Raw genomic sequence first — 61,603 nt, 5'->3', positions numbered from 1 at the left:
GACTGAAGTGTTGGAGAAAGTACACACGAGGCAGAATATAGTTGAGAAATAAAAGCAGGAGAACATTTCAACTGAACTGGTGTGCATAACTTAAAATGGAATGTTTCAGATTACACATAAGGTATATATCCATTTATAAGTTATACGTAAATTGTTAGGAATTTAACATTTAGGATATTATGCTTTGAAATTCTGGGTAGATATTCACTCTGTTTTTACAGATTTATGGTTTGTGCTGACCTCCTTCTCTGGGCAAGTCTTTTAAATACACCATATTGTAGAATAGAATATGATATGTCATCTCCAAACAACAGTAACACTTTACTTGAAGGGGATATACTGTACATCAGGCATTGATAACATCTTTGTATCGTATATCATCTCTATTCATACATACTGTACGCAGTGTTATTGGAGAACGTTCTTGCAATGGAGGACATTTAAAACATGTGGTGTATTTTAAGTTAAAAAGGCTTGTAATTTCCACTTTGAAATTTCAGACTTGAATTTCCTTTACGAGAAATGTATCAGTCCCTACAAAAATGTCCTTTAATTGTAATCCACATAATAATGAACATTTCCTGTTGCTGCAGGATTATTTTCCTGCTGTAGCAAACCGGCTCGAATTAAGATCCTACATCTGTAACACCTTTACTGATTATATGAACGCCTAATGTACGTGCTCATTTACACTGTGGGCAATCTGACAATCTGATATGTCGATAGCAGAATCTATTTCAAATTGAATTCTAGAATTTCACAGATGCAAGACTTAATCCCGTTGACAAATATGTTACATTGGATTGAGATTGATTTGAAGCCTAGAGAAGGATGAATGGTTTTCATTTGTATAATCACAAGTGACTAGACTACAGAATACAATGTTGAACATTTCTGTCTCTGAAGGGAAATACCTTTGTAGGCCTGCTGTGGCTATTGTGAATGCACCATCTGTGCTGATGTAATTACTCAGAACTAAATGACTAGAACACTGTCAATGGGACACTCACAAGGTGTAAGGATATCCCTTTAACATCCATGTGTAACAGGGAAATGTTCGGTAGAGGAAACATTAATTGATGATTTGTTTCCATCTTAAATATTGGTTCATTGCATTAAACTGTGCATACAACACATTTACAGGCACAAAAGGGATGTGAGAGATAGCTGAGAAAGCAATCAGTCAAAACTCGACTGAGAATCGGATTGATTCTCTCTCTGGGGAAGCCTCAAATTCAAGTGCATCCCACACCACACTCTGCACTATGTTACTAAAACATAACTACTACCACAAGATAGGATATGTAGTGGACACAAGCCAGAATATGAGGATGTGGAATAGTATAGTACTGTACAGTACAGCAAATTTAGAATAGCCTGTTGGAGTTCAATCAGCATGCAGTAGCTAAAGAATGAGTACAATGATTATATTCAGGATTATAGCATCAAAGTATTCCTAATAGAGAAAGAGATGATTGCACTGAATTCATGGAGCATCAGGAATAATACTGTACTAACCAAAGTGGGCTACCTCTGTCAAGATAAACATCTTACCTCCAGATTCTTCATTCCCATATGGTGTGCAACAACTTGGAGCTAGAGACTCTGGTATGTGATGTCTTCTTTTACAGGCCTTGTTGCTTCTGCATTGTTCATCATCATTATTGTCGGAGCGAAAACCAATCATTTTCTCAGCTTTGGGAGAAGTGTGGAGAGCTAATTAAGTGTGTTGTGTTTTGTGGCTGAAGCTCAGTCAGCGATGTAGGGCGCTGTATCCAGACCAGCTGTTCCGTGCTGCCAGAGGGAAGAGGTTATTGCAGTGTACCTCTGTTGCCATGGAGAGGGAATGGTGGATCCAGATGAACAACAATAGCGAAATTACTTTAATGTGCTTTCTTTCCTCTCCTTTCATGTTCTAGGTTGTAACTGCGTTTTTGTGTCCTATGTTCCATTGACCAAACAGTTGCATACGTCGTTTGGATATTGCAATGAGATGTGAAGCACTTGTTTCAAAATCTGTGAGACCAACAAAAAAAACTGCATTTTACGGATGCATTGCAGAAATGGGTTTGATTGAGGAAAGTCATCTTATTCAGAAGTTTATTTTCTAGGACAAAGACTCAATTGTAGAACAAAGCTCATGTTTACTAATATGAATGTTGTTGCAGATACATATGCAAGCTCAACAGAATAAAATGTTGCAATTTATCACTCGAAGAAACAGACAGAAGATTTGTGATGTCAAATAAAAAAAATTGCCAATGGATACTTCACTGGCTCATAGGTACATTGTTTGCACATTCTCGTGATCGTTACAGTGTCGTTTTTTTTTTTGCCTGACAGAAATATACAAGCTCGTCAAATACAATACAATCTACAAAGACAGGCTATCACAGTAAATATCAATACCAACAATAATAACATACTGTATATCAACCCCAATGACAATAAGAAAGTAAAAAGCCTGCCTCCTAGCAATGCTAGACTAGTCTCCTGTACAACAGCGTCATAATGTTGCAAAATACATCCAGAGAAGGGAACCATTTTGGTTGGTAAAAATGCCCATGCAAAAAGAAGATAGAAAAGAGAAAATACACACCACAAAGAAACATTAATGAACCAGGGTGCTTCCAACAGTCTTTGCCTTAACTGTCTGTAGTCTGTGTTCCCAGATATACGGTATTGTCATTGACTAGATTCTTTACACTGTGGTCCATTGGGCCTCATTTATCAATCATACTCAGATCCTACAATGTACCTACAGGTGATCCCATGCAAATGAGTGGTTGTGTTGTGTTGGTTCCTGAGAGGACGTATTGCGCAGGAGAGACAGAATACTTTGAGGTGTGTTATGAGGTGTCATTACACCTGTTCCAAATAGATATTTTGCTACCAACGCATGGGGATACCATTATGGGTTAATGTTAATATAAATAAGAAACATGGCTAGCCTCCCGGGTGGCGCAGTACACCGCCAGCAGAGACCCTGGATTCGCGCCCAGGCTCTGTCGTAACCGGCTGCGTGGGGCAACGCACAATTGGCCTAGCGTCGTCCGGGTTAGGGAGGGCTTGGCCGGTAGGGATATCCTTGTCTCATCGCGCACCAGCGACTCCTGCGGCGGGCCGGGTGCAGTGCACGCTATCCAAGGTTGCCAGGTGCACGATGTTTCCTCCGACACATTGGTGCGGCTGGCTTCCGGGGGTTGGATGCGCGCTGTGTTAAGAAGCAGTGCGGCTTGGTTGGGTTGTGTATCGGAGGACGCATGACTTTCAACCTTCGTCTCTCCCGAGTTGTAGCGATGAGACAAGATAGTAGCTACTAAAACAATTGGATACCACGAAGAATTGGGGAGAAAAAGGGGTAAAAATTCAACAAAAAAAGAAACATGGCTCTGCGTTACGATGATCACTACAGTAGTCTCTCTCCACCTTTAAAGATGCAGGTATCGAGTTACATGGTAAATGGCTGCTCCATTTGACAACCTTTACTATCTGATCGAGTAATTATAATTACTGAATTAATTCACTCTAATACATAAATGTATTGTTATATAGAGCTTTTCCAGATGTTTAGGGGAAACGTGACCTCAGCCACCACCAATGAGTAGCACCCACCTGGGGAAAGTGGTCATGATTGTGTGTTGTGTCCCACAGTTTGGTTTAATATAGTTTGATAAACAAGGCCCCAGATTTCATATCCCTTCAGCTTCTAGAGTAATTCAATTCTACACTACGATACATTAGCCTGCACTATTCCTCTGTGATGAAAGAAGTCAAGAGTGGGTAATTCCATATAAAACACAATCAATATAAGACTTTTGAAGTCATCTAAATCAAGAAAGGCATTACCTTTTCGGTACCTGTTCTTACATTCTGTTTCTATACCTTCTACACATTATATATCATGATGTACTTTATTTCTTGTTACTGAGTAACATACAGGATACTTCTCTACTTCCACAGTACTCTACCCTGCACCTTAGAGACTACAGCCCCTATGTACATACAGTCATTGAACACTGGTCACTTTAATAATGTTTACATACTGTTCTACCCACTTTATATGTATATACTGTATTCTAGTCATGGCTCATCCTATATAACTACTGCTGTACACACGTTTTCTAATCATATACTGCCCGTACTGTCTTTAGACACCATTATATGTATATATATTTATATTCCGGTCTCTGACATTGCTCGTTCTCATGTTTCTTAATTTCTTCATGTATTTAAATGTTTCTGGATTATGTGTGATTTTTTTTATTTTTTATTGCTAAGTATTACTACACTGTTGGCGTTACACAGCGTTTCCCAAACTCAAGTCCTCTGGACCCCAAGAGGTGCAGGTTTTGTTTTTTTGCCCTAACACTACACAGCTGATTCAAATGATCAAATCGGATGATTAGTTGATTATTCGAATCAGCTTTGTAGTGCTAGGGCAAAAACCAAAATGTGTAACCCTTAGGGTCCCGAGGACCTAGTTTGGGAAACCCTGAGCTAGAAGCACTTAGTAATTCGCTGCGCCTGCGATTACATCTGCACATCTGCGTACATTTCCATCTGCGTACATTTGAAATATTCTGTGGATCAGACCTGTGTTCAAATTCAGTTGATCTAGCCAAGGTTGATTGAGCTTGCCTGGTGCAATGGAACCAATGTAACTGTTGCAAAACTACAAACCCCGCCCATCTTACACTCCAAGCAGGCTAAAGCAAATGCTAAAAAATATTTGAACGTAATCAAATAGTATTTGAACCCAGGTCTGCCGTAGAATTAGAAGGTCACAGCATGGCTAGCTATCTACTGCTCCTGCTCGGAGCGAATGACGTGGAACAAGGTAACATTGTACAGCACCTGGTGACCATTATTCCACGCATACAGCGCTCTGTCTTTAGGGTTATAGTCCAGCATGGAGATGTGAGAGTACTTATTCTGGAACGGTATGTCAATGTACTCGTAGGTGGATGAGTTGGTGCTGAAGGCATAGTACACCTTGGTCCCACCGGAGTAGCCATTGGTGACATATAGCGTACCACAGATCATGAAGGCCTCTCCTGCGCTCCTCTTGGGGTGATTGGTGGTCCAGCTCTTGATGATCTGCAGGGTGTTGGGGTTCAGTTTGCTGATGACAATGTTCCCCGCGTTCTGATTGGTGGCATAGACGGCCCAGAGCCCGCCCTCGTCCACCATGAGGTCGATGTCCGAGTGGCCTCCCCAGGAGTAGTGGTACATGTTGTTGTAGCCGGCATAGTCCAGTTGGCGTGACTTACTGATGACGGAGGTCTTGAAGTCAAACTTGATGATGGTGTGGCTCTGGAACTTGTTGAAGTAGATGGAGCCGTTGTAGACCACCTGACCCGTGCCCGACCACGGGTGGGGGAGGCGGTGAGACGTGAAGTTGTCGGAATTCATAAAGTCGTAGATGGACGTGTACTCCCGCACAAATCGGTTGTTGTGGTAGCCGTCCATGTACCACACCTGGATAGGAATACAAGAGCATTAAAGATTTGTCATTCTCAGGTACAGTGTGTTATTGCAAATGTTCTTCTAAAACCTTCCTGTAATATCAAATCATGGAGCGCTTGTGGTCTTTCTGCTGTAACCCTGAGATTAAATTAAGGATATCAAAGTTTTCCCAGACAGACTTTCTCTACAAAGCCAGGGCTTCGACCCTCATCAATCATTGAGAGCCAGTGCGGATGACTCAATTTATCTCTGATCTCTCAGATTTGGAGTGTTGCCGTTCTTGACACAAACCGGTGCGCCTGGCACCTACTATCATACCATATCAAAGGCACTTAAATCTTTTGTCTTGCCCATTCACACTCTGAATGGCACACAATCCATGTCTCAATTGTCCCAAGGCTTAAGAAAATCCTCCTTTAACCTGTCTCCTCCCCTGCACCTACACTGATTGAAGTGGCTTTAACAAGTGACATCAATAAGGGATCATAGCTTTCATCTGGATTCATGGAAAGAATGAATGTCAGTGGTATTCCTTAACGAACACAAGAATAAAAGTTATGCATGATATCGAGTGATATTTTAGTATTTTAGTAAAACAAAACGCTCATCTCTTATCAGACATAAGGTATATATAATATCAGACACCACATGTATAAATAATATCAGACACCAATTATCCCTAGAATGACTTATCTTACTGCAATGACAACCCGGAGATGTAAATACCTCCCATTGTTGTGGTGCCGGTGAGCTAATCCCAGACAGTGAGGCATGAAAACACATTAGTGAGGTTCTAATGGGATCCATTTTGGTGAAAACTTGAGTAATTGGGTAATTCAAACATGATTTATGCTACATTGCTAGCTAACATCTTACATCTGATATTTTATCTTTCCTGAGGTTCCTCACAATTGCATAATTAACAAAACATGTTTTCGCTGACTCTGTTTTATGTTTATACTGTATAATAAATATGATAGGTATTGCAGAAGCAGACCTACCCTAGTGTCATCCTCGGGTGCCAGGGGGTCAGTCATCCAGGATCCAAACCTTGATCCAGACGTCTTAATTGTGATTGGATCGCTGATTCCTGTCAGCTTCCCACATGCTGCAAGAGCCAAAGACACAATGCAAGATACTGCATTTATCTCTGTACTATCAATGCTGTCTATAGGTTGGAAACCAGTGTGTGTGTGTGTGTGTCTGCCTGCATAGGTCAGTGACCTTGATCTACCAACTATACTTGATACATAATTATGTTGAAAATTACATTTTCAATATGACTTGTTTATGATGACAAATCCAGCTTTAGTATTGCATTCTAGTGATCAGTTCAGTGATTTCTTCAGGTTTTGACATTTGTGTTTTAGCTGAAGGGCTCTCTAGCAAGAACTGTGTAGATACTGTATACATGTGTATGCCAGAATCTAGTCCTCCTGCAATCTATTTCTGTGCCTCAGAATCAACGTTGGCGCACTAACTTTGGTCTCGTGGTCTCTGTACAACAGTATCAATTCAATAGCATAGATAAATGATAACTATGAATAATGGAAACATACTTTTCTGTTTTTACATAAAGCACACACTCAATTACTCTCCTCTACAAATTATATATTAAAACCAGGGACAGTAAGTGCAATATTACATTTTGAGTCAATTCACACTCACACCTCCCCCTCACTTCACATCCAGAAAAAAGTAGCAGCCCCCATTCTTCTTAGATAGTGTTCCGTACTATGTAACTCTTGCTATCTCCCATTGCTATAGTACTTGGAAAGTTAAAGCTGAGCACTTGAAACAAAAGTGGATAATCCTCTCATATTGGAGTGAGACATCCTTAAATACAAATTTCTAGGAATTTGCCAGCACATTAGCTATTCTCCCTCCCTACAGGGTCTATGTTTTCCTATTGGTACACTCAGCATCCTAACAGTCAATGCTACCAACAGTGCATGTAGCTGGCTTGATAATGGAATCATATAGTTGCGCGAAGGAAACTGACTTCAATGCATGTTGTCTTCCCTCGGTCTCATTCCTTACCAGTCTATTTCTTTTACGTTTGACCTCCTAATGTTTTTTTAAACATGCATTTTGTACCATTCATTGATTTGTTCACCCTTTCATCTACAGATGTAGGATCTTAATTTGATCACCCTGTCGCAGAATAACTTTCCTACAAAAACATTGTTGTGTATTTGATGTTTAAAAAGGTTTCTGAAGTTTGTAATTTCCTGTTTGTAGTAACCAAATGTCCACTTGGAAGTTTCAGACTTGATATTCCTTTACCAAAAATGTATCAACCCCTACAAAAATGTAAATAAATTGCAATCCATATAATAATTCAAATGTCTTGTTGCAAACGGTCTCAAATTAAGATCCTACATCTGTACTTTCAGTCTTTCACTTATTTTTGACATCAATCAAAGAAACATGGTGACAGGTAGGCTTTGTATCTATATTCCTTCCCGTGAACAACCCAATGCAACAAGGAGATTACTGAAATAAGTAATCTGTCAGTTGTTATATCCTGTCACTATTTTTAGATGACTGCCGCTACAATGGTGTGTAGCTTTTAGTCAAGAAGTGAACATAATCTCATTATGCCCCAGGACTACCTGACATGATGACTCCTTGCTGTCCCCAGTCCAGCTGGCCATGCTGCTGCTCCAGTTTCAACTGTTCTGCCTTATTATTATTCGACCATGCTGGTCATTTATGAACATTTGAACATCTTGGCCATGTTCTGTTATAATCTCCACCCGGCACAGCCAGAAGAGGACTGGCCACCTCACATAGCCTGGTTCCTCTCTAGGTTTCTTCCTAGGTTTTGGCCTTTCTAGGGAGTTTTTCCTAGCCACCGTGCTTCTACACCTGCATTGCTTGCTGTTTGGGGTTTTAGGCTGGGTTTCTGTACAGCACTTTGAGATATCAGCTGATGTACGAAGGGCTATATAAATACATTTGATTTGATTTGATTAGCTCATTTCTGGCACGCATAACATGATGTGCTAGTGATGTAATTTTGACTAAATAGGATTACATTAGCAAAATGTAACTCAAATCACCTGTTAACAACTCTAAATCCTAACATGTTTAAATAGTGGCTAACTTGACATACTGTATGAGGACAATCTCTTTTTTCATCAACAATATTGTTAAGCATTGATGCATTGATTTGTGTGTATGAGGTAGTCGTTGTGAATTTGTTTGATTACTTGTTAGATATTACTGAACTGTCGGAACTAGAAGCACAAGCATTTCACAATACTCGCATTAACATCTGCTAACCATGTGTATGTGACCAATAATTTGATTTGATTTGCAGTAGGCATGTAAGTACATGTAGGAGTATGAATAGGAATAGGTGTAGTCAAGGCATCTTTGATTCCCTAACATGAGAGAATAACTGAGTATGTTAAAGCTGATATACTGTAGGGGTAGAACATGTAGGTGTGATGGATAGATAGAGATCTGCTGGTGTGAGAAGAATAACTACTGTAGCTCTGATTGGCCCCTTGCACAAGGAAGCAAATGGGGGTGTTTCGGTGTTATCTGAGCCTACCTAATTTTTGCATGCACGCACGAAGCCTCTCTTCAAGATTTGACACTCTGTTTTGTAGCTCCTCGTAGTCATAGGTTCCAATCTCCTCCTGGAGTTCATTTAGCACAGACGTCAGATTCTGGATTTCCTCTTTAAACTGCAATACCAATTTTGCATCAGCTTTGTACTCCTCCAACACTGGTATCAATGGTCTAAGTTCCTCCATTTTCGCTTTTATTGCCTGAAAGGTTAAAATAGGCTTGGTTCAGTGTTATGCGAGCAAATGGGTGTGCCACACTTGTCTTGCCCTACTCTGGCTGTCTCCCTATGGTGAGTGCAGAGTGGACCTAACACATTCAACAGTATCATGAGCGGATGTGACATCATCCCAAACATAAGCAGCATGAAACAAGTCCTCGGCACACCAAAAACAATTTGGGAAAATATTTTATTTTCACCTTTTAAAATGCAACATCTTAGGGTTTACACGCTTTCATACGTTTTCTCTGTAGTAAACCAAGTATGTATGTACTAAATTTAACGAGATATGGAATTAAATAAAAATGTAATGAAAATAATAAAAAAACGAACAAAATCTATTAATGGAATGCATCTACAGTGACATGCAGAAATGCAAAGAGCAGTGAAGGTCGGAGGGTGAAAAAGGTGCTATATTTCAAATAGAATGCATGATGCAAATAGTCATTGGTCAAGTTCAGGGATAGAACACTGGGATTGAACTGCCTCTTCAGTCTCTGCAGCTTTATAATTTCCTAAAGTTAGCCCTGCAAGCAAAAAAAATGAGATACTGTTGAGTGTTGAATAATCTAACTCACTAGCCTATCTAATATACACACACAAAACATGCAAGGGTCATCACTCCCAGGGATGTTCATGACAGAACATAGCATAAACATGTGAGGATAGATGGGGAACACGTACACACAAACACACACACACAAACAAACATAAACGTCATCAGAGTAGTTCATGACGTTTATTTTTATTTGCAGGGACAAGCATTTAGGTGTAAGGGTTTCATTTACACCAGAGGCTGTATGTATCATGCTTCCCAGAGTAGTAGTGCCGATCTAGGATCAGTTTGGACTTTTAGGCCTTTATGAATAACATTATATAGACAGGAAGGACCTGGTCCTACATCAGCACTTCTACTCTGAGACGCATGATAAATATGGACCCATAACTCCACTTAGAGGACATCTCTTTGTACAATGTTGTCTATGTAAGAGCAATGTTGACATACCTTATATTGCCTGGCAATGTTCTGTTTGTGGTTCTCCTCCACCTGTTTAAACTTGGTCTCCAGACCTTTCAGTTGGACCTCCATTCTCTCCACGTATTGCAGGTCTCTTTGGGTCCGCTGGTCCAGCACCTGGATAGACTGGGTCATGTTCTGGACCTAACACATAGGAAACAATAAAAAAAAATAAAGACAATAAAGACCTAAATACAGCCCCAAATATACTAAGAATCCTTGTTTTACCTGGGTTTGCATTTAGTGTTTTAGGGTCTTCCCAACATAAAATGTTGGTGCATTGCACAATTAATTGTAGATATGCTATGGATGATTGACTGCAAAAAGTGTCACTGTAATCTCTAATGTGCCAAGCCAGACATTACAGTGATTCAAGTGCTCAAGAGCAACATACTGTTATGTGGACTTGAAGAGCAAGCGAATCAGAAAGATCTACATCCGGGATAGGGATTTAGAGTATGCTAACATGGACTAACGGTTATTCCCCATCAAGGTGCCACATTTGTGCAACACCTGGCCTCCAAACAAGTCTACTGTATAAGACAATGTCAGATCATGCACTACCGTTCAAAAGTTTGGGATCACTTGGAAATGTCCTGGTTTTTGAAAGAAAAGCAGATTTTCTGTCCATTAAAATAACATCAAAATGATCAGAAATACTGTGTAGACATTGTTAATGTTGTAAATGACTAGGACAGCATCCCGGAGTCGCCTCTTCACTGTTGACCTTGAGACTGATGTTTTGCGGGTACTATTTAATGAATCTGCCAGTTGAGGAGTTGTGAGGTGCCCGTTTCTCAAACTAGACACTCTAATGTACTTGTCCTCTTGCTCAGTTGTGCACCGGGGCCTCCACTCCCTTTTCTATTCTGGTTAGAGACATTTTGCGCTGTTCTGTGAAGGGAGTAGTACACAGCGTTGTACGAGATCTTTAGTTTCTTGGCAATTTCTCGCATGGAATAGCCTTCATTTCTCAGAACAAGAATAGACTGATGAGTTTCAGAAGAAAGGTCTTTGATTCTGGCCATTTTGAGCCTGTAATCGAACCCACAAATGCTGATGCTCCAGATACTCTAGTGTAAAGAAGGCCAGTTTTCAGCTGTGCTAACATAATTGCATAATGGTTTTCTAATGATCAATTAACCTTTTAAAATGATAAACTTGGATTAGCTAACACAACGTGCCATTGGAACACAGGAGTGATGGATGCTGATAATGTGCCTCGGTACACCTATGTAGGTATTCTATTAAAAATGTTCAGTTTCCAGCTACATTCGTCATTTGTAACATGAACAATGTCTACACTGTATTTCTGATCAATTTGATGTAATTTTAATGGGCAAAAAATGTGCTTTTCTTTCAAAAACAAGGACATTTCTAAGTGGCCCCAAACTTTTGAACGGTAGTGTATGAAATGATGATGATGGGGAATTAATATCGGCAAAATCCTGCATGGTGAACTGAATTGCTGTTCTCAAGGAACCATACAAGTGAGTGACTCCTGTCCTCTGTCCATAGGCTGTTACTGCTGAAAAGAAGATGTCATGGTATTCATGGTGCAACTGGTGAATGGTGTTTGTTCTAGTGGAACTCTGATAACAGGAGGTAATGGGTACAGTAGTACGTCATGCTACATGGGTGGTTACTTTTTCTAGCAGCTGCCGGAGCTGTTTGGTCCTGGCGTCCCGCGAGCACATGGTCTGTTGAGGCGCCACCACGGTGCATACACAGCGGCCCTCTGTGTCCTGAGCTGAGCTGTACACCTGCCATGACTCCTCCGGGTTGGCTGGCAGCACCTACGAGAGAGACACACAGACAGGGAGAGAGATGATAAGAAAGAAAGAAAGAAAGAAAGAAAGAAACAGAGACAGACACACAGACAGGGAGAGAGATGATAAGAAAGAAAGAAAGAAAGAAAGAAAGACAGACAGACAGACAGACAGACAGACAGACAGACAGACAGACAGACAGACAGACAGACAGACAGACAGACAGACAGACAGACAGACAGACAGACACAGACAGACAGACAGACAGACAGACAGACAGACAGACAGACAGACAGACAGACAGACAGAGATGAATGGAAAAGGGTTATTCGTGTAATGATGGGATGTGACAGTATTTCCATTTCCATTCCATACTGTTCTGGGTCTGACATGTTTTTTTTCTTCAAATTGTCCTTTCCAGCACCGTTTCAGCAACTGTGGAGAATGGTTTACCAGGCCAGTACAGTCCAGCTTGGTTTGGCTTGGCTTGGCAAGGCTCACTGAGTAGTTTAAGATACACCACATCACTAGTCGCACCACATCACTACTCATTTCTAAAACACATTCGCTTATCAAACAATATAATTACATTTTTGGAGGTTTGAACAAAAATCATGATCTCTGCAGAGAATTTGTGCTAGTTTGAAGCGGAATCATTTCACCACAGGGATATACATAACCTTGTTCCAAGATGATGGAGTATGATTACGCAAAATGGCATCTGTAGTTTTGAACCTTGCAGTATGCTCCACATTAATCTTCAATAATCAAACAGACTGTCCACACTTTGAAGACAAAGGGGCTGGCAAAAGGATATAACATCAAATTGAGGAAAACATATTTGTAAATCTACTCAAATAGCTTTTGATAGATTGTGATAATATTAAAGTCATAATCTAGTACTTGTAACGTTTTAACATGATTTAATCTGTGCCGTTACATTTTCAAGCCTCCAATAAAGTCATGAGGTAGAGTCATTTAATTAAACAGTCATTGCCTACTTAGCAACACGCCTTCAGAGTAATAATTAGATACAGAGGCTGGTTGAAATGTGGATTGGTTTAAGTTTTACCACTACACGAAGCCAAAGCAATATAGATATGAATAGAAATATGGCTCTAGATATACCCTGGCAATTAGTGACATGCAGCATATAATGCTAAGATCCATTATGTATATAATTAATATGCCACATTAGCTGTTAGTATATATAATGGAGCCTAATGTTGCTCTTTATATTAAAATACATTAAGTCACAGTTTTATAATTGTTATTATTGTCCATCATTGGACCACATTACCACACTTATGTACAGTATATCAAGTTCATCCATTTAGCAAAGAATATGTGAAAGTTGTTGTATGGCCTACACAAGGTTAACAGGAATAGTAACATAATTATTAGCACTTTATTATATGTTCATGGATAGGCCTACTCGTTTGGCAATCAATAGTCACTACACTCAATTTTCCTCTCTTTTGATGTACAGCTTTTTTCTTTAAATTAACAAACAACATGATCAATTATACGCATACTAATAGATTTGTTAAACTATTTTTATTCGTGCTATTGGCACAAATGTAAACGCGCAATTTGTCCCCAGTAGGGTACATGATTCTAATGGTTCCTGAATCAGCTGTCACTCACGCCTGTGCTCCGGTCTGCTTTCCCTCCTGACGCTACCAAGAGCTTGGTGGTGTTGAGTCCCACCAAGGACGGTAATGTCTGCGACATCCAGTTAGTGATCATAGCCATCGTGCTAAGCACCACTCCAATCTTGAGTAAAGGCACCGACATATCTGCGCTTTCTTCGTATTACCAAAATCTTCATTGTACACATTCCATTGGAGAACTAACTAGGCAAATAACATTGCCAGTCATTTGATGCAACGGCATGGCTGCAACAGCGGACAGTCTGGGTTTGAACATGTTTGGATGACAGGTGGAGGTTCTGCCCTCTTCAAAGGCGACTGTGATGATGGGCCAATGCGGTTGTTTTAAACTGTGAATCCGTTCTCCTGCAATCACTCTCGAGTTTATAAAATGACGGAATTCAGTCGCCTCTTCCATTCGCTGGATACCCCCCGCCCACCCATCACGGATCAATAAACCGCCAGCCAAAATCCGTGGTGCCACGCTTTCGAGTTTGCCACAACGAGACAGCATTATGCACCTTTCCACCTTCTATACCAAATACAAAATAGTATCTTCATGTGAGGGAATACTACATGTAAATAACATGACTTCAGACTTTGAAGTCTATGTGTGATATAATCAAGTGAAGCATGAAACCCCACAAAAGCAATTGAGACAAAACGAGCCCAAACGAACTTAAACTAAACGGCATTCTCAGACTGAATGCCTTAATTGTGTAGGTTACTTAATAACAGTGGCTGGATGACTCTATGCGGAGAATAACTGGATTAGTCCAACCACATTGAAACCCATCAGGATCAACTATCGACAAGCGCTATAGAAAGCTAGGTAAAATCACGTTTAATTGCATCCAAAAAAAGATGTGCAGGATATTGATACAGTTATTCACAGACAAAACGACAAAAATCGTAATCTTGGAACATCTGATTCATGGTAGAGATTTTAAACAACATCAGACTTCACATCAGGCTTGTAAAAAGTCCGTGGCGCAATTATGGCACATGCAGGCATAATGTCTATCGCTGTTCATGGACTTGTTTTGCTTAACCAACCATGTGCAGGGATATCTAGGGACATTCCGCCACCTTGTCGTTACAAATTATATTGCACGCCCATTTGTAAGATACTGTGTAGCCTAGTAGTAGTGACATAGCCTGCCATACCAGCTTCAGGAATGTAAATAAGAATGTCAATTTGTCATGACTATTTGAAAGCACCAAATGCCTGATTCAACTAATCCAGAGTTTGATGATCAGTTGATTAGTGTGTGACCAAGTGTGTTAGTAGTGCTGGGCTAGAACAAAAGCGTGAACACCCTGTTGGTGTCCAAGACTGTCGGAAAAGTAAGTGGCATTGTGGCAGCCAGGGGGAGGCGCTGTGTCACCGTGGAGTGCAAAGCATCTCTGAACAGAGAAACAATTATTTGAAAATAAAATTGAGATATTAAGAAAAGCATGTTCCTGAAGACCAGCATTACAAATAAATACCAGTTATTAATCATAGCTATTAATCATAACAAGAATGATTCGTTTAAAAAAAAAGTGTTTCCCATTTTAAATAGCCGTTTATTATTATATAGGTGAATGATTTTGGTTTGCAGCTTTCTTCCGGTACGATCAATGTAAAGAGATTAGGCTATTCATGTTACAAATTGGGGTAGAATGGTTTATGCAATACTTGTTAAGCTTTCTTATTTAGCCTTTCCACTGACATACTAAACCAATAGGCCTACAATTCTGACTAAATGACTACTGCAGTCACATGTTATAAGCGTGTTTAATAGATATTCTCAAAACAGCGTTACTAATCTACGTATGTAAAAGTGCCCTACTTCTGTCATTGTGAAATTAATAGTTGACTAATTTGATGATTTTTTTTTGCTCGCTGTCCATAGTATCACTTCTCACTTCCCCAAAATAAGTCTTCAGACATGCGGATATGGATAGTCACACCAAGAACCCCCTGAGTGGGATAGGGACTCCGCAATGGACTGAAAGTTTAACAAGATTTACCCAAAGTCTCAGTTCAAAGTAGGCTCTCACTGCTAATGCCATGTGATTAACTTTCATTCAGTCGTTTTGCTCGCCGATTTTGACTTCGATTATCTCACACATAATTGGAATTAATATATAATTAGTTAGATGAATTGCATGTGAAACAACAATTTAAATATTTCAATGTAGCCTAGACTATTTAATTGATTGTCTAATTGTTGTTGTAGGAATAGAGGAATAGATAGCATACAGTTTGGCTATAGAATGCCTCGGTGGATGCGCATAAGAGCTTATCAAATTTTTCGGGGGAGGAAATCCCTTTATCGTCTCTATATCATAATATATTTAAATCTCTAGGCATACATCGTCTTTAATTACGTAATCTGTAGGATAATTCGCAAATCATGTTTTAAGTATCTTAAATGGGGAGTAAAATGGCGTTTATAAACCTACTTGGGTGAGTTCAGTGCCCATCAAGACGAGGAGGGTGAGACTCAGAAGCTTGCTTGTAGGCTGCATCTCTTGCCTCCGATAGCACCAGATCCAGTACTTTCACATGCAGATTGTCTTTTCCACTATGGTCTTCTTCCTCTTCCTCTGTCGTCTTGCAATCTTCGTTGCAGAGCTGAGCACTAAAATAAAGGTAAATAATAAATTTGGTGAGGTGCCGTCACTGCATGGTGTTCAATGCATCTCAGTGCGTTGTGATGAAGATCCTCTTCACTATGTCCTCCTTCTGTCAGCCACCTCGAATGCGAAACATGGAAAGAAAAAACATAAAGCTTTCTCAAATCACAACTCCAACAGCCTTTAGTCAAAAGTTGGCTCCGCAAAACAAGCAGAGGGGTGCACGACCTAAATCACGACAATGCGGGAAGGAGCTAGCCGTGGTGCTGAAACCGGATGTAACAGGAACTGGAGTGGGAAATTCAATAATTATTTGGTGGGTTTGGCCATTAAATGGAGATGGGGCGGGGGTTCATAGGAGAAGAGAGAATATAGAATAGAATGGCGTTCATGGTTCGTAACCTGTAGAACTAGCCAACATTTCAAAAAAATATATAGAATAAATGAAAGTATTATTATCATGTAGTAGCCAACATAATGATGGGTTCTGGGATCTGCTGAGATATATATAGTAGTAGTTGTAGGCCATAGCAGCATTGCAGTATTGGTGTTTGCTACAGAATAATTTTGCATGAAGTCATGGCATCCATCTAATGCATCGGCTACCCCCTTTATCTTGCTTACTATGCTCAAGCTGTGAATACTCACCAAAGTGGTGTCTTACATGCTTATCTCATACTAACTCTTTGTCATGTGATCATAGATTCCTAGATTTATGTCTCTAGATTCCTTTTTTCCCCTGTCCAGGTCTTTAGTTGACATTTCCTCAACTCCTACCTTCCTTGATCTTTTCAGAAATGTCAGAGGGAAACAAGAAAAGGAGGGAAGGTATGGAAAGCGAGCTGCAGAAAAAATGGTGGTATAGCCAGAAATGTCATGAAGAAGAGGCAAGTCAAGGAAAGCAGTGTATGGATTTTTGCACCCACCAATTGAAAGTAGGCCTACTGTAATGATATTGCATATTTATTTGAACTGTTAGCCCTTGTGGCTGGGACCGTGGATTGTCCCGGGCTTGTAGTTGTCTAAATCCCTGCTGTTTGTTGCTTTTATTTAAATGTAAGCTGCCAAGAGCATGGAAACCAGTGGCGGTCGGTGCCGTTTAAAATTAGGGAAGACAATTGTATTTTTGTGAGCATGGCCTTATTTCTATTACAGCATATTAGATGACTGTTATTCATATTACATCCACCCAGTACAATGTAACATCAATAGGTTTAGGCTACTAAATCATACTCAAATTTCCCTATACCCATCATGAGGTTGCTACAATCTAGCCTACTAATTAAAGTTTACAACATAGGTGCACAGCTCAAGATAAATATTTGAGTAGTCAAGGTAACATACAACATAGTGCCTTGCACACTCTTGCCTGCATCTACCTGATCTAGGGTGTAATCATTAGTCTAAACAGTTGAAAAACTAAAGTTCCTATTGGACAAATTAAGGTATGTTTATCCTCGTTGTGTTCCATTTGTTTTCCATTTAATAAATGTTTTTCAACAGAATTGGTGGAATGAGTACACTCCTGATCACCCACAAACACAGTTCCCTTTCATAGCAGCCACATATAAACAGCATGATCAATTTACTTATTGTATAATTCCTTCCTGCATCTCCTCTCATCTTTTCCCTTCACTTTTGGGCGTCAGTGCACAACACAACAGCTCTCTGTGACCAGGCGAAAAATCCTTTCCAAGCCAAACCTTCATACCATAACTGCTAACTGCTACACACAGCCTACACCATTGTCACCATATTAACTTACGCCATAGTCAACATTGCTACTAGAACTAACACATTAGTAAACCCATTTTCACATGTTCAGATTTGACATGCTTCTAATTTTGACAGAAAGTTGTTTTCCTTTCAAGTTGTCACTGCAACAACTGTTGATAGATGTAGCTGGTAAATTCACTCTGGATATCTACTCCAATTTCAGAGCACTCTTGTTTGAGTGTTCAAGACAGCAGAATAACTGACAAATTTATCAACGCTCAACACCTGTTGAATATGGTCGGTGCCAGTAAACATTGGCAGAAAAGCGTAAACTGTTGCCAGCAGCAAAGTTGCATTCACTAATGCTCTGGATAACATAAAAACAGCCTAACCAGCTCTGCTAGGACGAGTAAAATGGTCAGTGAACTGTTCTTTCATCTGTGCCTGCAAAAAGCTAGCAAGCTAGCCAACGTTAGCCAGTTAGCTTGGGTGCTTGATTGCTGTTGTTAGGACAGAATGCTTGGATCAACCCTTAAAGAGATGGGTGGGGCTAAAGATAAGAAGGTGTGAACGATGTTGATTGGGTGTAGACAAAGAAGAGCTCTCCAGTAGGTACCAAAATATTCAAAGGCCATTTTCTCAAAGGTGAGGTGACAAGTTTATCAACTTTCAAAGCAGAATTACACTACGGTCACAAGACGCAGGCCTTCTTATTGTCCCTAGAATTTCTAAGCAAACAGCTGGAGGCAGGGCTTTTTTATCCTAGAGCTCCATTGTTATGGAATTCACAGATTCGGTCTCGACCTTTAAGTCTTTACTGAAGACTCATCTACTCAGTAGGTCCTATGATTGAGTGTAGTCTGGCCCAGGGGTGCGAAGGTGAACGGCTCCCCTCTCTCCACTCAGGGCTGAGTCACTGGCTTACTAGCGCTCCTCCATGACGTCCCTAGGAAGGGTGCATCACTTGAGTGGGTTGAGTCACTGACGTGATCTTCCTGTCCGGTTTTGCACTCCTTTTGGCTTGTGAGATCTTTCTGGGCTATACTCAGCCTTGTCTCAGGGTAGTAAGTTGGTGGTCTGTTGATATCCCTCTAGTGGTGTGGGGGCTGTGCTCCAGCAAAGGGGGTGGGGATGTATCCTGCCTGTGTCCGGGGGTATCGTCGAACGGGGCCACAGTGTCCCCCCCGTCTCAGCCTCCAATATCTATGCTGCAATAGTCTATGTGCCGGGGGGATAGGGTCAGTCTGTTATATCTGGTGTAATTATCCTGTCTTATCTGGTGTCCTGTGTGAATTTAAATATGCTCCCTTTAATTCTCTCTCCCTCTCTCCCTGAGCCCTAGGACCATGCCTCAGTAATATCTGGCCTGATGACTCCTGGCTGTCCAGAGTCCACCTGATCGTGCTGCTGCTCCAAGGTAGAGCTCTGAACCATGATCTGTTCACTGGACATGCTACCTTGTTCCATACCTGCTGTTTTCGACTCTCTCTCTGTCACACCTGCTGTCTTGACCTCTGAATGCTCGGCTATAAAAAGCCAACTGACATTTACTCCTGAGGTACTGACCTGTTGCTTCCTCTGCAACCACTGTGACTATTACCCTGCTGGTCATCTATGAACTTTTTAACTTCTTGAAGAACAATCTGGCCTGGCCATGTACTCTTATAATCTCCACCCGGATAACTGGCCACCCCTCAGAACCTGGTTCCTCTATAGGTTTCTTCCTATGTTCTTGCCTTTCTAGGGCTTTGTGATATCTGCTGATGTAAATTGTATTGATTGATGTTATGTATTGAAGTCAATGTACCCAGTGGAGGATGGAAACTATCTGTCCTCTGGCTACACCTTGGTGCTACCCCAGAAAGTGCTGTTGGGGTTACTGTAGACCTTCATTGCAAAACAGTGTGTTTTAATACATTATTTGGTGACAAGAATATATTTAGTATAGCTTTATCTATAAAGGATAACTTTTTAATGTTTTACAATTGTTATTTTTATGAAATGCACTGAGGAGGATGGTCCCGCCCTTCCTCCTCTGAGGAATCTCCACTGATGGGAACATTTCTTACATCCGCTACAACAGGCTCATTGTTCACCCTCCCTCCCAAAAGCCTTGTAAAATTGAAAGAGCCTCAGTGTCAGTAGCTTCAGCCCAAGATCACACACACACACACACGCACATACGCACGCACACACGCACACACACACACATTTATGTTTATGTCCATCTCCGATAAGCTACCAAGGAAAGGGCTAAGAGTAACGCATATTAATATTTGTAGGTTAAACTGACAGAGTTTGATGTGGCTTTTTAAAATTGTGTTACTTATATTGACTCACAAGCTGAATCAATAGACTCTAGGGGGGTTAATTAAATTTAAATAATTAAAAAAAAATAAGTTTAATGAAATCAATAACTTGCTAACATCAGATAACGTTCATATACTGGCCATCTCTGAAATTCACTTAGATAATTCCTTTGATGATACAGCAGTAGCAATACTGGGGTATAACATCTACAGAAAAGGCAGGAATGGCTATGGGAGAGGTGTTACTGTATATTATCAAAGCTTGTAAGTCTTAGAGAGGATCTCATGTCATATGTTGTTGAAGTGTTGTGGTTGCAAGTTCACCTGACTCATCTAAAGTCTCTTTTTTTAGGGTGCTGCTACAGGCCACCAAGTGCTAACAGTCCGTATTTTGATAATATGTGTGCAATGCTTGATAATGTGTGTGATGTTAAGAGATAGGTCTATTTTCTGGGTGAACTTAACATTAGCAACTAGGTGTCCTCTCGAGAGGAAGCTTCTAACTGTGACTAATGCCATATTTTTTTAAAACTCACTTGCTATAGCTTTACATCACCTGCCATCATGTGGTTGTAGGGTTATTTATCCAATAGAACCCAGACAGTGTTCTTCAATGGAAACTTTTCTAACATCAGATATGTACGGTGCGGTGTCCCTCAAGGCAGTTTCCTTGGGCCATTACTCTTCTCTATTTTTTATAAATGATTTGCCACTGGCCTTACACAAAGATAGAATGACTATGTATGAGGATGATTCCACGCTCTACATGTCAGCACCCAAAGCCAGTGAGCTCACTGAAATTCAAAATAAGGAGTTACAGTCAGTATCATAATGGGTGATTAATAATAAACTGGTCTTAAATAAATCTAAAACTAAAAGCATTGTATTTGGTTAAAAAAAAATATCTAAGACCTAAATCTGAACTGGAGTAGTACATAAAGGATGTGACCAGTGAGCAAGTTGATATAGCTAAACTCCTAGGTTTAATTGGATGGTCAATTGTCACGGGCAAGACATATTGACAATGTTGTGGTGAAGCTGGGGAGGGGTATGTCTGTTATTAAAAGGTGTTCTGCATTTTTGACACAATAATACACTTTACTAGTTGTTCAGGCTCTGGTCTTGTCCACACTTGATTACTGTCCTGTAATATGGTCAGATGCAGCAAACAAAGACCTAGCTAAGCTACACCTGAATCAAAACCGAGCAGCACGCCATGCCCTAAATAACTGCACATACAGAACTAACATCAACAACATGCATTCCAGTCTTCCTGGTTGAGGCTTGATGATAGATTAACTGCTTCTCATCTAGTTTTTATGAGAAATATTACTGTGATGAAAATTCCAGATTGTCTGCATAATTAAATAATGTTCAGCTCAGACACCCATACCTGCCTCACAAGACATGTCACCAGAGGTCTCTTAACAGTCCGCAAGTCCAATTTTTTTTACTGCAATGCACAGTTTTATGCAGAGCCGTGATCACATTAAAACTTCCTTCCATTTCCAATTACTGAAGCAAACAGCAAAATGACTAAAAATTGATTAAAAACAACTCATGTAATGGCGGGGACTGTGAGGGAACACACACAAACACAAACACACAGACACACTTTAACACATGTACTTTTTTAGTTGTATTGTTTGTATTGTTTTTTTGTTGCATTGTTTGTATGTTTTTGCATTTTAAATTTCTGTGACTTTCCTTGTCTATTAGTGTATTGTTACTGTCATGCCCTGACCTTAATTATCTTTGTTTTCTTTATTATTTTGGTTAGGTCAGGGTGTGACAAGGGGTGGATTTTTGTGTTTTTGTCCTATTTATGGAGTTGTTTACTAGTCTAGGTGTTTTGTATGTCTATGATTGCCTAGATTGGTTCTCAATTAGAGGCAGCTGTTTATCGTTGTCTCTGATTGGGAATCATATTTAGGCAGCCATATTCCTTGGGTAATTTGTGGGTGATTGTCTATGTATTAGTTGCCTGTGGCTGCACTAATTCTATATAGCTGTCACGATCGTGGTTTTTGTATAGTTTGTTCAGTGTTCTTCCTTCATTAAAGAAGATGTATTCATATCACGCTGCGCCTTGGTCTCCTCACTACGACGATCGTGACAGTTACCTGTTATGTTTTGTGTTTTTTTTATGGACCCCAGGAAGAGTAGCTGCTGCTTCTGCAAAAGCTAATGAGGATCCAAATAAACAAATACAAATTGTTTCTGCTATGCAGGAAATTCATGCAACAACATGAACAAATTAAGATACAGCATCTGTAATGATATTACTCCATAGTTGTAATATATAATATACAGGCAGTATTTGCCATTTAGCAGAAACGTTGATCAAAAGCGACTTACATTCATGCATGTATACATTTTTACATATGGGTTGGCCCAGGAATCAAATCCAGAACCATGGCATTGCAAGTGCCATGCTCTACCAACTTAGCCATACAGGACCATAGATGTGAAAAAGAGACAATGTTTGTTATAGTGAATCCATTCAAAAAACACACTGATATCAACAAAAGTCTTTGAACACTGCCTTGAGTTTGTGCTAATTTGATGACTTAAACCCCAGTGCCATTAAATATACCTTCTATGTGTTAAATGGGGTTTGAATGGATGATATGTACGAAACAAGCAATGGCAAGACAGCTTGTAGAAGATTAAAGACTCTTGCCTCTGTGCACAATTACATGTCTGCTATGACTTCTTTAATGAAAAAAAGACCAAGGATCTTTCAAATGCCAATGCCTCTCATATCAAGACAAAGAAAATGATGAGGGTTTGTTCAGTAAAGGTGATATTTCTTTCTTCCTCTCCAGGCAATTTCCCATTTATGAATACCTTGTTAGGCTCCTATTAGAGTGCATAGTGTGGTTCAGATCTCACACTGGGACCGCTGCCATGTGTTCTCATCTCTCTGTCTGTCTGCCTGCCTGCCTGCCCAGACCCGTTTTAATTTAAATTGTATGGAACAAGCTGTGCCTTTTCCCAAAGCCTATACGGAGCCTCAAAGACAAAAAAGAATAGCCTGTGGATGACGTGGCCCACTTTTTGACACTTTTCTCTCCTTTTTGTTCTCTCAGAAATGCTAGAAGTATAGGGACACTACTGATTGTGCTCATATAGTGTTTCACTAACCCACACCACTAGGGACCTTTGAGGCATTGATCATATTTGATCATTTGAAAACCTCTGGAAATGGTCACATAGTGTGACCAAGGCTCACTGATAATTTATTAATGATATCTGAGTGATACGTACGGTAGTCGTGGTTCAGAGGAACCAACATTGATTTATGTTTGCCCTAGAAAAACAGAGGGAGTTGTAGGACACTTTAAATTACATACCTTTCAAGGCAACCTGCTGCTTAATATGAATTATATCTACTATCATAGATGTACTAACTTGTTAACATAGTGTGATCTCTCTCTATCCCTCTCTCACTCTCTATTTCCTGTTTTCCTGCAATGTAATAGTTAGAAATTACTATTGCATCATTTCTCTCACTTACCATACTTTTTCCTTTGCTGTGTGAGTGTCAGAACAACAGAACGCTGTGGTGTTGCTTACACGCCAAGCAGTAATTAACAGAATTGCTAAGTGTTGGTAGCTGGCGCCGAACCATTCATTTGTTCTCTGATACGTTTCCGGCTGAGTGAATTCGGGTCAGCTTGGCCAGAGTCAGAACAGTGAGGTGTTCAGCACTGTCTTTGAAGTATGAGCATGCTCAAAACAGCCTCCCATAGGAACATCCAACACAATACCCCTCTGTGCTTGCACCTCCTATTTCACACACCCTTCCCAATGCCCTGCTTTGAACGCCATTGACATGGGTCAATGTGTGTAGTTGTGAGAAGTTACTTCCAAATAACAGCTCACATTTTGTTTTTCCACAGAGTGTGTAGCATGTGGATAATAGCCTTTCCATCTCATGAGAAACATCTATTAAAACCTCAGCTGTGCCATTTTAGAGGTTAATTAATGGGGATTGTGCTGCCTGGAAAGCAACGTTTAAGGGCTGAAAAACAATTAATTGTAATGATTTGAGGATCCTCATGCCATATTGTTTGACACGTCCTAATATCAGCCAATCAATTCTCATGCATACATTTTCCCCTGTTTAATTCAGCTACTGTGTGCAGGTGGAAAAGGCAACAGAGGCCAAAAGCATCTTAACGGTCCAATGCAATTGTTTTCATCTCAATACCAAATAATTTTAGGTTAACAATTAAGTACCTTACTGTGATTGTTTTAGATTAAAATGGTCAACAATAAATAAAAATAGCGTCTTCGCCAAGAGCAATTTCTCAAGCAAGAATTTAGTCTTGGTCAGGGAGGAGATCAAGAACCCGATGGTCACTCTGACAGAGCTCCAGAGTTCCTCTGTGGAGATGGGAGAGCCTTCCAGAACGACAATCATCTCTGCAGCACTCCACCAATCACGCCTTTGTGTTAGAGTCGCCAGACAGAAGCCACTAATCAGTAAAATGCACATGACAGCCCGCTTGGAGTGTGCCAAAAAAGGCACCTAAAGGACTCTCAGACCATGAGAAACAAGATTCGCAAGTCTGATGAAACCAAGATTAAACTCTTTGGCCTGAATGCCAAGCGTCACATTTGGAGGAAATCTGGCACCATCCCTATGGTGAAGCATGGTGGTGGCAACATCATGCTGTGGGGATGTTTTTCAGTGGAAGGGACTGGAGGACTAGTCAGGAGAAGGGGTAAGATGAACGGCGCAAAGTACAGAGAGATCCTTGATGAAAACCTGGTCCAGAGCACTCAGGACCTCAGACTGGGGAGAAGGTTCACCTTCCAACAGGACAACAACTCTAAGCACACAGCCAAGGCAATGCAGGAGTGGTTTCAGGACAAGTCTCTGAATGTCCTTGAGTGGCCCAGCTAGAGCCCAGACTTGAACCCCATCGAACATCTGCGGAGAGACCTGAAAATAGCTTTGCAGCAATGCTCCCTATCCAACTTGACAGAGCTTGAGAGGATCTGCAGAGAAGATCAGTATTTGGCACACCAAATACTGGTGTGCCAAGCTTGTAGCATCATACCCGAGAAGACTCAAAGGCTGTAATTGCTGCCAAAGGTGCTTCAACAAAGTACTGAGTAAAGGGTTTGAATACTTATGTAAATGTGATATTTCCTTTTTTATTTATAATACATTTGCAAAAATCTGTTACTATGGGGTAATGGGGGGAAAAAAACATTTCATCCGTTTTAGAATAAGGTTGTAACGTAACAAACTGTGTTAAGTGGTTAAGTTAAGTGGACTGAATACTTTCCACTGTACACTGAACAAAAATTTAACTGGAACATGAAAATTGCTGGTCACGTTTTTCATGAACTGAAATAAAAGATACCGGAAAAGTTCCATACTCACAAAAATCTTATTTCTCTAAAATGTTGTGCACAAATGTGTTTACATCCCAGTTAGTGAGGATTGCTCTTTTGCCAAAATCATCCATCCACCTGACAGGTGTGGCATATCAAGAAGGTGCACCTTGTACTGGGGACAAGAAATTGCCACTCTAAAATGTGCAGTTTTGTCAGACAAGACAATGCCACAGGTGTGTCAAGTTTTGGCATGCTGACTGCAGGAATGTCCACAAGAGCTGTAGAAAAATAATTGCATGTTAATTTCTTGACCATAAGTCACCTCCAACATCGTTTTCAAGAATTTGACAGTACGTCCAACCGGCCTCACAACGCAGACCACATGTATGGCGTTGTGTAGCCGAGAGGTTTGCTGACTTCAACATTGTGAACTGAGTGCCCCATGGTGGTGGCGAGGTTATGGTATGGGCAGGCATAAGCTAAGGACAACAAACACAATTGTATTTTATTGATTGCAAATTGAATACACAGGGATACCGTGACGAGATCCTGAGGCCAATTTCCGTGCCATTCATCATCATATCACGTTTCCGCATGATAATGCACGGCCCAGTGTCACAAGGATCTGTACACAATTCCTGGAAGCTGAAAATGTCCCAGTTCATTCATGGTCTGCATATTAACCAGACATGTCACCTATTGAGCCTGTTTGGAATGCTCTGGATCAGTGTGTATGACAGAATGTTCTAGTTCCCGCCAATATCCATCTTCTCACAGCCATTGAAGAGGAGTGGGACAACATTCCACAGGCCACAATCGACGTCCTGATCAACTCTATGCGAAGGAGATGTGTTGTGCTGCGTGACGAATATGGTGGTCATACCAGATACTTTAAATTTAAATTATACAGTATGTTCGTGTTTCAAAGCATGGCAGTTTTCACATCTTGGTAATATATCATTCTGCCATGCTGTGGCTTCCCAGCTGTTATAGCCTCGTTTGGCCCACTGCAGATCCTTTTTAACCCGGCTGCCTGTCATCCGATCGCTTTCTGATATCTCTAGCTTAAAACTGACTGATTTTGAGGATGTAGTGAGGATGTTTCCAGATGAGCTGAGTATGCTGTGTTCTGACCCATACTGAGTATAACTGGCAGAAACACCCTGGGATACGTTCAGACAGACTCAGTGAACAAGTCCAGCGATTCCTTGGAGTTCTTCTAATCTAGCTCCACATCCTGCCAAACATCAGAGTGAGCAGAGTGAGCACTGATTAGAGTAATGATTCATTTGAGTTCTGCTACAGTACTGCACTATTTCTTTAGCAAGATGGTACTACTTTACAAAGTAGAATAAATTGGTTTTGTTTAATTTCACAAAATCCCCAAAAGGAATGAAATTGAATGGTGAAAATTGTATAGGTTGTTGAACGAGAACAGAGATAATTTAAAACATTTATCAGCCTACAAGGACTTTCCTGGACTTCATAGGGTTAAATATAAGTTGAATTATTCACACTATTGGTCTCGATGCCGTGTGGTTTAGGGGAAACGATGGCAATTTAAATCAACGTTGTGCACCAAATCAACGATGCTCACCACTCCTTTCTAGACGATTTGCAGTTTCACTAACTGTAATGGCCAGCACATTATCCAACCGAGAGACTGGAATCAGGAGACATTTGAATAGTTTCCTGAACTATAGCTGTGTCCGGGGGCAGACTGGGACCAAAAATCATCCCTGGCATTTCTAACACACCTGCCCATTTTCTTCCTTGAGGCCCCTACACCAGCCCATTATTTTAATTGAGGCCACCATTATTAACCAGATAATGATAATTTGGGCAAAAGATCCCAAGTTAGACATGCCCACTAGGCTAATAATTGACCAGCCCATCTGGCATTTGACTGAAATGCCAGATGTTCAGTCCGCGTCTGGCTGTGTCCCCATTTCAAAATAATCTTGTTCTAACCTAGTCCAATAATGGACTAAAGGAGCCAAACATTAATCCCTTTAGTCCAAGGAGCTTACGTGTTCTGTTTAAAGGGGAATTTGTTCTAACCATGAATCAATTCTCAATTGCGGTTTCGGTTCTAAATACCTCTACTTTTATATGACATCAAAATAATTTCACAAATGCAAAATGCACACTTACTGTACACTATTTTAACAGGTTTTAACACAGTTGCACGCGACAGTATTTTTGCGACAACAATTTGTGGCATCTCGGAGATGCAGATAGCGAATTAGCACAGACAGACGACTCTGTCTTCCGTAAACAAGTGCTGTAACATCGAAATATGGCTTTGTGGGAACCCTAACCCTAAAAAGTTGTGTAGAAATGTAACCTTTTTTGGGGGGAAAGTTATTTCTCACTGATATGAAATATACGTTCCTTATGTTTCCAAAACTGCATGGCAAGTGATGCGTGTTCATTTTTAGAGCAAGCATCGGGGCTCTTATCAAAACTCTCCTGTTCAGAAGATACTATCGTCAATTGGCACTAAAGCAGTCAGCGTCTATGAATTGGGTAGTTCTAATCATGCAATGGCCACGGTTTTAATGAACACTTGAATAGATGCAGCATTTTCTCATTCTGAAAAGACACCATTTGCTTTTGTTGAGCCTTGTTAATATCTCCACTGTCATGATGTTGGCCTGGGGGTTGGTTTATGACAGTCATAAATACCGCTTCCCCCCTTTTTCCTCACTCTACCCTACTGAGGTTACATTTGCAAAACCCTTGGTTAACATTGAGATTCTGGGAATGTCAGAATGTGGGGGGAAATGAACTATGTTCTGGTAATCCGAACAATTGAACATATGCGGTGGTACTTAATGAATATGATGTTAGTTCGGTTGTCATCTGAGACATTCTCATCAATGATAAGATGACAAACTCTACAGTGGAAAGTCTACACATCAGAGTTATCGGATTCACATGGAATTGTTGTTCAATTTAAATGTTTAAATATGAAATTATTTGTGATGGGATGAAATGTGATTTTAGCTTCTAAAATGTGACATTTGGTTTTCATAAGATCGGGCTGCTCAATCAGTGGCCCTCTACTGTGAAGGGACAAGGGCTATACAACTTTTCAAACACATCCTCCTCTCCCTTCCTATATAAGCCCTTGACGACAACATAACTTCCTGTTCCGAGGATATGAGGGCGACGGTCCTATGTCAGAATGGTTCAGAACGAAGCCAACATCAGCATGAGCTTTGGTTGCAAATGGTATGAACTTTGAACTCTTATTCACTACATAAGTGATACCTCCTAGCTGTTGAGTTAGCGACCGCAGCTGCAAACGCAGGTTAGGAAGGAACAAACAGACAGAGTATCCCGTCTATCAGCCAACGACGTTACTACAACGTATCCAATTGACAACCAGAGGCATTCTTCAAAGGACAGAGGACTCGGTTTGGCAACACGGCCTTCCATCTACCACCAACCTACTGAAGTGTAGCTCAGAGTAAATATTTATAGCATTTTCCTTTTCCAAATGGGCGGTAATTTCGAATGCATAAGATACTGTATTTACGATCGCACAGCTTCTCCCTGTGTCCCTCAGTCTTCCAACCCAGCCCCTTTTCCTTTGTGTAACAAGCTGTCATATCTGTTCCGCCCGCTAGGGACGTTTTCCTTTATGACGTAATTTGTAATCAAGTTATGATTAATTGTGTGTATGTGAATTCTGTGTTATTAGTTAGGTATTTAGTAAATAAATAATTAAACCCAATTTTGTATTGCTGATTCAAATTGTTAGCCAGGGTTCTTGCAGATAACCAAGAATTTACAACATTCAGATGAGACTGAAGTAAGATGACGATTAATGTCGACTGCAATGGATGTAAAATATTATTAGGTCTTTAAGAGTTTATTCGGAAGATAACAACTCTATAAATATTATTTTGTGGTGCCCGACTCTCTAGTTAATTACATTTACATGATTAGCTCAATCAGGTGATATTAATTACGGAGAAATTATTTGATAGAATAGCATGACATATCACTTAATCAGACATAGCCAAAGACACGACACCACCCAGAAGTGATGAGCTGCACAATGAATCAAGCAACAGCGTCCATTGAAAATGGGAAGTAGAGGGAACCAAGATGCTTTAATCAGCACAGCATGACACGCTATTAATTATAGTCTGGCCTTTGGCTTGGCGAGCCTGCTCTTTGAACCTGAGGTGCAAATAAACCCATTTCTTTGGTGATAGTGCAGCGCTCCACACAGATATATAAATCAGGAAAGCTTATCATTTATTCAATGGCTTCTGCTGTCTTTTTCTGAATACATTTTCTCTCCATGATCTGTAGGCCTACTGTCTGCTGGCTTGGGGGGTTGAAGAGTAATATAATAAGGGATTTTAATACCTCAGGACTATCGTTTTACAATCTCGGCCCTTAGGACTCAAACATCTTTATTGAGTTTTGTTTCAACTGCGTACGTTGGCCGGACAGTAATCTCTCGTGGACAGGTTCTGTGGAAAGGGTTCTACATGGAACCCCAAAATGTCTACCGGGAACGAAAAAAAGGTTTCCCTATGCGGACAGCCGAAGAACCCTTTTAAGTTCTAGATTGCACCTTTTTTTCTGAGAGTGCACCATATTGCTTATACCTTGCAGATCTGCAAACACTGAAGGGTAAGAGACAAGGGAAAGGGATAGGGTGCGATTTATTACTGGTTGTGATAGAAGTATGAGTGGAGGAAGAGGTGGGGCTTGTCAGAGGAAGTTGTGGTGTGACGTGCCAACCTTCATGTCCTCCATGTCCACCTATATGGTATTAAGTAAGACCTCACTCAGGAGGCCATCTGTCTGACTCACCAGCTATCGGACATTTGGGAACAAACATACCTGGCACCCACCCGGGTGCCTACCCACACATACACAGTATGTTCAGTCACATAATAGCATCATCTTGGCCAAGTCCCTCAAAGAGCAACCTTTTGATGTATTCCCATATGCACCTCTGGATTACACTACATGATTTAGCCTCAGGCCTGTGTTGTGGAATATTGTTATTTTACACACTCTATGAAACATACCGTAACCATTACCAACTCCTCTTGTGTTGTGTAGACTGTAGACTGAGAAAGTCATTATTTGTATGTACTGTAGTTGGGTTTCCTCCGAGTACAATCCAGGGAGTGTGATCAAACAGTTCCTCTGCACGCAGGTGGTAGTAGTGGATAGATTGGGAGTGTTCCCCAACGGTCATTGGTCAGACTGCCAAAGAGGAGTGTATTAAGTCTTGGAGTCATGACGAGGTGACATAGTCATGTATGGCTACCATAGAGGACTGTTCGTTGAGTGTGTGTGTGTGTGCACGCATGTGTGCCTGTGTAGAGGGAGGAGCGAGATGCTGTTCAGATGAGCACACAGAAAAAGCACAGTGAAGCACTACTGCAGTAACAGTACGAAATCCACAATGTTCACCTACTCTAACCCCCGTTGAAAAAACGGCTCCTTACACAAGGTTCCACACTGTCCGGTCTACATTTGATAACAGCCAGAATAGACGTGTGCTCAAGGTCGACGGAAACGTAATTCCGTCTTCCTCAAGTGTGGCTCACAGTGAGATCAAGTCTGATCGTTACTGTACAGATACTCCAGCATGCCGTCACTGTTCTCTGTGTTAATGCTTCCCACTCATTTATTATGAAATACAGTAGGGTTTCCAGACAACCCAACTGCCAGGGTTCATTCAAATTTACCTGCCAGACCTTCGACTTAATAAATAAGAAATATGAGTAGGCCATATTGCCTCCTGCTAACACTTAGGGGTATTTATAGTGTACCGCCATGGCACTTATGTCAGGGTTATTTTCAAAGATGGGCAAAAAATGTGATTAAATATTAATTTAGATCTAGATGGTTGTCACGTACATTCCCTCTCCGGCCTCTAGGTCATCAGGCTGCTGATTATCCCGCACACCTGTCACCATCGTCAAGCACACCAGCGCCAAGCACACCAGCGCCTCATGACACTCACCTGGACTCCATCACCTCCTTGATTATCTTCCCTATATCTGTCACTCCCCTTGGTTCTTTCCCCAGATGGTATTGACTCTGTTTCATGTCGGTGCGTTGTTTGTGGTTCATGTTAATTGTTTTATTTATTTATTAAAACACTCACACACCCTGTACTTGCTTCCCGACTCTCAGCGCACTCGTTACACTGGCATGATCATCCCAATGGGGGATTGATTCCATAGGAGAGCAATGAAAGTTTTTGTTTTTTAAGAACTATCCAAGTCCAGTGTCTGGTGTTAGGAGACTGTAGTGTGTGTGTGTGTGTTGTATTTGTTTGTGGTTGGGGGAGGTTGGGTTGTGAAATTGGATCTAATTTACTGTTTCACATTAAAGAACACAAGTTTGTAAACAAACACGGTATAACCTAAAAACATGGTTAAAACTACTCATAGAATGGTGCTATCTAGAACATAAATGTTCTTCAGCTGTCCCCATAGGAGAACCCTTTGAACTATTTTTGGTTTGAGGTAGAACCCTTTTCAGTTTCATGTAGAACCCTTTCTAAGTAGTGATCAGCCCCCACACCTCTAGTGGTGTGGGGGCTGTGCTTTGGCAAAGTGGGTGGGGTGGTATCCTTCCTGTTTGGCCCTGTCCGGGGGTGTCCTCGGATGGGGCCACAGTGTCTCCTGACCCCTCCTGTCTCAGCCTCCAGTATTTATGCTGCAGTAGTTTATTTGTCGGGGGCTAGGGTCAGTTTGTTATATCTGGCGTACTTCTCCTGTCCTATTCGGGGGTCCTGTGTGAATTTAAGTGTGCTCTCTCTAATTCTCTCTTTCTCTCTTTCTTTCTCTCTCTTGGAGGACCTGAGCCCTAGGACCATGCCTCTCGGAGGACCTGAGCCCTAGACCATGACTACCTGACATGATGACTCCTTGCTGTCCCCAGTCCACCTGGCCGTGCTGCTGCTCCAGTTTCAACTGTTCTGCCTTATTATTATTGGACCATGCTGGTCATTTATGAACATTTGAACATCTTGGCCATGTTCTGTTATAATCTCCACCCGGCACAGCCAGAAGAGGACTGGCCACCCCACATAGCCTGGTTCCTCTCTAGGTTTCTTCCTAGGTTTTGGCCTTTCTAGGGAGTTTTTCCTAGCCACCGTGCTTCTACACCTGCATTGCTTACTGTTTGGGGTTTTAGGCTGGGTTTCTGTACAGCACTTTGAGATATCAGCTGATGTACGAAGGGCTATATAAATAAATTTGATTTGATCTACAACAAACAAAGGGTTCTCCTATGGGGACAGCTGAAGAATCCTCTGGGCATCCATCATGGATGGTCAGTCTTTACATCCATAGTGTAGTGAATTGATTTGATAGTGGTTGCTTTTTTCCAGCCCCATCCATCAACTTTTTACAGAAACTGGTGTGGATAATTTTGTTAATGTTTCAATTAAGGATTGCAGTTTTACACTCCTTTAGAGTAATAGTGATATAAGATGCAATCCACTAGTGATTGAGTTACTTTTGTGCCATTAAAATCGAGCAAAAACAGTATTGCAAACCAAAATAATGATATTATTAAAATCGAAACAAATCCCCAAAGTATTGATAGCAGAACAAAATACGTTTTTTTTTAATGCAAGTTATTTTCTTTTAACGCAATTAAATAAAACGTCTCGCTCTTTCCTGCAATTTTCCCTATTTTGGTTGTTAGCTTGGTCTTTATTTTCAATGCTTTTTATCCAGTTTTGGCACATTCATTCCAGCAATATAGCACTCTGCATCCCACTGCTGGTTTTCCTTTGAAGCTGGTCCTGGTTGGGAGACCAAATGTAGCTGGAAGTGGTGAAAAATAAACGTGTGAAAAAATGTCACGAGGGAATTAATTTTTTTCCACGAGGGAGAAGCACGTGAGAAATTCATGACATTTCATACATGTCTGAAAACATTTACATTACATTTGCATTACATTTAAGTCATTTAGCAGACGCTCTTATCCAGAGCGACTTACAAATTGGTGCTTTCACCTTATGACATCCAGTGGAACAGCCACTTTACAATAGTGCATCTAGGTCTTTTAAGGGGGGGGTGAAACCACATGTCTGACCTAGGTGAAAATGTCACATAAAAAAAACCCAGCATAAATGTACATTATTTTCAATTCAAGGGTGCCACTCATCTATTTCATTACCCCTCACCTGTTGCAGGTGAAATACGTATCTACCATTAGAACAGTGCAAATGCCTAAGCTTTGGAGGTATCATTTATATATGGTTCCGTCTTAGTAAAGTCCTTGTTAATCAGATGCATTAACTATATCACAGAATGTGTCTGGTCATCACAAATAAGACTTTCTATTTTGTAGGGCATTTAGCTGCTGGATTTAGCCTCCCCCCCATTGCTAACTAGGGATTACAGCTGTCTTGTTATAATTAATGGGCAGAACGCTGTCTTCCCGGGCCCTCGACTTAACAGCTAATTGAATTTCTAACAAGGTCGTAGGGATGGCGGATTGCTAACCCTTTTCACTGAAGAAAATTTGTTTTTTTTTCTCTGAAGGATTTGGGCTAGAGCGGGAGTCCGCTACTCTTCCGTGGTAATTGGGTGTGAAAATACAAAATGTGGATGTTCAACTGTGATCAGCGTAAGGACAGTCTGTTCCTTTCACACAATTAGAATGTCATCAATAAGGATTGCAAATCCTGTCATTGGGTAAACAAAGCAATCAAAATCAAAATGCCTTCTGATTAGCTGGGTTGTGTTCATTAGTGGACGGGATTGAGAATGTTTTGTGACAAAATGAAAATGAGCATTCATCATTGCAAATTGGTCCAGATAGTCTCTCCCCTTCTCAGTTTGTTTTCTTCCATTTAGTGACTCAAATTCAACCATGACCACTTGGCCAAAACAGATAAAAGAGCACGGAACTGGCAGATCATGTTCTGTATACAAATTGACATTGTGATTATTTTTTTCTATTTATATTCCTCGCTGTTTTTCTTGGAGATCCACCTGTCAACATGTTAATGGATGGTTTGTGTCCTTTACCATCTTTTGTCTTCTGGCCACTGTAACACCACCTGTTACAGTTCTTTTATCATTTTGGTACAATTTTCACAAGTATGTGATCATACCCGAGATGCCGGGGTTTGGAGGAGGATATATTGTCACGGGTGTTAGGCCCGAGATGAATTCGAGGGCCAGCAAACCGTGCCAATATAGCCTCCAAACACCGGCTTCGAGGGCATTGTCACTTTCATACCACGGGCGGCCAACATATTCAAATGATTGACATGTGTAAAAATAAATCGGACTATTTCATCCTTCCAAGATATATTCCTGACACAAATCGAGAGTTGCTAACCCTTACCCAAGCCGGCTGGTTGTTCGTTCTATCGGTTCAGTTGTCAGAGACGCGACCCAGTTGTTCAGTCTTTTTGTTCTGTATCTATGGAGGCGTCCCAGTCGTTCGTTGTAAATGTTCCATTGTCATACTGGCTCGCAACGTTCTTATCGCTTGCTTGCTTGCTTGCTAGCCAACTACAGCTAATTTACAGTCACGTCATACACTGCAGACAGAATAACAACAGTAGTTGCTGTTATTGCATTTGTTTAATCTGTTTCTAGAGACATTTATTTGGATACATCCATAACAGTGAGCTAATGATGTGAGATTTTGCCTGGCATGGACAATGTGCTCACTTGTCAGGACACTGTTGTTCAGAGGAGCTAGCCAACACAATCCCTTAAACCTGAAGCTGGAAAGATTGCAAACTAGCAGCGTTTCGTTTGACCTTTTTTTTTACATTTCTTTGACTATATCCATAACATGTTCAGCTGATTCATGATTCTGGCTGGCTGAGAAACGTTGCAAGGTTTATACAAATATCCGCAGTTGAAAACAATATGTTAGTCTAAAAGATGTGAGATGTCTAGACGCTTTTTATAGTGGAGATCAAGTTTATAAATTGCTGGGCTGATGAATAAAGTAAATAGGCATTTTAACGTCAGATTTATCCGGTGGTAACTTTTGGAATAGACACTGTCTGGAATGCGGTTATAACCAATCAGCATTCAAGATTAGACCCATCCGTTGTATACATTTTTACAACTCTAAGCACATTCATCAAAATGGCTCGTATTTCAAAACTCAACACCTGTTCACCGCACCAAATCACTCAATTTGGATAAATATTCAAAGTATCGGCTTTTCAATATTCACCTTTGAAATGATTTTCTTGAAATGTGTAAATACAATTGTCGCTTAAACTACTCAAATGACAAATACTGAACCAAAATGTAGTGCCAAGTCATTGTACTGTATATAGTTTGATAACTGCAGAACACTACATTTCCATATGTTTGCCACAATGTATTACTGTAATCTGACATATTGGAAGGTAAAACCAAATCATATATGGATGAGGCTTTATATACTCTATCATTCTCCATCAGCCAGTGTGGTTCAATAGGACAAAGTGGAAAGTGCAATATGCTACCATTTGGAAATTTAGTGCAGTGTACAATGCACTGTGACATAACTGGGTTGTATATACAGTTGAAGTTTAGATACTTAGGTTGGAGTCATTAAAACTCGTTTTACAACCACTCCACAAATGTCTTCTTAACAAACTATAGTTTTGGCAAGTCAGATAGGACATCTACTTTGTGCATGACACAAGTAATTTTTCCAACAATTGTTTAGACAGTTTACATGTTCACTTATAATTCATTGTATCACAATTCCAGTGGGGCGGAAGTTTACATACACTAAGTTGACTGAGCCTTTAAACAGCTTGGAAAATTCCAGAAAATATCATGGCTTTAGAAGCTTCTGATAGACTAATTGATGTAATTTGAGTCAATTGGAGGTGTACCTGTGGATGTATTTCAAGGCTTACCTTCAAACTCAGTGCCTCTTTGCTTGACATGGGAAAATCAAAAGAAATCAGCCAAGACCTCCACTTGTCTGGTTCATCTGTCACACCCTGACCATAGTTTGCTTTGTATGTTTTGGTTGGTCAGCGTGTGAGCTGAGTGGGCATTCTATGTTACATGTCTAGTTTGTCTAGTTCTATGTTTGGCCTGATATGGTTCTCAATCAGAGGCAGGTGTTAGTCATTGTCTCTGATTGGGAACCATATTTAGGTAGCCTGTTTGGTGTTGGGTTTTGTGGGTGATTGTTCCTGTCTCTGTGTTTGCACCAGATAGGACTGTTTAGGTTTTCGCACATTTATTGTTTTGTTAGTTATTTCATGTCTAGTTCCTTTATTAAAGAACATGAATAACCACCACGCTGCGTTTTGGTCCCCCTCTCCTTCACCACAAGAAAACCCTTACATCATCCTTGGCAGCATTTTCCTGAAGGTACCACATTCTTCTGAACAAACAATAGTACGCAAGTATAAACACCATGGGACCACGCAGCCGTCATACCGCTCAGGAAGGAGATGCATTCTGTCTCCTAGAGATGAACGTGCTTTAGTTCGAAAAGTGCAAATCAATCCCAGAACAACAGCAAAGGACCTTGTGAAGATGCTGGAGGAAACATTACAAAAGTCTCTATATCCACAGTAAAACAAGTCCTAAATCAACATAACCTGAAAGGCCGCTCAGTAAGGAAGAAGCCACAGCTCCAAAACTGCCATAAAAGCCAGACTACGGTTTGCAACTGCACATGGGGACAAAGATTGTACTTTTTGGAGAAATGTCCTCTGCTCTGATGAAACAAAAATAGAACTGTTTGGCCATAATGACCATCGTAATGTTTGGAGGAAGAAGGGGGAGGGTTGCAAGCCGAAGAACACCATCCCAACCATGTAGCATGGGGCTGACAGCATCATGTTGTGGGGGTGCTTTGCTGCAGGAGGGATGGGTGCACTTCACAAAATAGATGGCACCATAAGGAAAATTGTGGATATATTCAAGCAACATCTCAAGACAGTCAGGAAGTTAAAGATTGGTCGCAAATGGGTCTTCCAAATGAACAGTGACCCCAAGCATACTTCCAAAGTTGTGGCAAAATGGCTTAAGGACAACGAAGTCGAGGTATTGGAGTGGCCATCACAAAGTCCTGACCTCAATCCTATAGAAATTTGTGGGCACAACTGAAAAAGCGTCTGCGAGCAAGGAGGCATACATACCTGAAGCCTACAAACCAAGGAGGCTCTGTCAGGAGGAATGGGCCAAAATTCACCCAACTTGTTGTGGGAAGCTTGTGGAAGGCTACCCGAAAAGTTTGACCCAAGTTAAACAGTTTAAAGGCAATGCTACCAAATACTAATTGAGTGTATGTAAACTTCTGACCCACTGGGAATGTGATGAAAGAATAAAAAGCGGGAACAAAATCACTATTATTCTAACATTTCACATTCTTAAAATAAAGTGGTGATCCTAACTGACCTAAGACAGGGAATTTCTACTAGGATTAAATGTCAGGAATTGTGAAAAACTGAGTTTAAATACTGGGAAAACAAACATAAGGGAGTGCCATATATAGGGGAGGTAATGGAGTCCAGGTGTGTCTGACGTGCAGGTGCACGTAATGATTGATTGCAGGTGTACGAAGAAACCAGCTGACGTAGGAGAAGTGGACTTGCGGGTGAAACCTTGTTGGAGCACCTCTTGGATTTAATCCTCAATTGCCTGGGTCTCAGCCACAGAACGATGGTAGATGCGTCTGCGTGTGGGCTCAGACCCTGCCAGCAGGTCGATGGCACAGTCCCAGGGGCGATGAGGAGGAAGACAGGTAGTGCAGGTCTTAGAGAATACTTCCTACAGGTCCTGGTATACCTCCGGGATGTTGGGCTGAAGGGCAACATTAGGACTCTCAACCGACGTGGAACCACAGGGGATCGGGAAGCAGGTCCTCCGGAATGCAGGCACTGTCCTGAAAGTGAGCACGTACTTGGTAGCCGTCTGGTCCGCCTGCTGTAAAGTAAATGCTCAAATCCCTCTCTGCCTTCCGGGGGGTGATCAAAAATGCACTTGAACAGAGCCATGAACCCCTCATATGAATCTAGGTCCTCTCCCAGACGGCCATGGCCCATTCCAACGCCCACCCAGTCAGCCTAGAAATAACCGGGGCAACCTTGGACCTCTTGGTGGTGGGGGCTCCCATTTGGTGTATAAAGTAGAGGGAGTACTGAAGTAGGAAGCCACCGTCATATTTATCCAGGAGGGACAAACGGGCATCGCGGATCTGAGCGATTTGCTGAAAGGGCTGTTGTGCTGGATCAACTGGTTATAGAATATCCTCCGCTAGTTAATGACAACGCCTCCCGGGCATGTTCGAGACGTTGCACACTGCGAAGAGCCTCCTCCATAACCGTCCCCAGTTGTTCCAGCTGGTCATGGTGTTGATGTACAAGGTATCCCTGCTCATTGACTGTCTGGGAGATATTCTGTTTTTCATGTTGCTTCCATTGCTGGAGTCAGTATTTTGTAATGTATACGCTGGGAGTCGGAAAGCAAGTGCGGGTGGTGAGTTTAATAATAAACGTAACATCAAACAATATAACAAACACAAGTAGCATATAGACATGAAACAAACAATACTGACAATACTAACCTAAGGAGGTGCCAAATATAGGGGAGGTAATAAGTGAGGTAATGGAGGTTAGGTGTTTCTGATGATGTGCAGGTGTGCGTAATGATGGATCCCAGGACCTGTGGTTAGTATGCCTGCGATGTTAAACGCCGGAGGGGAGGAGCGGGAGTAGACGTGATACAATTCAAATAGAAAAAGGTGATTGTGTACAAAGGTGATCGTGGGCAGAAATGGCATACAATTATACATTTGCCAACTGCTTTTTAATAACCCTATATCTGATGATTTGTCCTACGTATGTAATGTATAAGGATAATGAAACTAAGAATGACATATTTCTCAAAATGCTCACAACCTGCCATTGGATACAAATAAACTCAGCAAAAAAAAACGTCCTCTCGTTGTCAACTGCGTTTTAATTTTCAGCAAACTTAACATGTGTAAATATTTATATGAACATAAGATTCAACAACTGAGACATAAACTGAACAAGTTCCACAGATATTGTGACTAACAGAAACGGAATAATATGTCCCTGAACAAAGGGGGGTCATAATCAAACAGTAAGTATCTGGTGTGGCCACCAGCTGCATTAAGTACTGCAGTGTGTCTCCTCATGGACTGCACCAGATTAGCCAGTTCTTGCTGTGAGATGTTACCCCACTCTTCCACCAAGGCACCTGCAAGTTCCCTGACATTTCTGGGGGGAATGGCCCTAGCCCTCCCCTCACCCTCCGATCCAACAGGTCCCAGATGTGCTCAATGGGATTGAGATCCGGGCTCTTCGCTGGCCATGGCAGAACACTGACATTCCTGTCTTGCAGGAAATCACGCACAGAACGAGAAGTATGGCTGGTGGCATTGTCATGCTGGAGGGTCATGTCAGGATAAGCCTGCAGGAAGGGTACCACATGAGGGAGGAGGATGTATTCCCTGTAATGCACAGTGTTGAGATTGCCTGCAATGACAACAAGCTCAGTCCGATAATGCTGTGACACAACGCCCCAGACCACGATGGACCGTCCATCGTGTTTTTCAGAGTCAGTAGAAAGGCCTCTTTATAGTGTTCTAAGTTTTCATAACTGTTACTTTAATTGCCTACCGTCTGTAAGCTATTAGTGTCTTAATGACAGGTGCATGTTCATTAATTGTTTATGGTTCATTGAACAAGCATGGGAAACAGTGTTTAAACCCTTTACAATGAAGACCTGTGAAGTTATTCGGATATCTTTGAAAGACAGGGACCTGAAAAAGGAATGTTTCTTTTTTTGCTGAGTTTATATGTATATATACATTTTTTAATTGCATAATATATTGAAATACTGTATAGAAAATTATATTTACCATGTACTATTCTTTATATTCAGCAGTTCAAAAAAAACACTTTTGAAACGTGTATTGTTTACTATTGGATTAAATGGAAATTAAAATGACTAAATGGTGAGCCGATCATTATCTGATTGCTGTATTAGTGACAACTAAATGTTCACGTGATATTTCAAAGAGAATTTAGATTTTGCATGAATGACTCTGGGGTGAAAGATGTGTGAAACTCCAATGAATGCACAATCAAAGGTTCTGAACTTCAGATAGGTGACATTACAAGTGTTTTTCAGTTTAGTACTTAGAATTTTGAAAATATACCACTTACATCTGAAAAAGGTGCCAAAGTGGTTGAAAACAGCATTAATGAGACAGAAAACATCAGTGCCTCCACCTCTTTCCTTCTTGAGTAAACCCTTGAATCCCTCTGCTACACTTATTTGATTAACAATTAATGGTGTGTTGACTGAAATTCATATTGATTCATCAATAGTCCAACTGAGCAGAATAGCCTTTTGAATCACAAATCACATCACATTATTTGCCACTGACCATAACGCATTGATTTTAGCCAAAATGTAATGCTAGAAAACTTCATTCCTTGGTTGGCTATTGATGTGTGCAGTAGTATAACTGATTACTGCAGGAAAAGTAATATGTCTGTTTCACTTGCTTAAGAAACATTGCAGAGCACCTCAGTGAATTTTAAAACAAACTTCCCTATCCGAGCTGACACAATCAACAGCTCATTGAGCAGCTGCTCCTCTGTATGCTATAGACTTACGCTTTGCGATTGACTTTTGTGTGGATCAATATTTCAGAGGAAAAAACAAATGTGGCGGCAAGAGCCATCATATAAATAATAGCCCTCCTGTTACAGATGGTGAACACACACTCCTGGCATCCAACTGGGCTCCATGCCAGAGATAAGGTGCATTAACATGCATGGCTGACTCCAACAGAACGACTCCAGGACCGAGGAGAGGAGGACAACTGAAGGAGAGGAGGTGAGAGGAGGATGAAGGAGGAGAGGAAAAGGAGGATAGAGGTGTGGGAGAGGAGGGGAAAGAGGGTAGGAGAGAGGTGTAAGAGAGCAGAGAAGAGGAGAGGAGTTCTATAGGAGAGGAGAAGGAGTGGCTCAGAGTAAGTGTTGATCTAGTTCATTTGCAAAATCTTTAAAATTGTGCATTCCAAAAATTGGTACTATGTAACAATGCATACGGTACCTACACTGTATTTCCGTATGCTGCACTTGCCTCCCTACAACATAACTATAATTAGAAACTCCTATTGTGAAGTCGGTCCATTATTTTGAAAACCACCTCTTACAAGAGTAGAACTAATGAATATCACAATTTTTGTGATGGAATAGGCCTATTGCACCATAGGCTGCAGGCAAATTAATGCACAACAGAGGCAATCTGGAAAATGTGCAGGTTTGTATGCAGATGATTTGACCTTTGAGTCATCACTTTGCCAAACACAGAAGTGATGAAGTGTGGCAGGTTTCAACGTGGTCTCAGAGGATTTTGTATGATTCTGTATGTAAATCCGCTGTAAATCCGCTAGTACGATGTGTTAAGTTTTGTATGGTATGTATTCATTTGTGGATCTCCATCATCCATTTCGTATGATATGCTGCGAATTACAATTCGTATGATAAAGTATGTTAAGAATTGCAATTCGTACAATATGTTAGGAATGATCAAAAAGTACAAAATGTTATGAATTTGCAAAACGTATGATATGTTACGAATTCCAATTTGTTGTTGCTAAAGTTAGCTAAGTGGCTAGGTGGCTAAAGCCAACATTAGTTAAGGTTAGGACGCAGGTTAACACCTCTTGGGTAGGGCGCAGCATTGGGAATTTTGGATGAAAAGCGTGCCACTCAGCCATAAAAGCTAGAATATGCATATAATTAGTGGATGTTGATAGAAAACATTCTGAAGTTTCTAAAACTGTTTGAATGATGTTTGTGAGTATAACAGAACTCATATGGCAGCCAAAAAACTGTAAAAATCCAACCAGGAAGTGAGAAATCTGAGGTTTGTATGTTTTTCAACTCTTGGCCTATCGAATACACAGTGTCTATGGGGTCATATTGCATTTCCTAAGGCTTCCACTAGATGTCAACAGTCTTTAGAACCGTGTTTTGATGCTTCTACTGTGAAGTGGGGGCGAATGAGAGGGGAATGAGTCAGAGGTCTGCCAGAGAGCCACGAGCTCAGTCTCACGCGTTCACGTGAGAGCGAGCTCTGTTCCATTGCAATTCTACAGACAAAGGAATTCTCCGGTTGGAACATTATTGAAGATTTATGTTAAAAACATCCTGAAGATTGATTCTATATTTCGTTTGACATGTTTCTACGGACTGTAATATAACTTTTTGGACTTTTTGTCTTGTCACGACTTCTACCGAAGTCGTTGCCTCTCCTTGTTCGGACGGTGCTCGGCGGTCGACGTCACCGGTCTTCTAGCCATCATTGATCCATTTTTTTTTTTTCCCTTTGGTTTTGTCTTGTCTTCCTACACACCTGGTTTCAATCCCATTCATTACCTGTTGTGTATTTAACCCTCTGTTTCCCCTCATGTCTTTGTCAGAGATTGTTTTATGTCAGTGTTGTTTATATGGTTGTATAGGTGCATGACGGGTCCTCGTACCCATGTTTATTTATGTATGTACATTTAGTGTTTGGAGTATGTTTTGTGTACATATATTAAAAGACTCCATTACACTCCGTTTTACTCTCCTGCGCCTGACTTCCCTGCCACCTATACACACGACTCTGACACGTCTGTACTTTCCTCTGAACTTACACGCGTCGTGAGTTTGGATTGTGTACTGAACGCGCGAACAACAAGGAGGTATTTGGACATAAATGATGGACATTATCGAACAAAACAAACATTTATTATGATGATCATCAAAGGTAAGTGGATATTTCTAATGCTGTTTGGGTTGTTTTGGTCTCTGAGCGCTGTACTCAGATTATTGCATGGTGTGCTTTTTCGTTAAAGCTTTTTTGAAATGTGACACAGCGGTTGCATTAAGGAGAAGTGGATCTAAAATTCCATGCATAACACTTGTATCTTTTAGCAATGTTCATTATGAGTATTTCTGTAACTTGATGTGGCTCTCTGCAAAATCACCGGATGTTTTGGAACTACTGAACATAACGCGCCAATGTAAACTCAGATTTTTGGATATAAATATGAACTTTATCAAACAAAACATACATGTATTGTGTAACATGAAGTCCTATGAGTGTCATCTGATGAAGATCATCAAAGGTTAGTGATTCATTTGATCTATATTTCAGATTTTTAGCTTGAAAAACAAACATGTGAATGTTCATTTATCTAAAAAGCTGCCTACAGCATTATTTGGCAGTACATCCAACCGGCCTCACCACCACAGATCATGTGTAACCACACCAGCCCAGAACCTCCACATCTGGCTTCACATGTGGGATCGTCTGAGACCAGCCACGCCGTGGACAACTGAGGAGTTTTTCTGTCTGTAATAAAGCCCCTGTGTGGGGAAAAAACTCATTCTGATTCGCTTGCCCTGGCTCGCCAGTGGGTGGGCCTATGCCCTCCTAGGCCCACTCATGGTTGCGCACTGCCCAGTCTAGTGAAATCCATAGTTTGGACCTAATTTATTTCAATTGACTGAATTCCTTGGAGGAACTGTAATTCAGTAAAATCGTTGATATTGTTGCGGGCCGACCCCCTTTTGAAGGTTTTCAGATCAATACAAATTGTCATTTGTAACACATCATCCACAAATTCATACATACCTTACAAAAAGTGTAATATCATACTAAATGGAGTGTCTCGGATTTACATACAGAATCATACATAATGATCTGAGACCAGGTTGAAACCCGCCACACTTCATCACTTCTGTGTTGGGCAAAGTGATGACTCAAAGGTCAAATCATCTGCGTACAAACCTGTGCATTTTCCATATTGCCTCTGTTGTGCATTCATTTACCTGCATCCTATGGTGCAATAGGCCTATTCCATCACACAAATTGTGATATTCAATAGTTAGACTCTTGTAAGAGGTGGTTTTCAAAATAATGGACCGACTTCACAATATGAGATTCTAATACCTATGTATTTATATTGTAGGGAGGCAAGTGCAGCATACGAAATTACAGTGTAGGTACATTGTTACATTGTGCATTTCAAAAATTGGTACAATGTACTATCTTATTAAGGATTTTGCAAATAAACTAGAGCAACACTTAAGTAACCTTCTGTCTTATGTAACATATCATAACGCAACATATCATACTAATTTGAGTGTTCCAGATTTACGTTTACTATGTTACGTCTAGTCATGGAGACCAATCGGGGGGTATAATAACAGTTTAAATGAAACCAACTAATGAGCAGGTCATTCATAGCTTTCCACCATAAGCACAATACACAGATAGGTCAGTGCATTAAAATCTGGAGAGTATTTGTTGTCCACAGTGTGGATTGTATACAATCAAACTTCTCTCATCGATTGCCCGTTGCTAGTCAATGAAAATACTGCAGCCACAAACATCTTGCCGAATAGCCACACTCACTGAATTTTAACATGTCATGTCTGACCTCTTCCGGACAGTTGATGGTACTGCATCCATTTCTTCTGTATCATTTCACCACAGAAATCCCTGGGAAAGGTATTTGCCTGTATGTGCAAATCGTTGGAACGGTCCTCTTACTGTTTATCCATTGAGTGTTTGTTATTTCCTTTTCTTTCTTTACATTATTTGTTTTCACAGCAAGAGAGCGATACAGTGTGGGCTTTTTACACAATGCAACATGTTTTTTCTTCTTCTGAATAGGCATGGGCATAATCAGAGAGCTTATTGTCTTTGTATTGTGGTTTGAGATGTTTTCCAACGGGATGACTCAGTAATTCTGATCTCCAATGGATCTGCTTTCCAGAGTTAGAACTAGTCAGGAAAACTAGGCCAACATCTTGTACAGAACCGCTCCCAGCAGGCAGTGTCAGACATTGTCCTTCCTGACAGCACTAGAACAAGTCTCATGACAAAAACCTGACTGACGCAGCGTGTCCTAAAGTTTCACGGCTGTTCAACTTAAAAATGTTCACCTGTGTTGGAAAAACACTCAAAAGTATTTTCGATTTATGAGTGAGTAGATTCTTTCACTATGGGTCTCTCCTTTCCTTGTCCCTGCCAGTAACCCTCCCCCTATCCCCATCCCTGTCTCCGTCTCTGTCCTTACCCTGTCCCTGTCCTTGTCCCTGCCACTAACTCGGTCCTTACCTTGTCCATGTCCTCTATCTTTGTATCTGTCTTCTATCCCTGCCTCCTCGATATCACACCAAACTGGCACAACAAGCATCAGTCTCAGTTGGGTGCTGAAGCAGCCTCATATCCACACAGGTGCACTGTGCTTCTGCTTCACAGATAGAGCTCAGTCAGAATGACAGAAGACTTGCTATTTTATTGTTTTTGTGGTCATGGCAAAAGAACAGAATGGATCCCTTAAGGATGCTACCGTTATGTTGGATTCTTCCACAGCTGTATGTTCACACTGCAAAGCCAATTATATGTATATGTAAGGTGATTCTCTGTTTGCAATAATAATGATAATTAGATTATATTGTGATGCTTTAATATACTGTGATTTGAGATGCTGTCTTGAATCCATCACATGGTAATTGTATATATATATATATATTTTAAAGTACTTTGTACGCCTCACTTACAATGGTTCCTCCTTTAAAAGTTGCAAGCTTACACCGCGGGACTTAGAGGTACCCAGTGTCATGGCGTCATTGTTCTAGACCACCGCAAGGGGGAGTTAGAGCACTAATTATGCATTTGGGTCCCAAGGTTTTTATTTGACCAATCATATTGAGTGGTTCCAATGGCGCAGGAAGAAATGAAAGCAGTTTAATGGGTGCCCAACCAATTGTGCTATTATGTGGGTTCTTTTGCGTTATTTGTAACTTATTTTGTACATAATGTTTCTGCAACCGTATTTTATGGCAAAAAAAGAGCTTCTGAATATCAGGACAGCGATCACTCACCTTGGATTAGACTAAGGTTTTTTCTTCAGCAAGCAAGACGCACAGGACATTCTCCAAACACCCGACAGGGCCAACATCCCCATTATTTGCAAGAGGAAGCGACGCAGGTGCAGAGGACAAAGTATAACTGGTCAGGACCCGAAAAAGGCGAGTGGGAAAGCTGCCGTTACCGTCAATACTACTCGCCAACATGCAATCATTGGACAATAAACTAGAAAAGGTACGATCCCGAATATCCTACTAACGGGACATCAAAAACTGTAATATCCTATGTTTCATGGAATCGTGGCTGAATGACGACATGGATATTCAGCTAGCGGGATATACACTACACCGGTAAGATAGAACAGCACACTACGTAAAACGAGGGGGGGCGGACTGTGCATATTTGTAAACAACAGCTGGTGCACGAAATCTAAGAAAGTCTCTAGATTCTGCTCGCCTGAAGTAGAGTATATTGTGATAAATTGCAGGCCACACTACTTGCCTAGAGGTTTTTCAGCTATACTTTTCATGGCTGTTTATTTACCACCAGACAGAAACTGGCACTAAGACCGCACTCAGTCCGCTGTATAAGGAAATAAGCAAACAGGAAACCACTCACCCAAAGGCGGCACTCCTAGTGGCCGGAGACTTTAATGCAGGAAAACTTAAATCAGTTCTACCAAATGTCCATCAACATGTTAAATTTGCAACCAGAGGAAAGAAAATTCTAGATCACCTGTACTCCACACACAGAGACGCATACAAAGCTCTCCCTCGCCCTCCATTTGGTAAATCCGACCACAAGTCTATCCTCCTGATTCCTGCTTACAAGCAAAGATTAAAGCAGGAAGCACCACTGACTCTGTCTATAAAAATGTGGTCAGATGAAGCAGATGCTAAACTACAGGACTGTTTTGCTATCACAGACTGGAACATGCTCCGGGATTGTATATACATACCCCAACCAGAAGCCATGGATTACAGGCAACATTTGCACTGAGCTAATGGGTAGAGCTTCCGCTTTCAAGGTGCGGGAATCTAACCTGGAAGCTTACAAGAACTCCTGCTATGCCCTGTGACAAACCATCAAACAGGCCAAACGTCAATACAGGGCTAAGATTGAATCATACTACACCGGCTCTGACGCTCATCTAATGTGGCAGGGCTCGCAAACTAATGCAGACTACAAAGGGAAGCACAGCCGCGAGCTGCCCAGTGACACGAGTCTACCAGACGAGCTAAATCACTTCTATGCTCGCTTCGAGGCAAGCAACACTGAGGCATGCATGAGAGCATCAGTTGTTCCGGATGACTGTGATCACACTCACGTCGGCTACGGAGAGCAAGACCTTTAAACAGGTCAACGTACACAAGGCTGCGGGGCCAGATGGATTGCCAGGACGTGTGCTCCGGGCATGTGCTGACCAACTGGCAGGTGTCTTCACTGACATTTTCAACATGTCCCTGATAGAGTCTGTAATACCAACATGTTTCAAGCAGACCACCATAGTCGCTGTGCCCAAGAACACAAAGGCAACCTGCCTAAATGACTACAGACCCATAGCACTCACGTCCGTAGCGATTAAATGCTTTGAAAGGTTGGTAATGGTCCACATCAACACCATTATCCCAGGAACCCTAGACCCACTCCAATTTGCATACTGCTCAAACAGATCCACAGATGATGCCATCTCTATTGCACTCCACACTGCCCTTTCCCATCTGGACAAAGGAACACTTATGTGAGAATGCTATTCATTAACTACAGCTCAGCGTTCAACACCATAGTGGCCTCAAAGCTCATCACTAAGCTAAGGATCCTGGGACTAAACACCTCCCTTTGCAACTGGATCCTGGACTTTCAGACGGGCTGTCCCCAGTTGGTAAGGGTAGGTAACAACACATCCGCCATGCTGATCCTCAATACGGGGGACCCTCAGGGGTGTGTACTCAGTCCCCTTCTGTACTCCCTGTTCACTCATGACTGCATGGCCAGGCAGGACTCAAACACCATCATTAAGTTTGCTGATGACACAACAGTGGTAGGCCTGATCACCGTCAATGACGAGACAGCCAATAGGGAGGAGGTCAGAGACCTGGCCGTGTGGTGCCAGGACAACAACCTCTCCTCAACTTGATCAAGACAAAGGTGATGATTGTGGACTACAGGAAAGGAGGACCAAGTTCAAAGGGCAAAGGGTAGTGTGTACGGCCCAGTACATCACTGGGGCCAAGCTTCCTGCCATCCAGGACCTCTATACCAGGCGGTGTCAGAGAAATGCCCTCAAAATTGTCAAAGTCTCCAGTCACCCTAGTCATAGACTGTTCTCTCTGCAACCGCACGGCAAGCGGTACCGGAGCAACAAGTCTAGGTCAAAGAGCTTTCTTAACAGCTTCTACCCCCAAGCCTTAAGACTCCTGAACATCTAATCAAATGGCTACCCAGACTATTAGCATTGCCCCCCGCCACCTTATTTTACACTGTTGCTACTCTCTGTTTACTATCTCTGCATAGTCACTTTAATAATACTACCTACATGTACATATTACCTCAATTACCTTGACTAAGTGGTGTCCCAGCACTTTGACTCTGTACCGGTATCCCCTGTATATAGTCTTGCTAATGTTATTTTACTGCTGCTCTTTAATTACTTTTATTTCTAATTATATATATTTTTTCTTCAAACTGCATTGTTGGCTTGAATTCAGCGCATGTAACAAATAAAATGTCATTTGATTTGAGAAGCAGCACCGCTCTGCCAACAGAGCTCGGTTCTTATCCTCCTGAGTCTCAGCATTTCATTTTTTTATCCTACATAGTGGGCATGAGTTCTTGGTCCGTATCTCTTACGCCATGCTGCCAAACAAGCCAAAATTGACCATCCTACCAATTCGACTTTGGCGATGTCACTGTTGTCCTTTTGAAAGGACATTCTGGGCTTTTCAATGATATCACGTGTGGTGGTGTGAACTTGACAACTTTATCTTCCTGGCTCTTTAAAAGACGTGTCTGCAAAATTAGCACATTTGATGAAACTTTTTGAATATTACTGCACCTGTACATAGCCCACCTATAATTTAGCCCAAACAACTACCTCTTTCCTAACTGTATTTAATTTATTTATTTATTTTGCTCCTTTGCACCCCATTATTTTAATTTTAGTGTTTTACTTGCTATATTATTTACTTTTGCCACCATGGCCTTTTTTACTTAAAAAAAAAATACTTTTGTGAGTTTGACATTCAAATAATTTCTAATAAGTGAATATCTCAGGACTAGTTTAGTAAGTTGCCAGGACTGTGTAATAATTTTTTCACATTAAATAAGAGCTAAATAAGAGCTTATCTAGAAATGTCCTCTCTAATGGATCCCTGGATGCCACAACTGTTTTTCAGCTACTGTAACCATTGACTGTAATGTACATTTTTTTCATATTTACATCCCAATGACAACTAAAAAGGACAATTTTGCACTTACAATCAAATATAAAGAATTTTTATTTATTTTTTAAATATCATGGTAATGATTTTCTTCACCCCCCAAAATATGTGGGTCTCGGGAATGTTTGTCGGATAAAATACAACTTTTAGGATATAATATTAATGATATATTAGAGAAAGACCCCACTGAATGATTCAGAACATGAAGAAGATGTATTTCATCACATAAAAAGTTGAAATATCATCACCAAAGCACGTTTTTACCCACTCTGCGCAGAGGGGGTGGACACCCTACTCTCCACCAGAGTATAACAGGAGAGGAGTGCCTCTCTCTCACTCCACACAGCTCACAGTTCTGTCTGACCACTGGCAAGACATCACCCATTACTCCACACACCGGGATAATGCATGGATTTGGACTGTATTTTTTTTTTACTCTCCTATTTTCACATGGTAAGTATATGAGAAAGCGAGACCGAGTGTGTTTGTGTGTGTGTGTGAGTGTGTGTATGAGAGTGTGAGAGCATGTTTTACTGTGTGTGTGTGTGTGTGTGTGTGTGTGTGTGTGTGGGCATGTGTATATGAGAGTGTGAGAGGGAAAGGGATACCTAGTCAGCTGTACAACTGAATGTCATCAACTGAAATGAGTCTTCCACATTCCCAACCCCTCTGAATCAGTGAGGGATCAGTGAGGCTGCCTTAATCGACATCCACGTCTTCGGTGCCAAGGGAACAGTGGGTTAACTGTCTTGCTCAGGGGCAGAGCAACAGATTTGAACCTTGTCAGCTTGGGAATTCAATATAGCAACCTTTCAGTTACTGGCACAATGCTCTAACCACTAGGTTACCTGACACCCATGTGTTGCAGGTGTGTCAGTGATGTGTTGCAGGTGTGTCTTAGTATTGATCTTACATGGCAAAGTGTATATTACTGAACATGGAAAAACATACATTTGTCAAGAATACTACAGTTGGTGTTTGTGAATACAGTATTTTAAACATATCTACACTACAAAAGTATGCGGACACCTGATCATCGTACATCTAATTCTAAAATAATGGGTATTTATATGGAGTTGGTACCCCCTTTGCTGCTAAAACAGACTCCACAGTTCTAGCAGGGCAGAAATTTGACAAATTGACTTGTTGGAAATGTGGCATCCTATGACAGTGCCACGTTGAAAGCCACTGAGAGCTTCAGTACGGGCCATTCTGCTGCCAATGATTGTCTATGGAGATTGCATGCCTGATTTTATACACTTGTCAGTAACAGGTGTGGCTGAATTAGCCAAATCCACAAATTTGAAGGGGTGTCCACAAACTTTTGGCCCTGTAATATATATCCTATTTTTATTTTCAGCGATTCTTCCATTTGCCATCCTTTCTCACAGCCATCCTCAGGCTTTCTAAGTTCAAAAACCTTCCACTGAACTTTAAACTGTATGTCATTTGTAACATTTTGGTCCAGCCTTAATGTTAATTATATTCTAGTGTGGTGCTTATGTAAACTGTGCCACTGACTCAACTTTAACCTTTGAAAATGGCACCAGGGCAATGTACAGTGGCAAAGTGTTGTCCTAATGTTCTCTGTGTGTTGTGGAAGGTGAGGCGCTGCAGTGCTATGGCTGTAACATCCTCCAGGGGCAGATGTACGTGGATGTGGGCTGCTCCAGCCCCAAGGTCATCACTTGCTCCCACTCACACAAAGGCTTCAAGCACCGCTTCTGCATTAAGACAGAGAGCAGTGAGTATAGTCCTCCTCACCCTCTTCTTCATCCTCACCCTTGCATTTGTTTTTACCCCACGGTCACTCCTTATCTAAAGCAACTCGTTACGTGAGTGCCAGACCTGGGTTGAAATAGTAGAAGAATGTCTCTTACCTAGTGTATGCAAACACATTCTGTAACTGTCCCGTCAATTAATTTTAATTTTAGTCAACCACAATAATAGAGACAGTGATAACCTGATTGCAGTGACAAAGAAAGACCCCAATCTGATTGAGATTGCTGCAGGAAGATCTGGGGTCATGGATAAGTAAGGGGCTGTGATATGATGAGTCATGTGCTGTGTTAGGCAGGGGGAATTTCTGGAAAGATCAGAGTCCCTGGTCTAATCCTGCACAGTCACTCTCATCCCTGTCAAGGCAGCTTCTCACTCATAGCATGCTTACAGCATCCCTCCCGTCTTTCTCTCCTGCTCAGTCCTCAGCTCAGTGTGTCCCCATGCTTGTCTCAAATACCTGTCTTTTTCAAATGTATCTCTCAGATGTATCTCTCACTGTCTATGCCCATTTATTATTTATGTGTGTGTGTGCGTCCAAACCCTGCAGGTGCCATGGGAATTATTCTGACCAGCGGTTGTGCCACGTCTCAGCACTGCCAACAGGAGCTACCCGGGGTCTGGATCCACTGCTGTGTTTCAGACCTTTGCAACAGCACCCCCCACTGGCGCAGAACGACCTTACACTGGCTGTGCTCTTTGGCTACCCTGCTGCTCGTACTGTGGCTGCAAGTGTGAGAGAGAATTTTGGAGCAGAGTAACACTGACTAACCCCCCACTTCAGCCCTACTGTGTCCTAGACCAAAGCCATTGGAGGATCAATAAGAGGCATGCACCTGCATGGATACCTAGTGGATGAGAATACAATCTTTATGCATTGGCAAGCCTGTGAATATTGTTATTTTCAGTTTCCATGTGCATCATATTCTTTACGAGGCCACAATGAGATTATGAAGGTAGTTGGTCCAAGAAGCGTGTATGTTGCTAATATTTTGGTGCCAATAACGTTGTGAGTGTTGATACAGTATATTTCAATAGGGTCATATGTTGGGGTTGTGGGGGGGGACAGAGTGGAACAGAGATTGGGTGATGTTTTGGAGATACATTTTGTTTAAATGGCTAAATAGGTGTTTCTCTCGGCACAAAATCCCAAAGATTGGAAAGCAGCTGCGGTCATCCCCCTCTTCAAAGGGGGGGACACTCTTGACCCAAACTGCTACAGACCTATATCTATCCTACCATGCCTTTCTAAGGTCTTCGAAAGCCAAGTCAACAAACAGATTACCGACCATTTCGAATCTCACCATACCTTCTCTGCTATGCAATCTGGTTTCAGAGCTGGTCATGGGTGCACCTCAGCCACGCTCAAGGTCGTAAACGATATCTTAACCGCCATCGATAAGAAACATTACTGTGCAGCCATATTCATTGATCTGGCCAAGGCTTTCGACTCTGTCAACCACCGCATCCTCATCGGCAGACTCGACAGCCTTGGTTTCTCAAATGATTGCCTCGCCTGGTTCACCAACTACTTCTCTTGATAGAGTTCAGTGTGTCAAATCGGAGGGTCTGCTGTCCGGACCTCTGGCAGTCTCTATGGGGGTGCCACAGGGTTAAATTCTTGGACCGACTCTCTTCTCTGTATACATCAATGAGGTCGCTCTTGCTGCTGGTGAGTCTCTGATCCACCTCTACGCAGACGACACCATTCTGTATACTTCCGGCCCTTCTTTGGACACTGTGTTAACAACCCTCCAGGCAAGCTTCAATGCCATACAACTCTCCTTCCGTGGCCTCCAATTGCTCTTAAATACAAGTAAAACTAAATGCATGCTCTTCAACCGATCGCTACCTGCACCTACCCGCCTGTCCAACCTCACTACTCTGGACGGCTCTGACTTAGAATACGTGGACAACTACAAATACTTAGGTGTCTGGTTAGACTGTAAACTCTCCTTCCAGACCCATATCAAACATCTCCAATCCAAAGTTAAATCTAGAATTGGCTTCCTATTTCGCAACAAAGCATCCTTCACTCATGCCTGCAAACATACCCTTGTAAAATTGACCATCCTACCAATCCTCGACTTTGGCGATGTCATTTACAAAATAGCCTCCAATACCCTACTCAACAAATTGGATGCAGTCTATCACAGTGCAATCCGTTTTGTCACCAAAGCCCCATATACTACCCACCATTGCGACCTGTACGCTCTCGTTGGCTGGCCCTCGCTTCATACTCGTCGCCAAACCCACTGGCTCCATGTCATCTACAAGACCCTGCTAGGTAAAGTCCCCCCTTATCTCAGCTCGCTGGTCACCATAGCATCTCCCACCTGTAGCACACGCTCCAGCAGGTATATATCTCTAGTCACCCCCAAAACCAATTCTTTCTTTGGCCGCCTCTCCTTCCAGTTCTCTGCTGCCAATGACTGGAACGAACTACAAAAATCTCTTAAATTGGAAACACTTATCTCCCTCACTAGCTTTAAGCACCAACTGTCAGAGCATCTTACAGATTACTGCACCTGTACATAGCCCACCTATAATTTAGCCCAAACAACTACCTCTTTCCCAACTGTATTTAATTTATTTATTTATTTTGCTCCTTTGCACCCCATTATTTTTATTTCTACTTTGCACATTCTTCCATTGCAAAACTACCATTCCAGTGTTTTACTTGCTATATTGTATTTACTTTGCCACCATGGCCTTTTTTGCCTTTACCTCCCTTCTCACCTAATTTGCTCACATTGTATATTAACTTGTTTTTTTTACTGTATTATTGACTGTATGTTTGTTTTACTCCATGTGTAACTCTGTGTCGTTGTATGTGTCGAACTGCTTTGCTTTATCTTGGCCAGGTCGCAATTGTAAATGAGAACTTGTTCTCAACTTGCTTACCTGGTTAAATAAAGGTGAAATAAATAAATAAATAAAAATACATGCTTTCTTAAATGGCATTGTTAATTTTCATTTACCTATTTGGCCAGATTAAATCAAATCAAGCTTTATTTATACCGCACATTTCAGACATGGAATGCAACGCAATGCGCTTTACAGGACAAATCTAAGTAAAAAATTATAATAAAAGCTGAAATATTTACTACACAAACATAAGTTTAAAAAAACAAAAGAATATGACAACCTGAACTAAAAAGGAAAATCAAAGCTAAAAATATGTGTTATAAGACCTTTTAAATATGTCCACAATTTTGCCGCCCCTCAGGTTCTCCGGCAGGCTTTTCCAGAGGCTGGGGGATAGTCAAATGGCCAGTGCCTACAAAGGGACCTATTGGGTACCTAACTTAAAACCATGGATGACATGTACTGGGGTGCACAATCATGAATTGATTTGAAAACCAATAGAAAACCTTAAACCGGTGTGATGTTTGCTCTCTGTCTGGTCTTGGTCAGAGCCCATGCTGCAGCATTCTGTATTTTTCGACAGTCTAATAATTTATCCGTGGAGCTAAACTCCTTTGGTGACACAGAAATCCTCTGGTCAGTCAGTCAGCAAGGCCTTTGGGGTCCTATTCTGTATGTCCAGCAGAGGGCAACACCTTCTCCCCCAAGTAGGTTACAGACATAGGATACTCTCTTTACTCCCATGTTAAATTGCCTACTTCACGCATTAACTCGACAATGGCAGTATTCTTTTTTTACAATTCTATAAACATTTTAGATATGATTGGTTGGTCATTTTTAACATCTATGTCATCTTAATCAACAAACTACATCGTACCTGAAAACACTTTCATGCTCGTACATTTTTTTGTATGAACAGATAGACTGTTGAATGGAATGTACATCACGATTATCAGCCAAAGAGTCGATTCCAACGGACTTACTTCAATTAGCTAACTAACCCTACTTTTAAGATGCCGAAAAACCTGTTGCATACCATTTTGTTTGAATAATAGTAGGAGAAAAGATCACCAAATTAAGTTTAATCAACTGCCCAAGGATCAGTTTAGACTAACCCTATGGTTTCAGGCACAGGGGAGGTTGGTGGGACCGTAATTGGGGAGGATGGGCTTGTGGTAATGCCTGGAGCGGAATCATTGGAATGGTATTAAATACATCAAACATATAGTTTCCATGTGTTTGATGCCATTCTAGGTGCTCTGTTTCAGCCATTATAATGAGCCGTCCTCCCCTAAGCAGCCTCCACTGGTTTCCGGCTATTAGGCTGCGATGATGATGGAAACCTGTGGGCTCCGCTTCCTCGATACATGTATGTGTGTTCAAGCACTTTATCATCGGTAAGTCGCTTTGCATAAATCTTACTAGTTAGCTTGTAGAAAGGACTAGTAAGCTGTATCTGTCCAAATAACAGCTATAATCGAGGGCTTGCAGTTGACGTACCTTGCCTCCTGGCGGCCATGTTGGAAGACCACCACATTAATTATTTTAACAACAACAGCCGAGTGGCTACCCCAAACTGCATGATAACAGTCCCTAAAACTAATTTACTCATCACCACAGCCTTTGATAAACATTTGATAAACATTAGTACACTTTATATGACTGGAGACATTAGCACAATCATTTTTAATACGATGGTGGCCTACTCTACTGACACTGACAACAGATCAATAAAAACGACCTTGTCTTGAATGCAACCATGTAATCTAGGCCGAAAAGGAGTCCTGGCTAAAAGTGATCAGGCTTTATCAAATTAACATCAAAAGTATTTTATTTTGCATTTGAGCTAACCCTAACTCTTTCCCTAACCTTAACCTAATTCTCCTAACGTGCTGCCTAACCGTACGTGTACATTAGTATGCAGTAATTTGCCTTGGCGCCCAGAGTGGCTCGCTTGTGGGTGTGCTGGCAGCATATAACAGCGTTTGACTGTGCATCAAGAATTCAGCATAGCAAGTTTGTATGAAGGTTTGGTTATTAAATGGGTAAATAGTTTAATCCATTCTCCATTTCATGAATTTATTCACAGGTAAATAGTAATATGCTCGAAACTGCTCTGGTGACAAAAAAAACTTTGCTGCCCTGTTTCCAATCGTTTACATGGCTGGGAGAACCTATTCAAGTAAGTAAATACATTTTGAAAATGTTATAAAAAAAGATGTATTATTAGCGAACAAGCTACAGTGCTAAGTTTCTGTTTTTCTTTTCTTAGTCAACCGTGTGTTCTTTTTCTTTGTGTCATTTAACATAGCCCTGTTTCTTTGTGTTCTGGAACGTAGCCCTGTCTTTCATTTTTGTTCATTGATTTCACCTGTGTTCATTTTGACTCTGCTAAGCCTTTTCCTAGCTCGTTTATGAGTACCAGTTATAGCCTTTAGTCCTAGTTTTCATTCACCTGCCTGTTTGCCTACCTATGTATGGCTATTGCCTGCCTGTGACCACGATTCCTGCCTTCTGCAAAGGCAAAATAAACACCTGCCGCGCTCTGAGCGTGAATCTACACCCTTTTCTCCCTGAGTATTCATTACAAGTGCAGGCTAACTCAAATGACCTGCTAATGTTGCTAACTAGCTTTTTAGCCAACTGTACATACTGTATAGCTAGCTAGCTAAGTGAATTAAATATGAACAGCTACCTAACTTCATATTAGCTAGCTATTTTGATGTATTTGTCATTGTAAAAAACAAACTCAAAAATGCATTTGTAGGTAGCTAACTAACAGCCATGGAGGAGGGTGAAAGGATAGCAGCCCCAACTGTCAAAGTGAGAGAGTAGGCTATCCTATACTTTGTGTAGTTCCAGTCCCTAGAAGTGAGGACAGAGATGATAGTAACATAATATTCAGTGCTGTCTAATTTGTGTATAATGATGTCAGTTTCTTGTGTTATTTTCTGTCCTCGGACACAGAGAGCTGTGAAAGCCTGTCTGCAGATGAAGAGGTCCCAATGAAGAGCAGTGGTTCTCAGTCATGATTTTTGTTTTTACCTTAGCAATACACAGCTGATTCAAATGGTCCTCATCATCAAGCTTCAAGTGATATTTATGTATTAATTGGTGACGATATCCTTGATATGATCCTGCTCTTGTCACATGCTACACATGCACGTGTGCACATGCATCTATCTATCCAATGTTAACATTTCTTATAAGAGATATTATGTTTTAGTAATCCAGAATGACCTGGTGATGTAAAAGTCTAATAATGACATTATCTTCCTTATTCCTACAGATACATTGCAACTGGAGATTCCTTCAAAACGATTGCCAACAGTTACTGTGTAGAGCACTGTATGGTTGGGTGACCAGGGACATCTGGGACTGCCACATGGGGGTAATTCAGGCATGTGTGAATGCTACCTGTGTTCTGCACAGCTTCATGAGGATGGACATGAGGACCAGGAGGTGACCTGCAGCTTGCTGCCGTGTGCCAGAGGAGAGGTCTGCTGCTCTGCAGGATGTTGCAAGGGTGAGGGCCAACAACGCAGCATGGGAGGCAATCCGTTTGTGGGAGATCTATATCTCCTACCTCTTTGAAGAGGGCGCTGTTCCCTGGCAACACCATAGACTACACTATGCACAACCAAAGGCCTTTTAAAGAGCTATCCACATTGGAATAAGAGTATTCTTCCATTTACTTAGCTATGACAACTGCAGTTATTCAATTCACAGTTTCTACTTCTCAGATGAGGGTGCTGTGTAGGTAAGGGTGATGTCTGTACAAAAACAAAACAGGCTCTTTTAATAGTCACCCATATTGAACAAATATAAAACAATTAGACACCCTATAACCCACTCGTGTACTCTCGTGTATCAATCTGATTGATAGATTGTGCTGTGCAGTAAGCAGGCTCAGGTGTATAACTGTGTCTCCTTCCACATTCAGAATGGTTTTCCATTCATCAGCAGGACAGAGCAGCTATGTCTGGTAAGACGAGGGGTGTGGTTGTGTGTCTATGTGTTAATAATAGCTGCTGTGCGATGTTTAATATTAAAGAAGTCTCGAGGTCTTGCTCACCTGAGGTAGAATGCCTGATGATAAGCTGTAGACCACAGTATCTACCAAGAGAGTTCTCATCTATATTATTTGCAGCCGTCTATTTACCACCACAATCCGATGCTGGCACTAAGACCGCACTGAACCAGCTGTATAAGGCCATGAGCAAACAAGAAAATGCTCATCCATAAGCGGTGTTCCTAGTGGCCGGGTATTTTAATGCAGATAAACTTAAATTCATTTTACCAAATTTCTACCAGCACGTCACATGTGCAACCACAGGAAAAAAACTCTAGACCACCTTTGCTCCACACACAGAGATGCGTACAAAGCTCTCCCTCACACTCCATTTGGCAAATCTGACCATAACTCTATCCTCCTGATTCCTGCTTACAAGCAAAAACTAAAGCATGAATTACCAATGACTCGCTCAATACGTAAGTGGTCAGATAATGCAGATGCTACGCTACAGGACTGTTTTGCTAGCAGAGACTGGAAAATGTTCCGGGATTCATCCAATGGCATTGAGGAGTATACCACCTAAGTCACCGGCTTCATCAATAAGTGCATCGACGACGTCATCCCCACAGTGACTGTACGTACACATCCCAACCAGAAGCCATGGATTACAGGCATTTTCTACACAGAGCTAAAGGCTGGAGCTGCCACTTTCAAGGAGCGGGACGCTAATAAGGACATTTATAAGACATCCTGCTATACCCTCAGATGAACCAGCAAACAGGCAAAGCGTCAATAAAGGACTAAGATTGAATCCTACCACACTGGCTCTGATATTCGTCGCATATGGCAGGGCTTACAAACTATTATGGACCACAAAAGGCAACCCAGCCGCGAGCTGCCCAGGGACACGAGCCTACCAGACGAGATAAATGCATTTTATGCTCACTTCGAGGCAAGCAGCACTGAAGCATGCATGAGAGCACCAGCTGTTCCAGACAACTGTGTGATCATGTTCTCCGTAGCCAATGTGAGCAAGACCTTTAACTTCTTAAGGTATAGGGGGCAGCATTTTGACTTTTGGATAAATAGCGTGCCCAATTTCAACTTCCTGCTACTCATGCCAGGAATATAAGATATGCATATTATTAGTAGATTTGGATAGAAAACACTCTGGAGTTTCTAAAACTGTTTGAATCATGTCTGTGAGTATAACAGAACTTATGTAGCAGGCAAAACTCAGAGGACTAACCGTTCAGATTTTTTTTTTCTGGTCTCTGTCTGTCTGTCTGTTGGTCTCTGTCTCTGTCGGTTTCTTAGGAACCTGTTTTCAGTTCCTACCGCTTCCACTGGATGTCACCAGTCTTTGGAATTTGGTTGAGGTTATTCATTTGTGCAATGAAGAAGTAGGCCATCTAGGAACTGGGTAACACTGTTGAGAGGGCGCAAGATGTGAAAAGTAGCATGGTTTGTTGTCTTCCTGTATTGAACACAGATAGACCCGTCTACAATTTGATTGATTATTAACGTTTAAAAATACCTTTGAAATATTTTGGCAAAGTTTATAGGTAACTTTTGAAATATTTTGTAGTGACATTGCGTTTTTTGGAAGCTGTTTTTTTCTGGATCAAACGCATCAAATAAATGGACATTTGGATATATATGGACGGGATTAATCAAACAAAAGGACCAATTGTGATGTTTCTGGGACATATTGAAGTGCCAACAAAAGACGCTCGTCAAAGGTAATGCATGTTTTATATTTTATTTCTGCGTTTTGTGTAGTGCCTGCAGGGTTGAAATATGCTACCCTCTTTGTTTACTATTGTGCTATCATCAGATAATAGCTTCTTATGCTTTCGCCGAAAGCCTTTTTAAAATCTGACATGTTGGCTGGATTCACAATGAGTGTAGCTTTAATTGAGTATCTTACATGTGTGATTTAATGAAAGTTAGATTTTTATATCATTTTTATTTTATTTGCCGCGCTGCATTTTCCCTGTTTTTTTTGCCCAAGTGGGACGCAACCGTCCCCTATACCATAAGAAGTTAAACAGGTCAACATTCACAAAGCCGCGGGGCCAGACGAATTACCAGGATGTGTACTCAAAGAAAGCAAAGACCAACTAACAAGTGGCTTCACTGACATTTTCAACCTCTCCCTGACCGAATCTGTAATACCTACATGTTTCAATCAGACCACCATAGTCCCTGTGCCCAAGAAAGCGAAGGTTACCTGCCTAAATGTTTACCGCCCCATAGCACTCACGTTGACCATTATTAGAGATGAATACCCCTTTGTGGCCGGTGTGGTGGCTATGGGAGGAGGACATTTTATTTGAGGGAGGAATTCGGGCCTATGAGGAGGATTCTCGGTTACGCAGCGGAGCAGTATAGTTTTTGGACATTGAACTTACTGCACACCATCCTTTGGCCAAAACAAGTAGCAGGGAGGACACGCTCTACTACCTCGAGCAATTCACTTCTGGTCAGCCTAGGGATCAGGTCAGAAGCTGTCTTCATATGGATGCGCGAAGGGGCTTTACTGAGGCTAAGAGATTGCTGCAGGAGCACATGAGCAGAGACTGCAAGAAATGAATGACCTGCCCAAGCTGTAATGGAAGACACATTTTTGGAGCTCCCAAAGGCCTACACACAGAGCAAAATCCCGGTGGCAAGAGACAACATCCCCACTCAGAAAGATATCCAAAGGTGGCCTCATCTAAAGAAAATTCAACTGAATGAGATTGACGCTGACATTGAGTTACTGATTGGAGTCACTGCCCCAAAGGTGACAGAACCCTGGCAGATCATTTATAGTGAAGGAAATGGACCGTATTTGGTAAGGACAGTATTAAGGATGTGGTCAATGGTCCACTTAAC

At 41.3% G+C, this 61,603-nt stretch overlaps 1 protein-coding gene across 2 annotated transcripts; it reads right to left on the bottom strand.

Moving 5' to 3' along the window:
• Positions 1–2,091: 2,091 nt before the first annotated feature.
• LOC115139741 (noelin) lies at positions 2,092–46,975 on the bottom strand. 2 transcript variants are annotated; one of them, XM_029677468.2, is made up of 7 exons: positions 46,636–46,975; positions 16,159–16,337; positions 11,933–12,082; positions 10,275–10,430; positions 9,032–9,251; positions 6,471–6,577; positions 2,092–5,481 (listed from the first exon to the last, which is right to left on the bottom strand). In XM_029677468.2, the coding sequence occupies exons 2-7, from the start codon at positions 16,222–16,224 to the stop codon at positions 4,804–4,806; spliced, it is 1,377 nt and encodes a 458-aa protein (XP_029533328.1). In that variant the 5' UTR covers positions 16,225–16,337; positions 46,636–46,975; the 3' UTR covers positions 2,092–4,803. The 2 variants fall into 2 exon arrangements, with proteins under 2 accessions (XP_029533328.1, XP_029533326.1); XM_029677466.2 differs by lacking the exons at positions 16,159–16,337; positions 46,636–46,975 and adding an exon at positions 13,703–14,061.
• Between the last annotated feature and the right edge of the window lie 14,628 nt (positions 46,976–61,603).

Source organism: Oncorhynchus nerka, linkage group LG13 (genome assembly GCF_034236695.1).
Source record: "Oncorhynchus nerka isolate Pitt River linkage group LG13, Oner_Uvic_2.0, whole genome shotgun sequence".
Taxonomy (NCBI): Eukaryota; Metazoa; Chordata; class Actinopteri; order Salmoniformes; family Salmonidae; genus Oncorhynchus; species Oncorhynchus nerka.
Note: the sequence above shows the minus strand (reverse complement) of the source record. Positions and strands in the feature narration are given on the sequence as shown.

What these genes read in the sequence shown, in the direction of transcription:
- LOC115139741 (XM_029677466.2), bottom strand. Translation starts at nt 13,852, where the DNA reads ATGTCGGTGCCTTTACTCAAGATTGGAGTGGTGCTTAGCACGATGGCT. An exon ending in TCCGGCAGCTGCTAGAAAAA is followed by an intron (nt 10,431 to 11,932) that starts GTAACCACCCAT and finishes CCTATGTGTTAG; the next exon opens with GTCCAGAACATGACCCAGTC. An exon ending in CACCCGAGGATGACACTAGG is followed by an intron (nt 5,482 to 6,470) that starts GTAGGTCTGCTT and finishes ATTCCTATCCAG; the next exon opens with GTGTGGTACATGGACGGCTA.